This window comes from Bos indicus x Bos taurus, chromosome 10 (genome assembly GCF_003369695.1).
Source record: "Bos indicus x Bos taurus breed Angus x Brahman F1 hybrid chromosome 10, Bos_hybrid_MaternalHap_v2.0, whole genome shotgun sequence".
Classification (NCBI taxonomy): Eukaryota; Metazoa; Chordata; class Mammalia; order Artiodactyla; family Bovidae; genus Bos; species Bos indicus x Bos taurus.
Window position 1 is genome coordinate 75,289,204 of NC_040085.1, and position 60,948 is coordinate 75,350,151.

The 60,948-nt window shown below is 43.7% G+C and overlaps 2 protein-coding genes and 2 long non-coding RNA genes across 10 annotated transcripts; 2 read left to right on the forward strand and 2 right to left on the reverse strand.

Annotated features, from left to right (window-relative positions):
• Positions 1 to 15,005: 15,005 nt before the first annotated feature.
• SRSF5 (serine and arginine rich splicing factor 5) lies at positions 15,006 to 20,217 on the forward strand. Of its 7 annotated transcripts, XM_027552274.1 has the most exons (9): positions 15,013 to 15,281; positions 15,896 to 15,948; positions 16,049 to 16,190; positions 16,502 to 16,572; positions 16,705 to 16,803; positions 17,093 to 17,162; positions 18,382 to 18,455; positions 19,206 to 19,316; positions 19,411 to 20,217. In XM_027552274.1, the coding sequence occupies exons 3-9, from the start codon at positions 16,065 to 16,067 to the stop codon at positions 19,676 to 19,678; spliced, it is 819 nt and encodes a 272-aa protein (XP_027408075.1). In that variant the 5' UTR covers positions 15,013 to 15,281; positions 15,896 to 15,948; positions 16,049 to 16,064; the 3' UTR covers positions 19,679 to 20,217. The 7 variants fall into 7 exon arrangements, 6 of the variants coding, with proteins under 6 accessions (XP_027408076.1, XP_027408079.1, XP_027408078.1 ...); XR_003512817.1 differs by having other exon boundaries at positions 15,006 to 15,156; positions 15,761 to 15,948; positions 17,093 to 18,455; XM_027552275.1 differs by lacking the exon at positions 15,896 to 15,948 and having other exon boundaries at positions 15,009 to 15,156.
• Positions 20,218 to 22,140: 1,923 nt separating this feature from the next.
• Positions 22,141 to 46,012, reverse strand: SLC10A1 (solute carrier family 10 member 1). Its single transcript, XM_027552272.1, has 5 exons — positions 45,345 to 46,012; positions 33,888 to 34,098; positions 26,957 to 27,135; positions 25,726 to 25,922; positions 22,141 to 23,955 (listed from the first exon to the last, which is right to left on the reverse strand). Exons 1-5 carry the CDS (start codon positions 45,698 to 45,700, stop codon positions 23,786 to 23,788), a joined length of 1,113 nt encoding a protein of 370 aa, XP_027408073.1. The 5' UTR covers positions 45,701 to 46,012; the 3' UTR covers positions 22,141 to 23,785.
• Positions 28,227 to 52,783, forward strand: LOC113899043. The gene is made up of 3 exons (XR_003512819.1): positions 28,227 to 28,950; positions 42,541 to 43,455; positions 52,694 to 52,783. It is a non-coding gene; the product is annotated as an uncharacterized LOC113899043 (long non-coding RNA).
• A 6,641-nt stretch (positions 52,784 to 59,424) lies between these two features.
• Positions 59,425 to 60,729, reverse strand: LOC113899044. Its single transcript, XR_003512820.1, has 3 exons — positions 60,642 to 60,729; positions 60,462 to 60,533; positions 59,425 to 60,248 (listed from the first exon to the last, which is right to left on the reverse strand). It is a non-coding gene; the product is annotated as an uncharacterized LOC113899044 (long non-coding RNA).
• Between the last annotated feature and the right edge of the window lie 219 nt (positions 60,730 to 60,948).

Genomic DNA, 60,948 nt, shown 5'->3' on the forward strand with positions numbered 1-60,948 from the left:
TGGGTGATGGGTACATTTGCGATACCCGCGGGGAGCTCCAGGCTGAGCAGTACAGTTGCTGAGAGAATGTACTGTGAGGTCAGGACGTGCTGCTCCCCAACAACAAGGAGTGGGCACTGGTCAGCCAGTGCAAGTGATGTCTTATGCAAGCTGGTTCTTACAATTGACTGCACACGGGGAATTGTGCATCTCATCGAGTGGGCTGCAAAGGTTTATAGAACAGGGTCTGTAATATCAAAGAGCTTATCAGTTCACTTCAGTTCAGTCGCTTAGTCATGTCCGACTCTTCGCGACCCCGTGAATCACAGCACGCCAGGCCTCCCTGTCCATCACCAACTCCCGGAGTTCACCCAGACTCACGTCCATCCAGTCGGTGATGCCATCCAGCCATCTCATCCTCTGTCATCCCCTTCTCCTCCTGCCCCCAATCCCTCCCAGCATCAGAGTCTTTTCCAATGAGTCAACTCTTCGCATGAGGTGGCCAAAGTACTGGAGTTTCAGCTTTAGCATCATTCCTTCCAATGAACACCCAAGACTGATCTCCTTTAGAACGGACTGGTTGGATCTCCTTGCAGTCCAAGGGACTCTCAGGAGTCTTCTCCAACACCACAGTTCAAAAGTATCAATTCTTCGGTGCTCAGCTTTCTTCACAGTCCAACTCTCACATCCATACATGACCCCTGGAAAAACCATAGCCTTGACTAGACGAACCTTAGTTGGCAAAGTAATGTCTCTGCTTTTGAATATGCTATCTAGGTTGGTCATAACTTTCCTTCCAAGGAGTAAGCGTCTTTTAATTTCATGGCTGCAGTCACCATCTGCAGTGATTTTGGAGCCCAGAAAAATAAAGTCTGACACTGTTTCCACTGTTTCCCCATCTATTTCCCATGAAGTGATGGGACCGGATGCCATGATCTTCGTTTTCTGAATGTTGAGCTTTAAGCCAAATTTTTCACTCTTCTCTTTCACTTTCTTCAAGAGGCTTTTTAGTTCCTCTTCACTTTCTGCCATAAGGGTGGTGTCATCTGCATATCTGAGGCGATTGATATTTCTCCTGGCAATCTTGATTCCAGCTTATGTTTCTTCCAGTCCAGCGTTTCTCATGATGTACTTTGCATAGAAGTTAAATAAGCAGGGTGACAATATACAGCCTTGATGTACTCTTTTTCCTATTTGGAACCAGTCTGTTGTTCCATGTCCAGTTCTAACTGTTGCTTCCTGACCTGCATACAGATTTCTCAAGAGGCAGGTCAGGTGGTCTAGTATTCCCATCTCTTGAAGAATTTTCCACAGTTTATTGTGATCCACACAGTCAAAGGCTTTGGCATAGTCAATAAAGCAGAAATAGATGTTTTTCTGGAACTCTCTTGCTTTTCCCATGATCCAGCGTATGTTAGCAATTTGATCTCTGGTTCCTCTGCCTTTTCTAAAACCAGCTTGAACATCAGGAAGTTCACGGTTCATGTATTGCTGAAGCCTGGCTTGGAGAATTTTGAGCATTACTTTACTAGCGTGTGAGATGAGTGCAATTGTGCGGTAGTTTGAGCATTCTTTGGTATTGCCCTTCTTTGGAATTAAAACAAAGAGCTTATAATTTCCCACAAATAATGCTCTAAGGCAGCTGCTAGAGGACACCTACAAAGATGAAGCACCACAGGAGTTTAGAGACAGGAGCGATGCCTTTGAGCCATGGGGACTACAGCCCAGGCTCCAGGCCATGTCAAGATGAGCAAAAGACTTATTGAGTGAAACACTGAAAATACACTTAACATGCTTTATGATAACAACCAGAAGGACCAGGTATTTACAAATAATTATACGTTAAATGCAGTTAAACAAGAATGCATTTTTGATGGATGGATCCAGAGTGTCTGAGCCGTGGTGACACAAGCAAATGCACCAGGTGAAAAGTAGACACACTCTACTGGGCCAGGGTCCTGCCTGAATTTGAAGGCAAAGTAGCACTATCCCAAAATTTTGGCCACCCAATGTGAAGAGCGGATTCATTGGAAAAGACCCTGGTGCCGGGAAAGGTTGAAGGCAAAAGGAGAAGAGGGTGGCAGAGCATGAGATGGTTAGATAGCATCACCAACTCAATGCACATGTGCTGGGAGCCACCACGGGAGATCCCACCCATGACAAAGGTCATGCGGAGAGGACCTGACAGGCAAAGGCAGAACGGGATTCAGAGGGATTCCCTGGATCTGCTCGAGCATCTACCCCGAAACTAAAATCTGTCTGTCTACTGTTTATTATATTATGCCTTTCACCAACTCTTCTGACATTTACAGGGGGCTATCCCTGACCTCCTTTCTCTGAAGAAAATCAACTTAGGGCTCTAGTTACTAAGTCTCCTGGGCTTGAAAGGAGCATTTTTACTTTAAACCCTTTGTTACTATTTTAGCTTACCTGGCAGGTTTATCCACACTCTTGAAACTAACGCACATGATTGTTCACAACACCCCAAGCATAACCTTCGAGTGATAAAAAAGCTTTATTAAAATAATACTGCATTGTTGAGCCAATGTTTGCTACCGAGTTTCCTTGTCCTTTGCCCAATGTGCGCCTGGGAGTGCATCAGCAAAAATAGTTGGTATGCAAGGAAAACAAGCAGCAGCCTTGGCATTAGCAACATAAGACCCTTGAGTTAATAAGTTCTTTCTTTGTTGTAACCCACTGCCCTTTGCTCCATAAGAATGTAGCTCTGTTTCCTGAGGGGGACTGCAGACTGGAAAGATAAAGGGAAAGCAGGTTTTCTGGGTGACCAACCTTTATCAAGAAAGAGTTACAAAATGTTAGCAGGCCACAGGGCCAGAAGATGATGTGCACAACATAAGACCCTTGTTTATGAAAAGCTATGCAGAAAATGTCCTGGTTTTGATAAAGGTGAAACTGATGTAATGTTGAGCTGACTCTGTATAACTCTGTATCTTTTACTTCTGGAAATGTGTAACTTAGGGTATAAAAGCTCCTTTTGAAAATAAAGTTACAGACCGGGCTTCATCAGAGCTTGGTCTCCCCGTGTCATTCTTTTTTTCCTTTTCTCTCCTTTTCTCTCTCTGTTCTTCTTTCAGGATGGCTCCTGAACAGGAGTCAGGAGGCAGGAGGCAGGAACACAGGGGCTTTATTGGCTTTCTGTGTAAACCGAGGAAGATCAAGCCTCTTTCTCTTCTTTTGTATCTATTCCTAATCGCCAACACCGTTCTCCTGAGGGAATCCCTGGATCCTGCTGGGGCTGGACCCCAGCACACATGGATTTGAGAAACCTGGGGAGATCAGGGAAGCCTGGAGTGCTGAAGTCCGTGAGTTGGACACGATTCAGAGACTGAACAGTCAATCAGTCAATAGTCCTATTGCTATACCCTTGGCCCCAGCCCAGATTGTCGGCCTCTGGTCATCTAGTCTCCCCTAACCCTTGTTCTCACGGTGTTCATGCTTGGGATTTTCTGGGCTGATGCCTTTCCCCCACTAGTCACTGGAAAGATCCTTCCAAGGTGAACACATTCTTAAATCTGTTCACAAAATACTCCCTTCATGTCTTTGCCTCATCAAAAACCTGGGTGATTATTTTTATTTTCTTGTTCACATACATGAGGATTCCTTTTAACGTGATCTTAGAAACTGCTCTCTCCTGTATCTGTCTCCTATACTTCAGACCTATATGGATCCTGCTGCTCATGGACTCTCCTCCCAGGATGTTCCAATGAAACTAACCTGAGCAAGCACATAGGCTTTACCCCTTTATCCTGTATCCTCTTCTGTGCCCATAATACAGCCTGGAAGTGAAATTTGATCCTTATGGCCCCTACCCTCCACATTAAATCAGTTCCCAAGTTGTTATAATTTGTCCCCTTCCTCTACTATTGCCCCATCAATCCCATAATTGACTTAATGCACAACTGCTGATTTTGCCTCATCATCCGTGTTATCTACTGCTATGTGACCAACTACCCAAAACTTAGTAGTTTCAGACCACAAAAAAATATTATCTCCCATAGTTTCTGAGGATTAGGAATTTGGGAGAGGCTTGGCTGGGTGGTTTTGAGGGTCATTTCCAAGGCTGCAGTCAAGCTGTCAGCTAGGGCTGTAGTCATCTCAAGGCTTGATTAGGGCTGAAGGAGCTGCTTCCAGGCTCACCCACGTGGTTGTTGGGAGGCCTCCCTTCCCTTATGGCTGTTGGTTGGGGGCTTCAGTCACCCTCCCAATAGGTTGTCTGAGGGTCACAATTTGGCAACTGCCTTCCCCCAAAGGAAGTGGTGTGTGTGTGTGTGTGTGTGTGTGTGTGTGTGTGTGAGAGAGAGAGAGAGAGAGAGAGAGAGAGAGAGAGAGAGCATTCTAGATGGAATGCTAATTATGTTTTAAACAACATAATTAGAGAAAAACACAATAAGGGACTTCACTGGTGGTCCAGTGGTTAAGAATCCACCTGCCAATGCAGGCGGCATGGTTCAATCCCTGGTCCAGGAAGATCCTACATGCTGTGGAGCCACAGCTACTGAGCCTACACTCTAGGGCCATGCTCTGAAACCAGAGAAGCCACTGCACCACAATGTAAAGTGGACCCTGCTCACCACAATTAGAGAAAGCCTCAGTGCAGCAACCAAGACCACTGCAGCCCCCAAAATATATATTTATTATATTTATGTGTAGATACAAAATAAAATCTTAAAAATTAAGTTCGTTTCTTTTTTAAAATTGAAATACAGTTGATTTACAATACTGTGTTAGTTTCAGTATACAGCAAAGTGATTCAGTTTAATATATATATATTCAGATTATTTTCCATTATGTATAGGTTACTACAAGATATTGAATATTGCTCCCTGTGTTACATAGTAAATCTTTGTTATGCTTTTACTTCTTTTTTAAAAAATATTTTTAAAATGTATTCTATTTTTCGCTGTGCTGGGTGTTCTTTGCTGTGGGGCTTTCTCTGGTTATGGTGTTCAGGCTTCTCACTGTGGTGGTGTCTCTCGTTTTGGAGCACAGGCTCTAGGGTGGGTGGGCTTCAGTAGTTGCAGGGTGTGGACACAGTAGTTGTAGTTCCCTGGCTCTAGAGTACAGGCTCAACAGTCATGGCTCATGGGTGTAGTCGTTCTGTGGCCTGTGGGATCTTCCATGACCAGGGATTGAACCCCTGTCTCTTGCACTGGCAAGTAGATTCTTTACCACTGAGCTACCAGGGAAGCCTGTGTTTTTATTTCTCATTAATGATTTTTTGCTTTTTCCTTCCAGTTTTATTGAGGTATAATTCACATACAGCACTGGATAAGGTTAAGGTGTGCAGCATAACAATTTCACTTACATACATCATAAAATGATTATCATAGTTTAGTGAATATTCATCATCTCATTCAGGTATAAAATTAAAGAAATAGAAAAAACCCCATAATATTTTAGAACTGAATTTCCAGCATTTTCACTTTGGCCATATTCTGTTGGTCATATAGACCAAACCTGGTATATGTAGAAGAGTGTATGTGAATATCAAGATGTGAGGCCCGGGGGCCATCTCGGGAGTTGGCTACTACAGCATCCATTTATCCTCTCTGTTGGGTAAAATGAACTCTTGCTTTTCCTTTGGGGAACCACCTCTCCCCCACTGTTAGCTACAGTTTGAGTGGAGTTGCCTCACCCCCTTTTCTGGTGAGGGTCCCCATTTGTAGTGTGGGTCCTGTTTAATGAAGGTCTGTATCAGCATATTTTGCTATGGACTGAATTTCTGTGTTCCTCTGAAATTCATATATTGAAACCCTATCCTCCAATGTGACGGTATCTGGAGGTGAGGACTTTGAGAGATAATCAGTGTTAGATTAGGTCATGAGAGTGGGGCCCTCATGATGGGATTCAGTTCAGTTCAGTTCAGTTGCTCAGTTGTGTCCGACTCTTTGCGACCCCATGAATCGTGGCATGCCAGGCCTCCCTGTCCATCACCAACTCCCGGAGTTCACTCAAACTTATGTCCATCGAGTCAGTGATGCCATCCAGCCATCTCATCCTCTGTTGTCCTCTTCTCCTCCTGCCCCCAATCCGTCCCAGCATCAGAGTCTTTTCCAATGAGTCAACTCTTCGCATGAAGTGGCCAAAGTATTGGAGTTTCAGCTTCAGCATCAGTCCCTCCAATGAACACCCAGGACTGATCTCCTTTAGGATGGACTGGTTGGATCTCCTTGAGAACACCATGAATAGTATGAAAAGGCAAAATGATAGGATACTGAAAGGGGAACTCCCCTGGTTGGTAGGTGCCCAATATGCTACTGGAGATCAGTGGAGAAATAACTCCAGAAAGAATGAAGGGATGGAGCCAAAGCAAAAACAATACCCAGTTGTGGATCTGACTGGTGATAGAAAAAAGGTCCAATGCTGTAAAGAGCAATATTGTATAGGAACCTGGAATGTCAGGTCCATGAATCAAGGCAAATTGGAAGTGGTCAAACAAGAGATGGGAAGAGTGGATGTTGACATTCTAGGAATCAGTGAACTAAAATGGACTGGAAAGGGTGAATTTAACTCAGATGACCATTATATCTACTACTGCAGGCAGGAATCCCTTAGAAGAAATGGAGTAGCCATCCTGGTCAACAAAAGAGTCGGAAATGCAGCACTTGGATGCAATCTCAAAAATGACAGAATGATCTCTATTCATTTCCAAGGCAAACCATTCAATATCACAGTAATCCAAGCCTATACGCCAACAAGTAACGCTGAAGAGGCTGAAGTTGAATGGTTCTATGAAGACCTACAAGACCTTTTAGAACTAACATCCAAAAAAGATGTCCTTTTCATTATAGGGCACTGGAATGCAAAAGTAGGAAGTCAAGAAACACCTGGAGTAACAGGCAAATTTGGCCGTGGAGTACGGAATGAAGCAGGGCAAAGGCTAATATAGTTTTGCCAAGAGAACGCACTGGTCATAGCAAACACCCTCTTCCAACAACACAAGAGAAGACTCTACACATGGTCATCACCAGATGGTCAACACCGAAATCAGATTGATTATATTCTTTGCAGCCAAAGATGGAGAAGCTCTCTACAGTCAGCAAAAACAAGACCGGGAGCTGACTGTGGCTCAGATCATGAACTCCTTATTACCAAATTCAGACTGAAATTGAAGAAAGTAGGGAAAACCACTAGACCAACAGGTATGACCTAAATCAAATCCCTTATGATTATACAGTGGAAGTGAGAAATAGATTTAAGGGACTCAATCTGATAGATAGAGTGCCTGATGAACTATAGATGGAGCTTCATGACATTGTACAGGACACAGGAATCAAGACCATCCCCATGGAAAAGAAATGCAAAAAAGCAAAATGGCTGTCTGGGAAGGCCTTACAAATAGCTGTGAAAAGAAGAGAAGCGAAAATCAAAGGAGAAAAGGAAAGATATAAGCATTTGAATGCAGAGTTCCAAAGAATAGCAAGGAGAGATAAGAAAGCCTTCCTCAGCGATCAGTGCAAAGAAATAGAGGAAAACAATAGAATGGGAAAGACTAGAGATCTCTTCAAGAAAATTAGAGATACCAAGGGAACATGATGGGATTAGTGCCCTTATAAAAAGAAAGAAGGCACAGGCTCGCTCTTTCTCTGAGCTCACACCAAGGAAGGCCCTATGAGGACACAGCTAGAAGAGGGTTCTCATTGAGAATCTGACCATGCTGGGATCCTGTTCTTTGACTTTCAGCTTCCAGAATTGTAAGAAATGAATATTTGTCATTTAAGCCAATGAATCCTTGGTCTTCTGCTATAGTTGCTGGCTCAGACTAACATCCAGTCACTCTGGTCTTAGTGATAGGGTTAGGGATGAGCAGATGACCCAAATGAAAGGCAGTGAGACATAGGGAAGTGTTTGCTAGGGATTCTGTGAGGATCTAAGATGCTTCAGTGGAAGATCCTGGAAAATATGCTCTCCCTTCCTCTGGCCTTGGTGAAGTGAGGCTGTGAGGCTAGGTCTTCTAGCATCTTGCTAACACAAGGTGAGCCTGCCTGGGGATGAAACTGATTCTCAAAGGAAGTTGAGCCAAAAGAAGGATGCCAGAGATTCTCTTGAACTCTGGATCCAACCAAGCCTACCGCAGGGCCTGTCTATAAATCGCTCAGTTATACTAGCCAATAGATAAATTCATTTTATTAAGATGGTTGTACCAGGGTTTCTGTTCCTTGCCATATAAAAGTTCTGATTGTGGCCGCTGTCCCTCTAAGACCTCCCCCTCTTGCTCAGTTATACTAGCCAATAGGTAAACTCATTTTATTAAGATGGTTGTACCAGGGTTTCTGTTCCTTGCCATATAAAAAGTTCTGATTGTGGCCACTGTCCCTCTGAGTCCTCCCCTTCTAAAACATAAATCTGATCATATTTTCTTCTTGCATAAAATCTTGCAACATCTACTCAGTTTCCTCTAGATAAAGTCCAAGCTCATTAACATGGTAGTTGAGACCCACCATTATGGTCTCTGTCTCTATATCCAGCCTCTTCTTTCCTTGCTTCCATTTTATACAACATTCAACTATTTATACCACGTACCCTGCTGTTCTGAAGAGGGTCTAGGAGCATATGAGTTGTAATCAGGAATTAGGGTGGTGAAAACCATCAGAGAAAACTAGAATCAGCCTCCTCAAGGAGTCGCAGTGGTAAAGAGTCTGCCTGCTAGAGCAGGAGGCACAAGAGACGGGGGCTCAATGCCTGGGTCGGGAAGATCCCCTGGAGAAGGAAACGGCAACCCACTCCAGTATTCTAGCCTGGAAAAATCCATGGTCAGAGGAGCCTGGAGGGCTACAGTCCATGGGGTTGCAAAGACATGGACACAACTGAGCTCGTGTGTGTGCGTGCATGCGCACACGCGCACACACACACACACACACACAAACACACTTCAAGATCACCTGGAAGCCCCAGACCTAGACCCAGTAGCCGCACCAGTTCTTATGTGCTAATACTGGAGGTACTGGGCTTGTCCTGGTCACCAGGATCCAAGTTTCTGCTGCTCTGGTTCCTAATAGTATCTCACTGTGGATGCAGTGAGATCTCCATCTTGTTCCATAGGATGTCTAATTGCTTCACCAGCAGGATATCTGACCCAATTCTCCTTATCCAAGGCCATTTGAATTAAATACTCAATATCAAAGCTCTTAAGTCAGGAGATTGCTTATTTGAGGTACAGAGATCAGGAAGAAGCTTCCCGTTTCCTTCCACAACTCTTTATCTGAGAGTAAGCCATTTCTTTCAGACTAAACTTGACCTACTTCAGGGTACTTTGATTTATCAAACAGACAAATGTCAACCGTTCTTCACTGGATTGGTCCTATGTGACTTGACTCTAATTATTGTACTAGGGAAGGAATCATTGCCAGGATTAGGACTGCTATGGGGGACGGAGTCTCTTCCAGCCTGGGTCCTCTAACCTGGGACTCTTTGCTGCAGTGCTTGCACTTGGACAAACATCTCCTCCACAACAAAATACAAATAAACTATAAGGGACTAAAAATAACCGTGTGCGTGGGCAATTGGGGCAAATTATGGAAAACAAGATACAAAAAGAACAAAAAGGCCAACTGCCACTTCTGAAGAGCCTGGAGCAAAAAACAGGATGTTGGGAGAAAAAGCAATGTACTTCCACACGCCCCCTGCACTCAACACCACCAAAGGGGTGGGCCAACCACCTAAGCCGCCCCTTTGGTGGGACTCCTAGACCTGCCCCTACCCTCACCCCATAAGGAACAAGCCCACCCCCCTCAGCAAGTGAGCAAGGGAACATGTTTGTTCTTGTGCACTCCTGCTGCAGCAGGGGCCCCAATAAAGCATTGCCTGAATTTCTATCAATTTCTATTAATTAAGAAGGCCAAGAACCTTAGTCAGTAACATGTGCGCCCCGCCACAATGGTTCGTTAGGAATCAGTATTCGGAGAATTGATATTCTGAGGCTTCCTTTTTAATTTTTTTTCCTGAGTGCTTAAACAACAAATATTTATTTTCTCACAGTTCCAGAGATTGGTCCCAGCAGTGGTCAGGTTCTGGTGAGAGCCCTCCTCCTGGCTTGCTAAAGGGATTTCTTGCTATGTCCTCACATGGTGGAAAGAAAGCTCTGGTGTCCAGCCCTCTATTATAAAGGTACCATGTCTATAGGATCACAGCGCTACCATTATGAGGAGGCTTCCCTCTGGATATCAGAGACGTAAAGAGCCCGCTACTTGGCCAGTCCCCAGTTCCTGACAGCTTGTTGGGTGGAGTAGGTGTAGAGGACAACCAACACTGGGAGGCAGCTCTTGGGGAGAAATGGCCCTTGTCCAGTTCTTTCTCTCTTTTATAAATGCTATGAACTGTTTGACTTTGGGAGGTTTGTCTTTTATATTTTACCTGCAAAGGATTTGGGGTCATGAATAAGAACCTAAGCTTCTGTCTTGCTGGGTCCCCTTGTTTCAGCAGTTTAAACTCCCCTGTGATCATTGTCCCTTCTGACTTGAGAGGGCCGCCTGGATCACTCATTAGAGCTGAAACGTGAGGAGTGCACCAGGCACTGGATCAAATACCTTACATGCATTATCTCACCTAATCCTCATGATCATCTTATGAATTAACTACTATTCAGTTCAGTTCAGTCGCTCAGTCGTGTCCGACTCTTCTCGACCCCATGAATTGCAGCACTCCAGGCCTCCCTGTCCATCACCAACCCCCGGAGTTCACTCAGACTCACGTCCATCGAGTCAGTGATACCATCCAGCCATCTCATCCTCTGTTGTCCCCTTCTCCTCCTGCCCCCAATCCCTCCCAACATCAGAGTCTTTTCCAGTGAGTCAACTCTTCTCATGAGGTGGCCAAAGTACTGGAGTTTCAGCTTTAGCATCATTCCTTCCAAAGAAGTCCCAGGGCTGATCTACTTCAGAATGGACTGGTTGGATCTCCTTGCAGTCCAAGGGACTCTCAAGAGTCTTCTCCAACACCACAGTTCAAAAGCACCAATTCTTCGGCACTCAGCCTTCTTCACAGTCCAACTCTCACATCCATACATGACCCCTGGAAAAACCATAGCCTTGACTAGACGAACCTTTGTTGGCAAAGTAATGTCTCTGCTTTTGAATATGCTATCTAGGTTGGTCATAACTTTCCTTCCAAGGAGTAAGCATCTTTTAATTTCATGGCTTCAGTCACCATCTGCAGTGATTTTGGAGCCCAGAAAAATAAAGTCTGACACTGTCTCCACTGTTTCCCCATCTATTTCCCATGAAGTGATGGGACCGGATGCCATGATCTTCGTTTTCTGAATGTTGAGCCTTAAGCCAACTTTTTCACTCTCCACTTTCACTTTCATCAAGAGGCTTTTTAGTTCCTCTTCACTTTCTGCCATAAGGGTGGTATCATCTGCATATCTGAGGTGATTGATATTTCTCCCGGCAGTCTTGATTCCAGCTTGTGTTTCTTCCAGTCCAGCATTTCTCATGATGTACTCTGCATATAAGTTAAATAAGCAGGGTGACAGTACACAGCCCTGACATACTCCTTTTCCTATTTGGAACCAGTCTGTTGTTCCATGTCCAGTTCTAACTGTTGTTTCCTGACCTGCATACAGATTTCTCAAGAGGCAGGTCAGGTGGTCTGGTATTCCCATCTCTTTCAGAATTTTCCACAGTTTATTGTGATCCACACAGTCAAAGGCTTTGGCCTAGTCAATAAAGCAGAAATAGATGCTTTTCTGGAACTCTCTTGCTTTTTCCATGATCCAGCGGATGTTGGCTTGATCTCTGGTTTCTCTGCCTTTTCTAAAACCAGCTTGAACATCAGGAAGTTCACGGTTCATGTATTGCTGAAGCCTGGCTTGGAGAATTTTGAGCATTACTTTACTAGCATGTGAGATGAGTGCAATTGTAGAGTCGTTTGAGCTTTCTCTGGGATTGGAATGAAAACTGACCTTTTCCAGTCCTGTGGCCACTGTTGAGTTTTCCAAATTTGCTGGCATATTGAGTGCAACACTTTCACAGCATCATCTTTCAGGATTTGGAATAGCTCAACTGGAATTCCATCACCTCCACTACCTTTGTTCATAGTGATGCTTTCTAAGGCCCACTTGACTTCACATTCTAGGATGTCTGGCTCTAGATGAGTGATCACACCATCGTGATTATCTGGGTCGTGAAGATCTTTTTTGTACAGGTCTTCTGTGTATTCTTGCCACCTCTTCTTAATATCTTCTGCTTCTGTTAGGTCCATACCATTTCTGTCCTTTATCGAGCCCATCTTTGCATGAAATGTTCCCTTGGTATCTCTAATTTTCTTGAAGAGATCTCTAGTCTTTCCCATTCTGTTGTTTTCCTCTATTTCTTTGCACTGATCGCTGAAGAAGGCTTTCTTATCTCTTCTTGCTATTCTTTGGAACTCTGCATTCAGATGCTTAAATCTTTCCTTTTGTCCTTTGCTTTTCGCTTCTCTTCTTTTCACAGCTATTTGTAAGGCCTCCCCAGACAGCCATTTTGCTTTTTTGCGTTTCTTTTCCATGGGGATGGTCTTGATCCCTGTCTCCTGTACAATGTCACGAACCTCTGTCCATAGTTCATCAGGCACTCTATCAGATCTAGGCCCTTAAATCTATTTCTCACTTCCACTGTATAATCATAAGGGATTTGATTTAGGTCATACCTGAATGGTCTAGTGGTTTTCCCTACTTTCTTCAATTTCAGTCTGAATTTGGCAATAAGAAGTTCATGATCTGAGCCACAGTCAGCTCCTGGACTTGTTTTTGTTGACTGTGTAGAGCTTCTCCATCTTTGACCTATTTCTCACACGTGAAAACTGAGGCTTAGAAAGGCCCAGCACCATGCCGAAAGTCATGCATTCTCTCCTCTGCAAATATGGTTGGAGGACCTGTGGTATGCCAGGCCCTATTTTATTCTCTGGAGCTTCCCATACTAAGTGTTGGGCCTGAAATTCCAACACATCTGATTCCAGGTCTGCACATTTCACTAATGGGCTCACCTGCTTCCCCTGTGGATGTCACCTGTAACACAGACTAGATGCTTTGGTCCTTGATAGTAAGAGTTGATGCTGAATCCATTTACATCTTCTAGCTCATATCTTTGTAACACAGAGACAAAAATATAGGTGAAGTTACTAGTCCATGATGTGAATTTGCTCTCCTGATTTAAAAAAATGCTATAGGTTTTTGAATTTCCCTTTGAGTACATCATTTAACTTTAGAAAGAAAATCCTTTAGATCCACAGACTTAGAAACGGTGCCTGGGGCTGAATCAAGGTCCTACCATTTCCAGCTGTGTAACTTTGAGCTTTGGTTTCAACATATTAAAAAAAAAAAAAAAGGATATGAACTGACAACAGAGAGTTGTACAAAGGCTGAATTGGCTGATCAATCCAAAGCCCCAAGCACTATGTGTGGTGCACAGTAAGGGAAAATGAATGGCAGCTTTCATTAAGGAGGCTGAAAATTGTAAAGAGGCTGCTGGATTTTGTAGTTGGATTGATGATGAACATTGAAAGCAGTTCAGTGGAGAGGTGGGGTGGAGGTCTGGCTGTAGGTGAATGAGAGCTTGAGAAAGTGGCACCTCAGAGTGTAAAAACTACCTGCTCTTGGAACTCTGCTGTCGGTCCAGTGATTAAGACTCCAGGCTTTCACTACAGGGGACATGGGTTTGATCCTTGGTTGCAGAAATGACATTTCACAACCGAGATCCAGCATGCTTCGAGGTGTGGCCAAAAAACCAAACAGCAAGAAACTACTTGGTCTATAGCTAAATACATTGGCTTAGGAAAGGTGAGATGGGGCAGCTTTAACAAGTGACACAGGTTGAGGTGGGTTTTTTTTAAATTACCGGTTAGATAAAATCAGGGATGTAATGAAGGAAACATTCCAGTTATGCTGAAAGTCTCCCAAAGAGATGATTTGATAAACTTTAATCTTATATCTCTGCATCTTTTTTCCTTTACTATAGATTTGCTACTCGGCTATCTTAGAAAAAGGATGCCAAGTCATTTTGTTGAAACATTAATACAGCAATAGGAACACTTGAGAAAAAAATGCTAATGTAAACCCAGTTCTACAAATATTGAATCTTTTCTATGCTAAGCATTTCTGGAAAACAAAACATGAATAACACATATCTTCTTTATGTCAGTGTTGAAGGAATTATTGGGGTGTACACAGACTACCGCTGGATCACATAGAAGGGAGAGTAATTCTACTCATGAAATATGACGTTTTTTATTGGAGAAGCTGGTCAGAAAATCTAGTAGGGAGACTTATTCAATAGTTTTCACAGAAGAAACAATCACTGCAGAAGACAAATGGTTTAAAATACAATAGATTAAGTCACTAGGCACTACTCAAGACCAATTACCTTTATAGAAGTCAGAAACTTTTTAACGTTAAATAAGTCAAGATACTGTATTAAAAAATTAATACTGAAGAAAATCACACCACTTCGGCCTAAGAGCAGCAACTTTTTAAATGGTGATAGCACCGTTATTCTTGTTTTTCACCCCAGAAAATATTTTTCAGATTACTCTCATTGCAGCAAAAATAATGTTTAGTGAGTGAATTCACAAGATGTTGCTTCCATATTCAACACAGAATGCAGAGAATAATTGCAATTGAAAGACTGATTTCTTTTATAAAAAACATTATGCAGGAAGCTAAGGAACAAGGGGTCAGAGATGGTCAGACATATTTTGCAAAGCCCCAGTTCCTTTCACCCAGTACTCTTTCGGGTATTAAAAAAAAAGTTCAGATAAAAAAGGTGACCATTTGCCTTACGGTAGTTTTATGGGGGAGTAATGATGAACCGAACGTCATTGCCTAGGAGGTGCGAACATTCTGGACCATGGCCTCCCAGCCCCGAGCACCTGACGGCCACGCCCATACCACACCCCGCCCCTCAGTCCCGCCCACCTCGACTCAGGGTCACTGGGGCCAGCACCGTAAAGAGGCCCCGCCCCGCGGACACCTCTGTCCCCCGACCCAAGGGGTGTTGTCAAGGGCGGTCCCGGAAGTGACGCAGGGACGCGCCCTCCATTTTGTGGGACGCCAGAGCAGCTAAGTGCGTCAGTTGTGGAGAGACGTAGACGAGTTGAGTCCTGGTCTGCGGGGAGGCGGCCGGCTCTATCGCAGACTACGGACCTCTCTGTGTCTCAGCTGCCAAAGATCCTGTCCGGTAGGTGAGTGGCTCACTTTGAGGGAAAGGCTTCTCGGATCGAGGCTTCTTCATGGCCGCTCAGATCGCGAGTGGTCAGGGCTGCTCTCTGTGCGGAGGACGGCGTCCAATGAGCGCAGTTTATTCGAGGTGGGCGCTGGGGCACGTCTCCCTTTGGGTATTGTGTGAGGGGACCTGAAGGTGGAAGGGCGGTCCTGGGCAGGGTCGTTTTTACAGAGGGGTCGTGCGCCCCTCCCTGCCTTTTTATTTCACTGTCTGAACCCCGGGAGTAGTGGGCCGAGACCTTTGCTCGGGGTGTGGTCGGGGCTGTCCCAGGGTGGGTACAGTGATCCGGAGCGGTGGGGTCGGGAGAGGGGGAGGGAACGGGGGGCTTGGCACGCGTGGTTCCCCCCCCCCGCCGGCTCCGAGGCCGCCATTTTGTGGCTGCTCCGCGGCCACCCGCCGCCGTCTGCGCAGGCGCGGCGGTGGCGTCGCGAGGTTCCGGCTTCCACCCGCTGTGACGCTCCCGGGAGGCGGCGACGCGCGTGCAGCCCGTCGTCATTGGGCTGGCCTTGCGGAGGGCGGGGTCGGCTCCGCCCGCACTTCTCGGCCTTTCCTAACTGCGGCAGATGGGAGGGGGCCAGAAGAGCCGGGGACAGTGTGCGGCTGCGCAGTTCCAGAGGCGGCAGTGGGCGTTGCGGTTGCTGCGGTCTGGGCCCAGGGAAGGATCGTGTTGGGAGCCGAGTTTTAATTTTGTCTGCAAGGGACCCGGCCTAATAAGAGGCACTCTTGGCAATCTTGTTTATAACATCACCGGGTAAACATTTTATTTTATGCTGTTTATGTTTTTGGTCCCTTGACCAGGCATTCCTCTGACATTCACTGGTACTATCTCAATTGAATTTATTTCCTGACAGAAAGTACTAGCCGGACATGAGTGGCTGTCGAGTATTCATCGGGAGGCTAAATCCGGCGGCCAGGGAGAAAGACGTGGAAAGATTCTTCAAGGGGTATGGACGAATAAGAGATATTGATCTGAAAAGAGGCTTTGGTTTTGTGGTAAGTGTTTACAACTGGTTGAAATATCTATTGTTAGTGGGTAAAGATTGTTATAAGCAGTGCTTTTGAGTTTTTTGAGTCCCAATAGAGTATGTTTGGGACACATGCATTCTTAAGGTAGTCAGTTTTCTTAAAGGAGAAAAGAATTTCACTCCGGGCTGGAGAAATCATTTCCGGTCCCTTTTTGATTGGGCTTAATCTATATGCTGTTGTCATTAACATACTCTTTCACAGGCATTTAGTGGTTTTAATGTGTTGTAGAATAGACTTTTAAAGCAGTGTTAAGCATTATGTATATGTTTGTGTTTTAGGAATTTGAAGATCCCAGGGATGCGGATGATGCTGTATATGAACTTGATGGAAAAGAACTCTGCAGTGAAAGGTGATAATTTTATTTTTAGTTTTATGACTTAGCACTCTAAAGATAAGCTAGGTATTGGGCTACGTGTTTTTGTAAATAGATCTCTTATGTAGCTTAAAGTGGATAATGAAGATTTTTCTTCCTTTCCTGTAGGGTTACAATTGAACATGCTAGGGCTCGATCTCGAGGTGGAAGAGGTAGAGGACGCTACTCAGACCGTTTTAGTAGTCGCAGACCTCGAAATGATAGACGGTATGTGATGAATGGTGGATGGCTGCTTTGTGCAAGCATTACTGCAGGAGTCTTAGTGTTCTAAAGTTATTAGCAAAAGTGATTTGCTGTGTGTGTATAATCAGTTTTGTCATTCATGTATTAGTTTACTGTTTCTAATAAGGGTGAGTCCTAAAATAATGCAGAAACTGTTGGTGGAAGTCATTTGAATGACGTGTCATACCTGATTGCTTGAACTTGCCCACAACTGAACACAATAGGTGCACGCTGCTGCATTTCTTCCATTGTGAGTACTCATTTTCTTCCTCAGAAATGCTCCACCTGTAAGAACAGAAAATCGGCTTATAGTTGAGAATTTATCTTCAAGAGTCAGCTGGCAGGTTTGTTGAAACACAGTTTTGAGATATTTTGATGTGGTTTTTTAAATATTAGTGGGTAGTTAATGTTTTTATTAATGTTTTATTAAAAGTAGTTTTATCTTTAATGGACTTTTAATTGTAATTTTAAATTTTTAATTAAATGTAATTGGGGGATGTTTCAAATTTTAATGTTAGTGATCGAATGTAAATGTTTTGAGGATATATTTTCTTGTTTTTAAAAATCAATTTTAACCAAATATTAAACCCTTTATTTGCCAGCCTATCTGTGTCGTTGGCCTTATGACGAGGAGTGCCTGTGGGTTATCCTAATCGTTGTCTTGGTCACTCTTGGTTGGGCCTGGTTGACTTTGCCAGTCAGCTCCTACAGTGATCAATTGGCCACCTCTAGATCTGTGTTTGCCGGTCTAGACGTAATCGGTGCACTTCTTGAAGTGCCAGGTTGCAGCGATCCCAGAGCGCTGATAACGTGATCTGATCCCTAAGTTGAGAGCTGTCTTCCTGTAACGCTTCCGAATAAGAGGTCCTGGTCGAAAAGAGTTCAAAGATTCGAAATTAGGTGGTCGTTGGAATCCTGATCGCAGTAAAGTGGTCCTTGGTAACTACACAAGAGTAGAACCTGTCTGCATCCGCCAATAGTCTGCTAATAGGGAGGGCTGTGCGATTAAAGGCTTCCATCGATTGGGTAGTGTCCTTCAAGTGGGTGGCGAAGAGCCAGTCGGGCATATGTCATGAAGGTTTCTCCGACCGATAAATGGTTTGCTGCCTGACTAGCCTAGGGAAATAATAATAAAGGTAAAGTAAACTTTTTTAATGACATATGGGGCACAAAATAACTGGTGTCTTGTAAATGTTCTGTTTTTAAATATAAAATTTCTAGTTTAGTCTTGACTTTAAAAATATGTATTGTTTCTTTTTGTTTTTTTGTTTGTTTTGTTTTGTTTTTTTCTTTTTGTATTGAGCTCAGTATAGACTAATACTACTTTAATATTAAAATCTAAACTTCCTCTGGCATTTTGCTTAAAAGCAATATGCTATTTGCTTATTTCGTGCCCTGACATATATTATTTTAAAATTCCGATAGACTACAAGTGTGGTAAATAAATACCATGTTTGTACTTTATCTAACATCTTCTCTTTCAGTAGTCTTGTTTTTATACATTGTGGTTGTTTGTGTGTCACGTTTCCTTTTCTCTGCTTAACTCGATCATCTTGTGTTAAGGATCTCAAAGATTTCATGAGACAAGCTGGGGAAGTAACCTTTGCGGATGCACATCGACCTAAATTAAATGAGGGGTGAGTATGTATTGGCGTATGAGAGCCTTTTAAAATGTTCTAAAGTTGTACCGTGAATGTTAGCGTTCTCAAAATTTGGACATCCTGAAATGCAGCGGTTCTCAATCAGGGTTGAATTTGCTTTTCAGGGTACATGTGGCAGTGTCTGGAGACATTTTGGTTGTCAGAATTGAGGTTACTGTTTGCATCTTGTGGGTAGAGGTCATGTTGTTCAGTCGCTAAGTCATGTCCAACTTTGCAACTCGTAAGAACTGCAGCACGCCAGACTTCCCTTCCCTTCGCTGTCTTCTGCAGTTTGCTCGTACTCATGTCCATTGAGTCCGTGATGCCATCCAACCATCTCATCTTCTATCATCTCCTCCTTTTGCCTCCAGTCTTTGCCAGCTTCAGGGTCTTTCCTAGTGAGTCAGCTCGTTGCACCAGGTGGCTAAAGTAGAGTCAGAGATGGTATTGATCCTCCTGTAGTACACAGGAAAGCTCCTCACTCCCATTGAATTATGTGGCTTAAGATGTCCACGGTTTGGAGGTTGAGGTTTCCTGTTCAATAATAACAATAGTAAAATGAACTTTAAAAAGTAATTAAACTAGACTGATAATGGTTTGTGAGCTTGCCTAGAGAGTCCCAGGGATGGGGGAGCCTGGTGGGCTGCCGTCTATGGGGTTGCACAGAGTTGGACACGACTGAAGCGACTTAGCAGCAGCAGCAAGAAATACATGTAACTTTACAAATAGTGTGTTTTTTCTTTATAGGGTAGTTGAGTTTGCCTCTTATGGTGACTTAAAGAATGCTATTGAAAAACTTTCTGGAAAAGAAATAAATGGGAGAAAAATCAAATTAATTGAAGGCAGCAAAAGGCACAGGTATCTCTAATGTTTTTAAGTCATAGTTTTATTTAAGGGATTTGTGGGGTCTGCTACTTAGTTTTGTATTTTTTTTTTTTTCTTCTCTTTCTAGTAGGTCACGAAGCAGGTCTCGTTCCCGTACTAGGAGTTCCTCGAGGTCTCGTAGCCGATCTCGTTCCCGGAGTCGCAAGTCTTACAGCCGGTCCAGGAGCCGGAGTCGGAGCCGGAGCAAGTCTCGTTCTGTTAGTAGGTCTCCTGTGCCTGAGAAGAGCCAGAAACGTGGTTCTTCAAGTAGATCTAAGTCTCCAGCATCTGTGGATCGCCAGAGGTCCCGGTCCCGGTCCCGATCAAGGTCCAGATCAGTTGACAGTGGCAATTAAACTGTAAATAACTTGCCCTAGGGGCCTTTTTAAAAAAAAAAAATTCCCAAACCATACTTGCTAAAAATTCTGGTAAGTATGTGCTTTTCTGTGGGGTGGGATTTGGAGGGGGGTGGGTTGGGCTGGATATCTTTGTAGATGTGGACCACCAGGGGTTGTTGCAAACCAATTGTATTAAATGTCTTTTGATAAGCCTTCTGCTCACATTTTTGTGAATGTCTGAAGTATATAGTTTGTGTATATTGACAGAGCTCTTTTATTACTAAAGCAAATTTAATTTTTTTGTACTAGAAAAATTTTGAACGTTTTAGTTCCTGGTTATTCAGATAATGTTAATGCGCAATTAGTTTAATGCCTCAATTAAACTAATTAATAGCTTTGGACACTTAAAAGAGCTCTTAATTTGCTTGTACATAAAGGCTTAATATGAATTTTCCTTGTTAGGGTTAAGGGTGTCCACCCACCCACCCTTTAACAGCTGTCTGGCAAAGACGTTAAGACAGCTGTTTGTTATTGATAATAAAAGGTTATAAAACTGCTTTTGTGTGTTTGTCTGAAGGAGTTATGGCTACCTACTTCTCCTTCCCCATGCACTTTTGATGCATTTAAAATCCATCATCGGGAATGCTGTAGCAGTGAGGCAGGTGTGTGTGTCCTAGTCATGTCCAACTGTGAGATTCCATGCAGTGTAGCCTGCCAGTCTCCTCTCTCCATGGGATTTTCCAGTCAAGAATACTGGAGTGGGTTGCCACGCCCTCCTTCAGGGGAATCTTGACCCAAGAATCCAGCCCACACATCTCTTAAGTCTTCTACATTGTCATGTGGATTCTTTACCACTAATGCCACCTGAGAAGCCACCTTAGTGAGGTATGGTGAGCTTTTTTTTTTTTAAATTAGTGCCTTTGACATTTCCAGGCTAGTCAAAAGATGGATGAAGTGTGAAGTATTGAAAGCAAATGATGACTTAGTTTTTTATGACAGTTTCCCTTGTGTGTGACCCTATCTGATTTTGGCATCAGGTTACTTAGGTTTCCATAGCCAAGAGATGGACAGTTTGGGAAGCAGATTGTAGAAGTTAATATTTCATGCCTAACTTAAAGGTTGTGAAACGATTTTGATGGTCCAGGATCATTCCATAAAACTTAAAAATAACTGCATGTAATGTTTTAAGAGGCTTTCACATGCATTTTATTAGTAGGGTGTAACAGTCTGTTGAAGGGAAAATGGTAGTGAAACTGCTTAAGGTTCTACATCCACCTTTATTAAATGTTAGAGTCCTATATCTGTAGGAAATTAGTTTCATTGTTTGTTCTAGGAATATCTCAGACTGGTTTGATTGAATGCTAGTCAAGATAAATACTTGTTAAAATGAGTAACACATAGTAGCTCTGTTAAGTTCCTCGCGTATATACTGTCATTGAATGCTAAACCACTTAACTATTACATGTAGTATTTGTATAGAAATATTTATATATATGTATGTATAATTTTATTTCTTAATACAAGGTTTTCCAAGAGGAGAGCCAGGGCCTGGCTGCTACTGCTGCTGCTAAGTCGCTTCAGTCGTGTCCGACTCTGTGCGACCCCATAGACAGCAGCCCACCAGGCTCCCCCGTCCCTGGGATTCTCCAGGCAAGAATACTGGAGTGGGTTGCCATTTCCTTCTCCAATGCATGAAAGTGAAAAGTGAAAGTCACTCAGTTGTGTCCGACTCTTAGCGACCCCATGGACTGCAGCCCACCACGCTCCTCCGTCCATGGGGTTTTCCAGGCAAGAGTACTGGAGTGGGGTGCCATTGCCTTCTCCAGCCAGGGCCTGGAACAACAAGTAAATGCTAGACTGGTATTAGAACCTTGGAAGTCTAGTTCCAGAACCCCAAAACCACACTTAACTGCCCTAGCCTTTCAGGGATTTTGAGGAAGGCAGAATTGGCAGCACTCGGAACAGATTGGGCTTCCTCAGAGTGTGGCATTTGATAGTGGGAATCTGCATTAGCAGGCAGTGCATTTGAGAGTTCTTGGTATGAAAGCTTGCCTGTGTTCAAGACTACAGAACTTAGGCCATAAAATTGTGAAGCTGATCACAACTCTTGGGAGAGTTCGTGTGGTGTACTTGTTGTTTCACTTGAATGTGGGGCATTTTGTGGTTACCTCTGTGGGAAACCTAGGTTTTTTTTCTTTGTAGTGTAGTTGAAGGGTGTACAGGTCAGCCAGAAGTTGTGATGTAAAGTGGAGAGGTGTGATTATTTTTCCCCTTAGGCTTTTTAGATATGGTAACTCAGAAGGGCATGCTGTATGTACTTTGATGTTTTACCAGTGACTTTTCACCTCTATCATTAAATACATAGTTATCAGTGGCTTATCACTCTTAATAGGATAAAGCGCTTTAAACTAATGGCAGAGATGACCAAGTTAATTTTGAATTGATAAGTTGGCCTGAATTCCGAGATACAGAACATCAGAAATAATGAGCGTGGCTGTAATCCTAAGCAAAGTTTTAGGACCAGGTTTTACAGTTAGTTGCTTCAGTTGTGTCCAACTTCAGGTTTTGTGTGGTGTGACGTAATTTTTTTTTTTTGCTGTGTTGTAAGGCATAAGAATCTTTGTTATCGGACAGGGATTGAACCCCTGCCCCCTGCAGTGGAAGTGTGAAGTCCTACTAATCACTGGACCACCAGGGAACTCCCTGTAATTACTTTTCTATATATAGTTGGCCCATGAACAATGCAGGTTTGATCTGCATGGGTTTGCTTATACACAGACTTTCAATAAATACCTCTTGCTGTATTCCATGGTCCATGGTTGGTTGAATCAGTTGATGTGAAATCTCAGATACAGAGAGCTGACTAAATTATACTTGAATTTTCAGCAACATGGAGATTGGCTATTCAGGGTTCAGCTTGGTCCTCTAAGGGAAATTTGAGTGTAATATATCTCAAGTTCAGCCATACTTAACTCAAAAAGCTGAACTTAATATTCTTCCTAACCAGGTCTAGTAGATGATGTCAGCTAGATATGAGAGAAAACAATTTGAACAGATAAGTAAATGTAGGTAGAATGTAAGGTTGATAGGTGGCAGATATCTTTACAATTTTTTAAAAAACAAATTAGCATTTTTAAGAGGTGGTTAATGACCCAAGTTGGTGTTCTGTTGGGAGTAGTGATAGTTCTGGAGATTTGCCAGATGGATGCAAAGATGTTTACTTGCCTTGGTTTCCATTGTACTTAATCACATTAAGGGATATGAAATTCACAAGGAATCGAGGTATAGTCAGCTGTTTGCAAGTGTTTTTATTTATCTTTGACTTAATGTGCCTGTGTGTGTATGTGTTTGCCTATGAGCAGTATAGAAAATGTCTAAATTTCATTGGGAAAAATTGGAAATTTAAGAATTTCAGTACTTTGAAGTTAGCAATCACTAATTTTGGCAATAGTTTACTCTCAATTTTAAATTTGAACATAACGTGAAAACTGCTGATACCTAATGAATTGATGGGGTAGATTATTAGATTAGAGAAACTATTCTCTTGGTATTTATACTTCTCCTTCCTTTTCTTTTTTAAAGCTCTCTTCCAGAATTGTGTTCTCCAGAATGTCCTTTCATTTCAGAATGGTTGTGAGTTTGTCTTAGCCAGTTGGTGTCATGTTCTCAGTAGCTTTGGTGCCAATGATGTCAAAAGGGAAAGAATGGGATCTAGATTTTTCTAAATCTAAAGGTTAGAAATGACTTCTGAAGTCTACTAATCCTACAATACTCTGAGCGTCTTATTTCCCTTTTGGGTCACAAAACTGGGAACGGAATTTTAATATTTGATTTTAGGGTGAAAGCCCATTTACTGACCAGCTCAGAAATTGCTTTTTTATGCCTTTTAGGCACTGTTATAGGGATGCAAAGGCAGCTTTGGTGCCTGCCTTTGTAGGGCTGTCCTTGAATAAGTCTTTGATTTTTTAAAACAGGTATCAAGTCCTGAGCTGAGGACAGGTAAGCCTTGCGGGGTAGACTCCCACTTTGTTCTCCATGCAAGGCTTAATGATTCTGATAGTTTATGCTGGAAATGCTGGAGAGAGACTAATCACACCACAGGTGGATCCTCTTTCTGCTCTCTCTTCAGTTTGCCATGTTGAGTTGCTCAGTTGCCTTCTGACCAGAATCCAGCTCTTTGGGGAAGCCTGAAGTAAACCCAATATTGCACTCCTCCCCTTTGTAAGTGCCATTTCCCAGAGCTGTTGGGAGGGTTTCTTCAGTTGCATCAACTTTGTAGGTCATTTTTGTGTCATCTGTAAAGTTGAAAAGGGTCATGGGTTAGGAAGAACAAAAGAGTGATTAAGAAACTTGTTCTGTCTGGGGGATAATATCAACTTCCCTTAGGGTGTGCTGTTTTTTTTTTCTCTTATCTCTTGACCACCTCTCTCCCCATGACTTAGTCAAACTGAGGAAAAATTAGGTTTCACCTCAACAACTCTAATGATAATACTCGTAACAAAGGGTCTAATAAAGAGCAGTAAGGTCTAGAGAGCACTGACTCTGCTTCACTCCGTCTCTATCATCTTAGTACAAGTGGTACAGTTGGGGAGTTGAGTCCATGTAAGCAATGGTTGACTTGCATTCTGGGACCAGTGGGGGCAGGGAGCAAAGCACTGTCAGTGAGAAGTCTTCCCAGAGGTGTTTCCATTACGCCTGTCGTGATGTTGGGTTTACTTCTGCCTACATGGTGGTAGCAAGGAGAGATGCTTAGGGTTCACTTTTCCCATTTTCCCATCTTTCTAGAAGGGTCCAAAGCACAAAAACTGACAGATCCTTAAACTTGAACACTACTTGGGCCCAGACAGTATGTGAGATGAGTAATTTTCACTTAGTTTTCTCCCAAGGAATCTTCCTACATACATTGATTTCTAGAGCCAGAAGCTATAAAATATGGCCTCTTGGCATTTCAGCCCTTTCTGGTACTAAAACCGCAAGCCTGGGGATCTGGAATTTTTTTGTTAAGAGGGTGGAAATCTTGAATGGTAACAAATAGCTTGAGTTGATCTTAGAGAAGTATCAGACTGCATGCTTATCTATAGCTCTAGTTTTCAAGCAGAGCTGAGTAAAAATGGTTCATAAGTAATGATCAGTTATTTATTGGTTTCTTTTTGGCTGCTTGATAACCAAGATTACATCTTTTAAGTTACTGTAAGTCTTCATTTGCTACTGTAAGATAAATTCCACCAGGGTAAGTTTCTTTCTCCTAGGGTGTGATTCAGGCTCTGGGTCTTGAAGAGGTCTTAAGACATCTTCAAGTTTATAGGAAGTTGAGTCAGTTGAAGAATGAGTGGTTAAGATGAATATACTAATGTTTAGAGTTACAAAATACTGAAATATGTTACCAAATGAGATTGAGTTTTCTGGGTTTGAAAAAAGATACTGAAGAAAAAAAAAGATTTGATGTTCACTTTGAGGAAAGGAGTCAGTGGGCTTTCTTGAAGTTTGTATCTTGAAGAGAATGAATACTCTTGAGCATCTTAAAAAAGAGATGCTATGGGCTAGGAATTTGTTAATCCAGTAGTAATTAGATTAAATCTAGATTAGTAGTTGACTTATTGTTACTGTGTAACCAGAGTTGGAATCCTCATTTTTTGGTTCTGGTTTATTAGACTGCGTTGCTTTCATGTTTTCCCTCATAAAGCAATGCCAATGGTGCTGGGGCTCTGACCTGGTTTCATGGCTTGAGAACCTACTCTTAACACAGAATCTTACTGATCTCATAACCATGTAATGCTTAAGACAGTTCTGTCTGATTCATCCGCATGGTCTCCCCAGTTAAAGCAGCCCAAATCCCCTCTGTTCCATGAGGCAAAGTCCACAGCTTACTCTCCCAGCGAAAATGAGATGCACTAACTATGGGTAGTTTGATTCTTTGAAATTCCTTCCTGCACATTGGTGCTGTCTGGTTCCTAATGACTTTATGGGTTACAGCCCCTCTTGAAAGGTCCTTGCCAGAGACAGTTGCTGGTGAAATCATGTCCCAGGTGAGAGTAGAGCTCAAAGGGGAATGATTCAGTACTTACCTCTGGGAGTCTTGAATTTCTCATAGCACCTAAAGATGGCAACAAGGAGAAGCCCTTCTCCAACCTGGAAAATCATATACAGGAGAGGAAAGAAGAAAAGTGGTCCGATGACTTCAGGGGGGAAGGTCACATTGAGGATGGTGGAGCAGAGTTGAATATTTTGGCATCCAGTCTCCATGCTAACTGTGCGTTTGCATCTGTTTTGATTAAAAAACAACCAAATGCCTTCAGAGAAGGGACATAAGGGTGCAACTTCACTTGGTCATCTTTCTCCCAAATACTTTATAAGAGAGACTGACAGTCCAACACAGAAAGATGGAACTGAGCCATGTGCACAGGGTTTTGAGAAAAGTCAAATTGACCCATTTCTTAGGTCACTAATCCAGCTTTGTGGAAAATGGTGACTAGTAGGTCCATGTGGGGAGTTTTTAATGAGGGAATTTTTGATTAGCTTAGAAATCTACAGTTTGTCACTTGTGGAATTACCAAAATGAAGTTTGGGGAAAATGTCTGGCTACGGGGAGAAAAGATCTGAGCCAGTATTGTTCATTGGCACATGCTGAGTTACATACAGGACAATTAGGATTTCAGCATAAAGTAAAAGATTGTCTAAATGTCTGGGAACCTTGTTCTGTGGTCCGATTTCTGGCTTGGATGTCTTCACAACTGAAAGTTTGGTTCCATTATCTGCCTTGAGAACACATTCTCTTGCTTTACACTTTATGGGCTAAAGAATGTACTGTTACATTTAATACAACATTTTATTCACTGAATTGCAATTAGTGATTAAAATAGTTCTTTGCTAAAAAATTGTAAGCATGGTCTCTGCACATTTATTATAAAGTTGCCACCCCAAGGTGGTGTGTTACAACTAAAACCTAGACAGAAAAGGAGGCAAAGGGGAAGGGATCCTTTTCCTCATCAAGGCTTGTCATGAAGACATGGAGCTATTCCGCTGCCGTTTACTGCCAGGGAGTTGGGCAGGTGGTGGAGTCTAGGCTCTGCTAGGGAGCACTTCGCCATGAACTGTTCCTCTTTGTGTGATTAGATACCTTTGGATTTTGTTTCTCTGTGTTATTCATCCAGTACCTCCCCACTGTTCCTCAGTCCAATTGCCTTGTTCCATTTTTGCATTTGAATATATTGCTTAAAAATTATTTTCCCCAGATTGTGGATCTTATCTTTTTCCTGAAAGGCGTGGGACAGTGGGACCTAAAACAATAATACCTACCGTCCGTTGAGGCAAAAAAGAGCAGAGAGAAGGTAGCCTAGCAGGAAGCCGATGAAAGGCATCAGGGAGGAGGTGGCCAGCAAGTGTGGTGTCATGACAAATAAGATGCTCTTGCCCACGTTGATGGCGGAGAGCACTACAACAGCCACACTGCACAGAAGCAGGAGGATGATCCCTCCCTGCGAATAAGGACAAGAAGAAAAGGCAGTTAGAAGGGTGTGGGGATATGGAGGAGCACAGAGAGCTAGGGAAGCGCTGGTGGATACCGAAGGTGGAAAACATTTTAATAAACATATTTGAAGTGAAAGGGAGTACGCAAGACCTTTATCATCATCTTGGATTTCTTACCTGTAGCTGGGCAGCTTGCTGGCGGTCATAGGTCTGATTACCTTGTTACTGAAAGCTCAGCCAGACATAGTTTCTGATAGACATCTCTGAGTAGCAGGTTTTCAGTGAAGTGCTGTGACTCTGAAGGATGAGACTATTCAGCCCTCCGGCAAAGTGGGTATTGTAAATGAAAGTTCTCTTTACGCATCCCAACAATGCTTTGGATGCTCTGGATATCTTGGAACTGAGTAGAAGCTGTTCTTAGAACTTGTGGTACTTGTCTTAAATACCTCTTTTATGGGTAGGGACTTCATCTATTTTAGGATGAATCTGATTTCTGGAAGTTGCCAAAAATCATTTGAAGCAATGCTGGTTAAAGCAGGTAATGAAGTCAGATAATGTGCTTTTAGATCTGAATGATGTATAGGGATGAGTGCTTTTCTTGAGTGACTTGCAAATTGGGATGATAGGAAAGTTCCTAAAAAGAGTTTCAAATAGCTCAGGTAATGAATCTTTAGAAACAGTGCAGGTCCACCCTACCCCAGGTGAGAGCTGTGAAAGCAACTGTCATCAGGAGCAATGGTATGTTTTTTTTTCTTTTAAGATTATGATTTTATAGTTGGATCTTCCATACCACTTAGAATTTTCAGTAGGCAATTTATCATGAAATTAGAATGTTAAGAATTTTCTCTACTAAGGAGGATTCAAGGTTTCAAAGAGTGTTACATGTCTGCATTTTAGAGTGACATCTAAACTGATGAAAATGCATGCATAAACTTAAGCTCTGTCCCTCTTATCTTCTGAGTTGTGGTGTTTAGTCACTAACTTGTGGCCGACTCTTTGCAACCCAATGGACTGCAACCACCAGGCTCCTCTGTCCATGGGATTTCCCAGGCAAGAATACTGGATGGGTTGCCATTTCCTTCTCCAGGTGATCTTCCTGACCCGGGGATTGAACCCTCATCTCCTGCACCAGCAGGCGGATTCTTTATCCCTGAGCTACCAGGGAAGCCTTTTCTGAAATACAAGTGTGTGCAGCAAACCTTCCTTGAACTTACTGTGTTCTGTAATGGTTATGGTTCCATTTCCAGCTCATTTCACACCTGTGTTTGGTATTTCCTAATGCAATTTTTTAAAAAAAATGTAAAATATATAGAACACACAAGTTGTCATTTTAACCTTTTTTGAGTGTATAATTCAGTGGCATTAATTACATTCACAGTGTTGTCCTAGTGACAGTTTAACGTTTATTTATGTTGCTCTACTTGTAACTGCGCAGTTCGGTGTTTCTAAATCATGTTGCAACTGATAATCATATAAAACAGCACCTGTACTGTTGGTGGTCCTGTCCCAGGATAGGAAGGAATCTCACTAGTAATGACTTAAGTTTTATTGAGAGACTATTAACTGATACAACTGACAGGGAGGCCTGGAGTGCTGCAGTCCATGGGGTTGCAAGAAGTCAAACATGACTGAGTAACAACAAAAATTAACTGATAAACTGCTTAGTTCACCCTTGGGTTTTGAGTTAATTTCTCCTTTTGGATTTTTTGCCTCTTGGGTTTGTCCTCTACCTGATGTCCAGATTTTGTTCTGAAGAGGGTAATGAAGAATGTAGGAGGTATTGGGCTACAAGGATTGTGAATCCGGAAGCCCTCTTTGTCTGCGTGAGTATTAATCTCAAGCCCTCATTCTCATTCTCCCATTCTTGGGGCCTTTAGAGTGGTGGTGAGCATAGACATTGATGTGACCCAGGTGTGAAAACTGGCTTAGCCCTCCTCAAGATATGTAAACTGGTGAGTCCTTCAGCTTTTGGAATGAGGTTGACAACACAGCACCTAGCATCTTAGAACCACTGACTGCTTTGTAGCTTGTAGGGAAAGGAGTGGAGTGTAATATCTCACAGTTTCTTGTCACTCGGATCTCCTGTCCATGACCTCTTGCTAAGAAGAGAGGCCACAGTAGTTGTTTGTTCATAGGTGACCATGTTTTCTGTCACCTGCATTGCCCTGTCATTGCTGACTAAAGCTGTGATGAGTGTCTGTCCATTCATGGGCAGCCAGCTCAGCTTGCCAGGGATCCAGGAGATAACCTGGCCTAACTCTTCCCATGTAGGTGACCTGGTTGGTGAGCGACCCAACGAGGAAATCAATTCTCTCATTTAGGGAGTTTGTAGAGTTACAGAGAAGGGGAGGCAAGAGCAGAGACAAGTGTGAAAATTTTGACATGGAGGCCCGCAGGCTGCAGAAGTCACAAGGTGGCATAAACTGAGACAAAGGAGAGTCAAGTCTTCGGTCAGTAGCAACAGGTATGGGGAAAGCATAGGTAGCGTGGTTGAGTCAATGTCAGGGTGGGATCCTTATAATGAGAGTGGTGAGTGGCTTATGCTGAGTGGCACCTGGACTGTGTCATGCTCAGGTTCACCAACTTTCTAACCACATAGGCTTGAATAAACTCCTGCATGGGTGAGTTACAGTATTATTTGAATTACCTTTCCAAATGGTGAAAGTGTTGCTCAGTTGTGTCTGACTCTGTGACCCCCCTGTAGCTTGCCAGTATCCTCCGTTCATGGGATCTTCCAGGCAAGAACACTGGAGTGGGTTGCCAGTTCCTTCTCCAGGGGATCTTCTAGACCCAGGTCTCCCACATTGCAGGCAAATGCTTTACCATCTGAGCTACCAGGGTAGCCCAAATAGGGCATCCTTAAAATTGTATCTTGGTGTGTCCAAATGTGACCTCTCACTAGGGAATGCTACTGGTTGAGCAGAGTTTGAACAGATAGCTTCTGTCAGAGCCAGTTATCAGAAGTTGGGTAATTTTGATTTGAAAGTCTCTAGGAGTGTTCGGTATGCAAAGAAGCTGGGACAGTTGTTCCAGCTTGTAACTCACTACATTATGAATTGGGAAGATTAAGAATGAGCATAGTCCTCAAAGAAATGTAAAAGCAAGAAAATTTCAGCCTTTACATCTTGGCCACTCACTTTTATCTGCAACCTCATGGGAATGATATCTTGTTTGGGAGCAATTGATTAATGGAGCTGTTGCCCTTCTGCTTGTCTAACCTTGGAGGTTTGGCCAGCGGCAAAGCAGGTCCTAAGGTACACTTATATTTTATGTGATTCTTTGTTACTGGCTCCTGTCCTTCCTGTCCAGGTGTATCTCAGCCCTTTTAATGTTCTCTGGGGTCATTTACTGTAGAATTGAGTCATGGATGTGTAACAAAACAGGAATGAGAGACATTCCCTGGGCCTCAGTTATTCTATATATAAAATGAGAATAAGGCAGGAGACTACCTCATCTTGAAGCCCTCTCTAGCCTTAAGATCTGAGATTCTTTTTTCCATCCTCAGAACACTTTAAAAAAAAAAATTGAAGTGTACTTGATTTACAGTGTTGTGTTAATTTCTGCTGTACAGCAAAGTGACTCAGATACATTTCACATTCTTTTACATTTCCTCACAGGATAGTGAATATAGCTGACAGTGCTATGCAGTGGGCCCTTGTCCATCCATCTGTATACATCAGTTTACTAACCCCAAACCCCCATTCCATCCTTCTGTACTGCCCCTCTCCCTCTTGGCAACAAGTCTGTTCTCTATGTCTGTGAGCCTGTTTCTGTTTCACAGTTAAGTTCATTCATGTCATATTTTAGATTCCACGTATAAGTGATCTCTTAGAGTATTTGCCATTCTCAGAAGAATACTTAGATCAGGAGACACGTTATATCAGTTGCTTTTGGGGTTCTAGTCTCTGGTTTCACCTACAAAGTGGAGGAGGGCAAAGTTGCTTTAAGTGATATCGGGGTCATTTCACTTTTTTTTTTTTTTTGTGTGTCCTTAAAGATGTCTTTTTTTTTTTTTCATTTCACATTTTTATCTTCTGTGTGATATATTTTTCCTTTTGTTTCTACATTCCACAAGCTCTTCAGTAAGTGAGATGACAGGTTCATGTTTCTGGTTTTTTGTTTGTCTACTCATGTGTGGGAGAGACAGGATTTGTCCTCTATTCCTTTGTTTATTCTCAGGCATTAGATGTGAGTGTTAGAGAATTCAGTGTTAAGACACAGCCTTAGGATCTTCTTGCAGGTGTGTGGGGAATAAAAACAAGTGGTATTTTTAATACGAATACAATAAATGCTACAAGGATGTTGGGTGATGAGGGAGCAAATAGGACACACATTCTGTCCAAGCTTGTGGGTTGAGAACAGCTTCCCAGAGCAGGTGCTAATCGTGTTGAGACTTGAAGGATGTGTCCAGTTGAAAGGTGGTGGTGAGGGAGGTGGGATTTTGGAGAGAGGAGTATTCCAGGCAGAGGGAAGGGCATGTGCAAAGAAAAGAGCTAACACTGGAGAGGTTGGTTGAGACCAAATTAAGAAAGGGCTGAGGAGCCTCATGACTCGTGGGGTAGAATAAGGAACCAGTGAGGGGCTTTAAGCAATAGAGTGACATGATAGTTTGTTCTTTCCAGACTCAGGTTAAAATTAGGTAAGGGAACCAGGTTAGAAGACGGAGTAGCTTAGTGAGAGAGGAGAGTGGCCTGAATGAAGACAGTGGATATGGAGAAACATGGACTCAAGCAAAAGAAGGCAGAACTGGCAATTGGTGATTAGTGTGGGTGGGGAGGGAGAGAGGACGTGGAGAATGGCTTTCTGGTTTCTGGCTCAGGCAGTTGGGCACATTAAATGCTTCATTGAGATGACGACACAGGGAGGAGGGAAGAGCAAGTTTGAGGAAATGGTTTAAATTTAAAACATACTGAGTTTTAAATGCCTGAGGCATATTCAGTAGAAAGATTTGGTAGTTAATACATGGATTCTGGAGTCAGGAGAGCTGTGAGCGCTGAAGATACTGTTCTGGTGGTCATCAGCTTGTAGATGGCTGTTGAGATGGGCCAGATCTCATGGTGGGAAGGTCCCAGGCGTAGGTAAGAAAAGCAGAAACCTTGGGCTGAATGCAGAGAAGTAACCTTTGCCACAGGAACTCACAAGGGAGTTTGAAAAGAAATGCCAGAGAGGTGGTAGGAAAGCAGGTGCCCTGTCACTGAAGCTGAGGAGAAAGATTTCTGAGATGGAGGCAGTGGTCAGCCATATCAAAAACCACTAAAAGAATAGTTGAGACATGTCTGTTGGATTTGGTGAAGAAAGTGGAGCAAGGGGTCATCAAAATGTGAGTGGATGGGAGACTGAGGAGTAGACACTGATTGATGAGGGTTGTCACTGGAGAACAGCCCTGGGGGCTGGGTGGGAGTGGAAGGTAGGTGGGGGCAGTGGATGTCTGCTGGGAGCATGGCTAGGAAGGGGAGGAAAGACAGGTGTTGGCTGAAACAGGAAGTCCAGTCCAGTGACTACTTACTGAAAAAAAGGAGAGATGTAAACCAGAACTGATGTTGATTGGGAAGAATTAATACGGTGTCATTCTAAAAATGAGAGTGAGGAGGAGGCTGTGGGAATAAGAGGATGTGATGAATAAAAGATTACTGAGAAGCAAGGGTGAAAACAGAAGATGCTGTCCAGAGCAGAGTGGGGTGACCAGCCATTTGGCAGGAGACTTCACATCTTCCAACAGGTCGGGAGGGGAACTGTGGCCGTGGTATTAGGACTGCACCAGGGCAAGGGCAAAAATCTACCTTTGACAATGGCACTGTGAAAATGGAAAGACCCTGGAAATCTGACCAAACCTCTGTTCCAGGCCTAAAGCTGCTGCCAAGCCTTGCGCTTCCAAGTAGTGTACCCTGTAGACCGGCTCAAAGGCATAGATCCAGGGGCAGGAACAAAAACAGGCCTTCAGGATGCAGAGTTTATCCCGAGGACCAGGTTGGCACTTGGATCCCAGGGGTGAGCAGTGAACCAGAGGAGAGACTGATGGGGAGTGAGCTCCAAGGTCATAAGAGTTGGCAGAGGGAGCTCTCTAAGGGTCTGGTTTTTCCAAGGCAAGGCAGTGGTATGGTGCCCTCATGGCACTCCCCCACACCCTTTGGGACCAACTCTCCACTTCCTCCATCCCATTCCCAAAGCGCTGTGAGTGTGCCTCCCAGCTCTTCTGGTCTCTTCCCCTCCACCTTCTTATCTAGTCAGCCATGTTTGCCTTTGGTCTCCCTCTGAACTCCTCTATTCAGACATTTCCTTAGGCTTACCCAAATCTGACCCTTTATTCATGGTCTCGCTCAAGACCACCCCTCCTTCCATCCTCCAGAGAAGCCTTTCTTGACTACCTGGCCCTTCTTAACCTTACCTTCCTTGCATTCTGCCAATGCCTGACTATACACTCTTGTGTCTTGTTTCTCACGTGTTACTGATTTTCTGTGATTAAACTCTTTGAGGACAGTGAATCCTTAGTAGCATAAAATGTAACATCTAGTAGGTACATGATAAAAAATTATCAAAATGGTTGTATGTTGTGTGTGGTGTTTTCCTTTTTTTCCTGCTAACGCTTCAAAAATACTCTCATATGCATTACAATCTCATGAAGTAGGTTGTATCAATAGCAGACTTTTTTTTAATCAAGGAAAGAAAACTGACACAGAAGAAGCCCAAATGACTCGGATCAAGCCATTTACTGCTATGATGGTGGGGTTCTCACTCCCTGCCCAGACCCCCAGGTTCTTACCTTGGTGACATAGCGTACGTATTGTGGCCGTTTGGATTTGAGGATGATGCCTATGGTGCAAGGGATGAGAATCAGGATCAGTGATATCATGATGCCGCCGTAGGGCACCTTGTCCTTCAGGGACCCATCATAGATGCCCCTGGAGTAAAGGTACAGGAGGAGGGGCATCATGCCCAGGGCGAAGAAGGTGGAGCAGGTGGTCATCACGATGCTGAGAGGGAGACATAGGAAAAATGGAGAGAGAGAGGGCGCTCATTAATTCAGGCATACCTCATTTTATTGCAGTTCACAGTTGTGTTTTTATAAATGAGCCTTCATGGCAGTCCTGCATCAAGCAAGTCTATTGGTGCTGTTTTTCCAACAGCATTTGCTCACTTGGTGTCTCGTCGTGTTTTAGCAAGTCTTGCAGTATTTCACGCTTTTTCATTGTATTTGTCACAGTGATTTTTGATATTACTATTGTAATTGTTTAGGGGCACTGTGAGTCATGCTCATGTAAGATGGTGAATTTCAAGGATATAAATGTGTGTGTTTTGACTGCTCCCCCTTTTCTCTCTCCTCAAGCCTCCTTGTTTCTTGAGACATAATACTGAAATTAGGCCAATTACAAACCCCACACTGGTCTCTTAAGTGTTCAAGTGAAAGGTAGGGTCAGATGTCTCTTATGTTTTTAAGTTAAAAGGTAGAAATGTTTACTCTTAGGAGATTCTGTGGAAATCCCAGGCAGGCTGAAGGCCAGGCCTTTTGCACCAAACGCCAGTTGTAAGTGCAAGGGCAAAGTTCTTGAAGAAAATTATAAGTGCTACCCTAGTGAACTTACGAATGAGAAGAAAGCAAAACAGCCTTATGGAGAAAGTTGTAGTGATCTAAAGAGACCATCAAACCAGCCACAACAGTCCTTTAAGCCAAAGCTTGATCCAGATCAAGGCCTGAACTCTCTTCAATTCTAGGAAGGCTCAGAGAGGTGAGGAATCTGCAGAAGAAACATGGATGTTTCTTGCCATATGCATATATGTGCAAGTGCAGGGTGAAGCAGCAAGTTATCCAGAAGATCTTCCTAAGATCATCAGTGAAGATGGCCATGCTAAAGAGATTTTCAGTGCAGATGAAACAGTGTTCTATCAGAAGAAGATGCATCTACAGCTGCCATAGATAGTAACTCCTCTGATGGATCTGTGCAAAATTAACAAAATCTTCAGGAAAGGATTCACTATTCTAGATGGCCATTCATGATTCCTGGAAAGAGGTCAAAATATCAGTGTTACAGGAGTTTAAAAGAAGTTAATTTCAAGCCTCGTGGATGACTGAGCAATTCAAGACTAGAGGAGGAAGCAACTACAGACGTGACTGTGGTGAAAATAGCAAGAACTAGAAGTGGAGCCTGAAAATGTGACTGAATTGCTGCAACGCATGGTAAAACTTGAATGGATAAGGAGTTGCTTCTTGAAATTGCCACAGCCACCCTCACCTTCAGCAGCCACCATCCTGATCAACATTGAGGCAACACCCTTTACTGGCAAAAACATTACAACTTGCTGAAGGCTCAGATCATGGTTAGCATTTCTTAGCAATAAAGTATTTTTAAATTAAGATATGCAAATTTTTTTAGACACAATGCTATTGTACCTTTAATAAGTCACAGTATAGTTTAAAAGTAACATGTATATGCACCAGGAAACCAAAAAATCCACATGACTTACATTATTGTGATATTCTGCTTTATGGTAGTGGTAGGGAAATGAATTTGCAGTATCTCCAGGGTATGCCTGTACTATTTGTGGAGTGCCTGCTGTGTGCCAGGCGTGGCGTGAAGAATCTTACATGCATTGCTTTGTTTCCTCTTCCCAGTAGTTTGAGGAGGTAAGCATACGATCTCCTTTTTACTGATGAAGAGGAAGCTGGGGACTTGAAGGATCACAAAGGTGGGAAGGCTGAGATTTGAACCCAGGTCCCTGTACACTTCACTGTGAAAGGAGCCATTTTGATCTCCTCCGTAATAGAACTCTTTTTGCTCTCTATACTTGTACATATGCACAGCCCATTTTGAAAAAAGCTGTGCGATCCCATCACTAACTATAGCCCGTTGGGTTGTAGAATAACACCTGATCTACAGTGGCTAAGTGCCTGCCTTTAGAGTCTAGGGCATGGCTGGACATAGTGGTTCTGACTAAAATAACAAAGATTAAGCACATCAAGAACATTTTCTCTCAGGGAGTTTGAACGTATACACAATTATAGAGCACTTGGTCTTTGAGAGTGGGTGGCATGGGAGGGATTTCAAAAACCAAAAAAACATGCAAAGAAAAAGCAGTAAACAGAGGTTATGATTAAGTGTGAAAGTCACTCAGTCTTATCTGACTCTTTGCGACCCATAGTCCATGGGATTCTCCAGGCCAGAATACTGGAGTGGGTAACCTTTCCCTTCTCCAGGGGATCTTCCCAACCCAGGATTGAACCCAGGTCTCCCACATTGCAGGTGGATTCTTGACCAGCTGAGCCATGAGGGAAGCCCATGTGATTAAGAGGACTGTGTAAAAAAAAAAGTTGATGAAGGAGCACAATAGTGGAGTATTAGAGAAGGCAGCAACAGAGTTAGCCACTGTCAAGTGACAAGATAATCTGGTCATCAGACCTGTTTTCTATCTTGAATAATAATCTAGTCCCCAACACTTGAGGACTTCTTAGGTGGTGCTAGTGGTAAAGAACCTGCCTGCCAATAAAGGAGATGTAAGAGATGTGGGTTCGATCCCTAGGTTGGGAAGATCCCCTGGAGGAGGGCATGGCAGCCCACTCCAGTACCCTTGCCTGGACATTCCCACGGAGCCTGGCAGGCTACATTCCTGTCCAGGAGTCACAAAGAGTTGCACACAACTGAAGCAGCATGCACACGTACACACTCCCAACATTGATATTCTCATGTCCTTTATGTTTTGGCTTATCTTTAACATTATTTAAGATAAATTGTGAGTTTCAGATCCTGAATAACAATGTATCTTCCCAGTTCTCATTTGTATCCTAACTGCCCTGTTGCTGTCTGCATTTGGAATCTCATCCTTGTTAATCTCAGAACACTGTAGGAAGAGGCCCTTCAGAAAGACCAACGGGGAGAGGAAGCTGCTAGGGAACATCTTGGATTTGTAGACATTTACTTTACAATATATGCTTTGGCGTCCATTCTAGTGAGAAGGTTGGGGATGAGGGCTTGATATGACCATCAACTACATCCTAGTCCAAAGGGTCTGGAGTACAGCCATCAAGAACATAATTGGTGGATATATCACAAGGAGTCAGAAGCTGAGGAGAGACCCTCAAAAGATACTGTGGACTGAATAATGGGAACCTCCCCCCAACATAGTCATGAACACCTATAACACTTAAGCACATACTCCATCCTGTAAGAAACTGAGGGGAGGTTTCCAGGGACTAGAAACAAAAGAATGTCGAGTAGTAGGTAGGCTTGTGCTGAAGCTGCAGCATGTGGAGGAGTAGATGGTAGGGTGTTAGTCTTGGTAATCTGGTGTTTAGGTTTTAATACCCAAGGGAGGGGCCAGAATTGAGACTTTAAGCCTATGAAAAAAGGAGAGGTGAAACAAATGTTTACTCAGTAATCAATACTCCAAAAGGACTACTGGAAAAACAGAACATGTAATTCTCTTATGGGTTGAATATGAACTCATAATGGAAAAAGGAAGAATATAGTATTTTAAAATATGGGGAGATGACAGAGGATGAGATGGTTGGATGGCATCACCAACTCTTGAACAAGCTCTGGGAGTTGGTGATGGACAGGAAGAGCCTGATGTGCTGCAGTCCATGGGGTCGCAAAGAGTTTGACATGACTGAGCAACTGAACTGAACTGACTTTGGATTATGCAATGATTTCTTAGATGTGATACCTAAAGCACAGGTAACCAAAGGAAAAACAGGTAACTTTGACTTCAAAACCTAAAAAACTGCTTCAAAGGATACTCAAAATAAGTCTCCCACATAACGGGAGAAAATATTTGCAAATCGTGCAAGTGCCCAGTATCCAGAATATATAAAGAACTCGTAATTCAATAGCTAAAAAACTCCAAATAACTCAATTTAAAAATGGGCAAAGGACTTGAATAGGCATTTCTCCAAAGAAACACAGTTAGCCAACAAGCACATGAAAAGATGCTCGACACCATTAGTTATAAAAGAAATACAAATTAAAACTGATAATGAAATGATAAAGTGGTAATGAGATACCACTTCACACCCACTAGCGGAGCTAAGCAATAAAAATGATAAGTCTCGGTGAGAATATGGAGAAAGTACATACAAGTGTTCAGAGCAACATTAGTTACAGCTGAAAAGTGGAAAATAAAATATTGATGGATAAGCAAATTGTGGTGTATTCATGTAATTGAATGTTCTTCAGCCATAAAAAGCAATGAAGTACCACTATATATCAGCTATCACAAAGATGAATCTTGAAAGCATGGCAAGTGAAGGAATCAAAAACATGAAAGGCTAGGTATTATATGATTCCATTTACATGAAATCCCTAGGGACAGAAAATAGATTTGTGGTTGCTGGGGGCTGGAGAGAGAGAATGGGGAGTGACTACTAATGTGTTTAGGTTTCTTTGGGGGATGATTAAAATGTTTGGGAATTGGTGGTGATAGTTGTACAGTGTGAATATACTATAAACTACTGATTTTAAAAAGGTGAATTTTATGGTGTGTGAATTATATCTTAAAAATATTAAAAATCTAGAGGACAAAATTCATCCTTAAGAGGAAAATTTATAGCTTGAAATGTTTATAAAGGAAAAGAAGAAAGATTAAAAATTAATGAGCTAAGCATTTTATTCAAGAGTTGGAAAGAGAAACAAACCCAGTGAAAGAGAAAATATTAAAGATGAGAGAATAACCTTTAAAAATGATATAAATTGAGAATCAATTACACCAAGAGCAGGTTCTTTACAAAGTCCGATAATATAAATACTTGTGGCGAGGCTAGCCAAGAAAAAGGAAAATGGGCACAAATTGATCTTAGCATGAATGCAAAAAGAAATACAATTTCCGATACAATAGAGATTTTAGAGGACCATAGAAGAAATCAAGGATAGTCTTATATTTTCATTTTTCTATTCAGACTGAATGGACAATTTCCTGGGAAATCTACAAAAACTTAAAATGAAGTTGAAAACCTGAATCAATTTAGACTCACTAAAGACATTTAGTAAACACTTTGAAACCTATTATCCAAACAAACCTCACACAAAATGTATATGATTTTATAGTAGAGTTCTGCTAAATATTCAAAGTATAGATCGTTTCAGAGTAAAGAAAGGGGAAACATGCCCCAAATTATATATGATTAGTATGAGTTTAGAACCAAAGGTAAAAAAGTCACATTATGAGAAAGGAAAATTAGGGACCATTCTCATTTACAAACACAGGAGCAAAAGTCACAAAATGTTACCTAGTGAATCTAGCTATGCCTTTATAAAATAATACAATGAACAAAATGGGTTTATCCCAGCAATATAAAAATGGTTTAATATTAGGCAATCTACTGATATGTATCACTGCATTATTGGATTAAAGAAAAAAATGGTATAGAAAAGTGTCATTCAACAAAATCCAGTGTTCATGCATGGTAAAAATCACCACACTAGCAACAGAATGGATTCCCTTAACCTGAAAAGGATTATCTGTCCAAAAAATCTACAAGAAATAGAAAACCTAATGGTGAAAAATTAGAGGAATAAAGGAAGGATACCTGTTCTCATCACATCACCTGCTGTAAATTATAGTTTGTACGTCTTCGCTAGCATTGCAAAACGAGATAGGAAAACTAGATAGAGGGGAAAGGAAGAAACTAAAATAAGCCGATGATAGAACTGTCCACAGAGGAAATTCAAGTGAATTTCTATTTTAACTAGTAAATAGAATCCATGAAATTCTGAATACATTAGCAATAAAAAAATCAATTAAAAATTACTACAAAAAATTATTAGTAAATGAATTTTTAATTATATGGAAGAACTTCCTAATATGAAATGATTGAATGAAAGGAAACCTATACCAGTTTTGTGGATGGGAAGATGCAGTATTGATTTATAAATTTAATGCAAACTTAACCAAACTTTCAGAAATAACTTTTGTCGACTTGAGAGTTAGTCTCAAAATTCAAATGAATGAGTAAAAGGTCAAAAATAATTAACATAATTTCCAAGAATAACAAGGTAGGGCAACTCCTTTCACTTATCAAAATTTACCATAGAGTTATAAAAGAAAATGTGATATTGGTACAAGAATAGCCACATAGAAGAGAGATCTCAGACATAAACCCATGCTTATTTGAGCATCTGATCAACAAGAGGTGGTGTTACAAGTTGCTGGAAAAAAATTCACTGATCCTAGGAATTTTTTCTATTCAGGTGGAAAAGATACAATTAGATCACAGAATACATACTAATAAATTAAAGATCTTCATGTGAGATGCAAAGCTTTAAAACTTTTCAAACATAGGTGAATGTATATATGACCTTGAAGGCAGTAAAGTGTTTGTTAAATAATCCCCAAAATATAAAATGTCAAGGGAAAATATTAATACAGTTGGTTAAGTTAAAATACACAGTTTTATATCATTATCAAAACATAAGGATAAGCCCCAAACTATGAGTAGACTGTTGAAACATGTAAAAACAACAAATGACTACCAATTATTAAGAAGGAAGCACCACCATCCCATAGAAAAATAGGCAAAGGGCATTATTTTCAGAAAGGACACCCAAATGGCCAACAAGATTTGAATAGGTGCTGGACCTCCCATGAAAGTGAAAGTTGCTCAGTTGTGTCCGACTCTGTGACTTCGTGGACTGTCCATGGAATTCTCCAGGCCAGATACTGGAGTGGGTAGCCTTTCTCTTCTCCAGGGGATCTTCCTGACCCAGGAATCGAACCCAGGTCTCCTGCATTGCAGGTGGATTCTTTACTAGCTGAGCTATCAGGGAAGCCTATGATGAATTAAATTTAAAACCACCATGACATTTCATTTTATACAGATGATGACACAGAGAAACAGGGATCTTCATACACTGCCCTGGGGAGTGAGATGTAGAACAACTAGTCTGGATAGATGAAGACGTGTGAACCTCAAGACCCAGCAGTCCTGTGTTCCTGTATGCTCTCACATGTGATCATAGGGGTAGCAGGCACAAGACTTGCTTAAACAGGAAAGCCGCATAAACGCCTGCCAACAGGACAATGCAAACAAACTATGGTGGTTGCGGTTTAGTCACTAAGCCGTATCTGACTCTTGCAGCCCTGTGGACTGTAGCCTGCCAGGCTCCTCTGTCCATAGAATTTTCCAGGCAAGAATACTGGAGTGGGTTGCCATTTCCTTCTCCAGGGGCTCTTCCTGACTGGGGATTGAACCCGGGTCTCCTTCACTGCAGGCATACTCTTAACTGACTGAGCTACCAGGGAAGCCTGGTACAAACTATTCTGCAGTTCAAATGCACAAAATAGCTCTTTTATTTTTAAACCTATCATCTCAAAGAAAGCAAGTTGTCAAATGATATGGGTAGTATGATACAGTTCATATAAAGTTTAAAAACAACAAATGCAGGAGTGTATCTTGCTGGTGGATATATACATACATAGTAATAGTATAATATAAAATATAAAAGGGTTTGTGGAAGGGCTGAAAGTCAAATCCTGGGAGGTGCTCCTTGAGTGTAGGAAGAGGGGAATGAGATTGGGGAGGGCATTCGGTAGGCTACACAGCGCTTAGCTGTTGACCTCTGCCTAGGAGAAAGGCCACACATGAAACTCGTGTGCTTGTTTTGATGACCTTGAACAGGAGTCATGCTTGCTTTGGCTCGGCATGTCGGGAGCTTTGGAATTTGCTCTGGGACTTGGTGTGCCTTGTGCACTGGCGTGTGTGTGGGAGCCGTGCTCCCAGACCTCCGGATACCTCCTCCGCCCGTGCAAGGGCTTGGCTCTTGGCCTACATTTCTGGTATCTGTAATGGTTGTGATCCTGTTACCCTGAAGGGCAGTGCTGGGAGGGCAGTCCTGTTGTAGCTCTGAGACGAACCTGTCATGTAGTAACATTGTGAATCTGGATTGCAAGCGGATTCTTTACCAGCTAAGCTACCAGGGAAGCTGGCAACCCTTCTACATCAGAATTAAGATATGGTCCAGGTTTCTGTCTATAGGACCCAGAGTCTGCTATGGACCTTGTCTAGGGGTCCAGGGACCAGGGGGAATGGAGCACATTTCTTTTTTTTTTTTAAACCTTCCTGCTTAAATTCTCAGAGCCCTCCACACAGCCTGCTTTGGGGCAACTGTATATACCCTGCTTGAGGGACAGGTTTTGAGCTCCTGTTAACAGAGGCACTGGCAGCAGAAGCTGAGGGAGCTGTGAGGGAACCGGTCAGTCTCTGTGGTGAAGTGGGAGACTTCGGGGAACCTGAGTAGCTTCTGTCTCCTGCCTAGACTTTCATGGTGGGGAGAACTGTGAGAATCCTTGGGTTGTCTCCACAGCCATTGGCTCTGCTGTCTGCTGTAGGCTGGATGAGGGGTGGGGGTGAGCAGGTGAACTCGAGGCGTGGCATAGGTGGTCATCAAAGGGGCCCAGTTCTCACTGTCCCTCTCTTCTCTGTCCCTCAGGGAGGGCAATTTCTCTTGCCTGTGGGTCCACTGTCTTTTTTGAAGCATGACTCTCGGCATCCTAGAGGAAAGAGCTGCTGTGCCTGGCTGCCTTGAGAGGTCCACCGGGGGAGGGGGCACCCAGCCTTCTGGAATGTTCCTTCTCCCCCTTCACCCATGAGGATCTCCCTCAGCCTCACTCCAGCCGTGAAGCAGAATGACTGGCAAGAGAGACCCCGGGACTGGCTCCGGACACAGCTTGCCCACAGATTCTCGGGAAGCCTCTAGCAAGTCTCTGGACTTCAGCTTTCTCATGTGTAAAGTGGAATTGGTCTCAACACTCCTTTCTAGTCCACATGGGAATAGCATGGTATCGTACACAGGCCTCAAACCCACAGCCTCTGGGTGGCATCTGGGCCTCTGACATGTACAGTTTGGCTTGCACAGTGTTTTAAAAAATTTGAAATCATTGCCAACAATTAAAAATTTGGAGATTTCACCTTCAAAGGGAGATTCTGTCTTCTCCTGAAAAGCAGGAAGCTATGCCAGCCATGAGTTCCTAATCCCACAATAGCCATGGCAGAGATGGATGGCATATGCCCTGTGCAGGGAGGCCCACACCTCAGAGGCTGGCGGTCATCCTCCAGCCACACTGGGCATTGAAGATATTTGAGTGAAAGCACAGGCTTTGGAGCCCCCAGGCCTCGGATAAATGTATTAACCTCTCTAAAGCTCAGTTTTCTTGTCTCTAGAATGGAGCTCCTTATAGCACCTCCTCATGGAAGCCGTATCAGGATCCCATGTAGAGCCTTTGGCCCATTGCCAGTCTGTCTTTTATTATCAGCACCATTATCATTACTATAATACCTGTAACAAGTTGTCTCAGGTGAACTCAATCTGGAATTTGAAGTTTCTGGCAGCTTGTGATGGTGGAGGGTGAGTGGGGTCAGAGGGCTGGTTTCATGTACATGGGAGGTTGGTCTGTGGGAAGGGGCTTTATGGCAGAAGGTGGCTGTCCTGCAAAGTATTATCTCTTGAGGGGCCTAGGTGGAGGTGACAGGTCCCAGGTGCCCAGACCAGGAGCCTGAGCAAGACAGTGAGTCACTGGAGGCGTCACTGGTGGAGTCCTAGAGCCTCCGAAAAGCAGGCATTGCCAAAGGGACCTTATTGGCACTCACTGGCTCAAGAGACTGGGACATCTGGTCACTCACACTTAGAGACTCCCCTACTGTGCTTTAACACTGCCTCCCACCTCCCCACCCGCCGGCGCAGCTCTACTGATACAGAGCCATAAGGCCCTGAGTACCCTGCCAGGCTCCTCTGTCCATGGGGATTCTCCAGGCAGGAATACTGGAGTGGGTTGCCATGCTCTCCTCCAGGAGATCTTCCCAACCCAGAGATCGAACCCAGGTCTCCCGCATTGCAGGTGGATTCTTTACCAGCTAAGCTACCAGGCAAGGTTGCAGCCCTTCTACGTCAGAATTAAGATATGGTTCAGGTTTCTCTGTATGGGACACAGAGGCTGCATTGGGCCTTGTCTAGATCAGGTCAGGGGCTTGTCTTGCTGCAGGAAGGACCTAGATCAGATAAGGGGAAGAACTTCCTCACAGTGAGGTAGTTGAATACTGGACATGTTCCCGTGAGAGACTGTACAAGCCAGGCTCTCTCTCCATCAAACACCTCAGTGAGGGTTGAATTATATGGGTAGAGAGTCCAGAGCTTCTCAGGCGGCAGGTCCAGGTAACCCCCCATGATCACTATCATTTTTTCATTCAAGTATCAGCTCCAGCATCACTTGGCATCACCAGGAAGAGGATTCCCTACTTGGCTGGTTTCCTTAGTACAGTTCAGTCAGGGGCAGGGTAGTGACAGGCACAAGCAGATGGACTGTCTTGAATTTACTGCCCTGCCTGGCATGGAATAGCCTCTCCACTGAGGACTGAACCATAAGAGACAGGCTTGAGATGGACAATTAAGTAAGAGCCAGAGCTTTTATGCTGGTGAGTTTTCTTCAGCCAGCAGAAGCTGCTGCTGGAGCTGGAGCTAGTCTGACGTGGCTTTGCCCTGGGAAACATTCCAGACCAGAGTCCCACCTCTTTGGAAGGACGGGTATTCAGCTGCCCCCTGCAGGATTCCACCCTCACTGACTTCTGCTGTAATGGTTTGGGTGTGGGGATGCTGCTGTTGCCTCCTCCCAGTTTGGCTGAGGTGAGGCTTGTCCTGACATGGGACCCTGACCTGGTGCTGGGGGACTCCAGGATCTACCTGGCTGTGTCTTTGCGCTGAAGTGTTCTTGCCTCTGATGGGTGGAGAGGGGAGGTTCAGAGAGGACAGCCCACTTGCACAGACAGTTGGGGGGATCTTTGGCAATTCCTTCCTGGTCTGCAGGAACTGGAGGTGCTCTTTGGTTCTGAGCCGCCTTGATCTCCTTGGAGATCTTTGGGACTAATCTGCACTCCCTTTCGTATCTCTGGCCTTGAAGCAGAATTCTGCCTACCCTGGCAGATGGGTGAAAGTTCACCAGAGGTCCCTTTGCTTTAAATCAATACAGTATTCCTTCAAGACAGTCCTTGTGCCATTTGAGACAACCCTGGGAGTAGGGGCGGGGTCTCTCCAGGATGTCCCTGGACCAGCTGAGCCCCTTTGGCTTGGAGCCTAAGCCAAGATGTACCCCAGCGTCTGCCCCCAGCCCAGTGTTAGCTTTTGAGCATAAATGGCTGCCACCCCCTGCCCTAACACCCTCCCAGCCCCCATTCACTCCCCTCCTGGCTCTTTGCCTTGACTGCAATCTCCCCAGGTAGCTCCCTTCTCACCCCCAGTCCTACCTCAGGTTCATGTCCCCCTTGATGGCCAGGGCAAAGACGTTGGAGAGGTTCCCCCCCGGTGAGCAGCCGCAGATCAGGATGGCTAGGGCCTCGACGTTATTCAGCTGGAAGAACTTGCCCAGTCCAAAGGCAGTGAGGGGCATGATGCCAAACTGCGCCACCAGAGCGACGGCCAGCCCCTTGGGCCTCCAGAAGTGCGCCTTGATCTTGCTGAACTCCATGGTGCAACCCAGCGAGAGCATGATGGTTAACAGCATGATCACCAGAATGACACTCAGCGCCCGGTCGGTGGGCCGCTTGCCAAAGTTGTGCGGGAGGGAGAAGTTGAACGGGGAAGATTCGTTGAAGGCCTCCATCCTCCTGGACGGCAGTGGTGGAAGAAAGGCTGAAGACCCTGCGCACCCCTGGTTGGTCTACTGACTCCCTGCCCTGCCCAGTCCTTGCTGGGTGCCTTCCTCAATCACTTCCCAGGGCAGGGAGCTTCAAGGCAAAATGTAGATCTGAGCAAATAGAAGGATTATGCAACTGGCTGTTCTTTCCCTGGCTTTGGCCGCAAAAGAGAGAGAGAGTGTGCCCAGAGCCTTTTCTGTAGGGCTGTTCTTGCCCCTCCTGAATTCCTCAGCCTCTTCTGCCTTCCTGGGTGCCACTAACACCTCTTCTCACCTCCTGGCTGCTTCTGGGACAAGAGGCCTTATATCTCTTCTCCACATCCCCTCACTGCTCCCCCCCTCCCACTTCCGAGCACGCCCACAGGCACTATGTCCTGAGGACCGATCTGGGTCCAGCCCCTCTCATTCTCTGCTCAGTCCCAGAGGCCACAGTTTCTCATTCAGGGGAAGGTGCCTCCCCTTGTCCAGACCCAAGGAAGTAACAAGCGTTGAATTTTACCTTTCCTTCTTGGAAAGGAGGTTGTGGGACAGAGGACAGGTGAATTACTGGCTTCTAGATGTGTCCACGACCCTTCTCCTGGAAGAGGAGAAGTGCCTGTGTCCTTCCTACTCAGGCTGGGAAACCCTTGTCTTAACCCCAAACCTGGCCACACAAGTTCTTGGGGAGGAACATGCCCCCAAGCAGGCTTACCACCAGGGAGGAGCCTGATGGGATGACCCAGGGGCTCGCAGGAAGCCTGGAAGCACTTTGCCCAAAGGGCAGCTCTGAGGGAACCCTGGCAGGGGAGATGTATTGCAGTCAACAGCCCGAGGAGCCCTGCTGCTTGGGAGACTTGCCTAGAAGGAAGCAGGAATGCAGGTTTTTCTTTCTGATTTCCGGACTGCTCTACTTTTGCTCTGCACCTATCCGGGAGCGAGGTTCTGGATGAAGGTGACAGTGGACAGAGGCAGGCACACCTGCTGGTCGGGGTGGGGGGGGGCGTGGCCTAGGTCTCTCTCCTCCCATCGAAGCCTTGCAAAGTCAAGCATCTTCAGCGAGGGACAAGGAGCAGCATCAAAAGAATTGCCTCTAGCTTGGGCTGGAATCCAAGGGGCCTGAATGGGATCTCCTGTCTTCATCTTTGCTGAAACACGAGATAAGGCTTTCTGTGTGAGGCTCCAGAGGATACAACAGGGACCAAAATGTGAAACACTCTGAGGGTTGAGACAGATTTTGTCTTGATATGAGGAACCACCCAAAAATTCCAGCTCTCCACTAATGGCCCTAGGGCCTCCTGAATCCTGCATAGATAAGGGTTGAGGGATAGGATCTGCACATCGTGTGCTCAAGAAGGCTGCTTTCTGGAGTTTTGCAGGTCACAGAGCTATACACTGTGAATTCAGTTCAGTTCAGTTCAATCCGACTCTTTGTGACCCCATGAATCGCAGCACGCCAGGCCTCCCTGTCCATCACCAACTCCCGGAGTTCACTGAGACTTACCTCCATCAAGTCAGTGATACCATCCAGCCATCTCATCCTCTGTTGTCCCCTTCTCCTCCTGCCCCCAATCCCTCCCAGCATCAGGGTCTTTTCCAATGAGTCAACTCTTTGCATGAGGTGGCCAAAGTACTGGAGTTTCAGCTTTAGCATCATTCCTTCCAAAGAAATCCCAGGGCTGATCTCCTTCAGAATGGACTGGTTAGATCTCCTTGCAGTCCAAGGGACTCTCAAGAGTCTTCTCCAACACCACAGTTCAAAAGCATCAATTCTTCGGCGCTCAACCTTATTCACAGTCCAACTCTCACATCCATACATGACCACAGGAAAAACCACAGCCTTGACTAGACAGACCTTTGTTGGCAAAGTAACATCTCTGCTTTTGAATATGCTATCTAGGTTGGTCATAACTTTCCTTCCAAGGAGTAAGCATCTTTTAATTTCATGGCTGCAGTCACCATCTGCAGTGATTTTGGAGCCCCAAAAAATAAAGTCTGCCACTGTTTCCACTGTTTCCCCACCTATTTCCCATGAAGTGATGGGACCGGATGCCTAGATCTTCGTTTTCTGAATGTTGAGCTTTAAGCCAACTTTTTCACTCTCCACTTTCACTTTCATCAAGAGGCTTTTTAGTTCCTCATAAGGGTGGTGTCATCTGCATATCTGAGGTGATTGATATTTCTCCCGACAATCTTGATTCCAGCTTGTGCTTCTTCCAGTCCAGCGTTTCTCATGATGTACTTACTCTGCATAAAAGTTAAATAAGCAGGGTGACGATATACAGCCTTGACGTACTCCTTTTCCTATTTGGAACCAGTCTGTTGTTCCATGTCCAGTTCTAACTGTTGCTTCCTGACCTGCATACAGGTTTCTCAAGAGGCAGATCAGGTGGTCTGGTATTCCCATCTCTTTCAGAATTTTCCACAGTTTATTGTGATCCACACAGTCAAAGGCTTTGGCATAGTCAATAAAGCAGAAATAGATGCTTTTCTGGAACTCTCTTGCTTTTTTCATGATCCAGTGGATGTTGACAATTTGATGTCTGGTTCCTCTGCCTTTTCTAAAACCAGCTTGAACATCAGGAAGTTCACAGTTCATGTATTGTTGAAGCCTGGCTTGGAGAATTTTGAGCATTACTTTACTAGCATGTGAGATGAGTGCAATTGTGCGGTAGTTTGAGCATTCTTTGGCATTGCCTTTCTTTGGGATTGGAATGAAAACGGACCTTTTCCAGTCCTGTGGCCACTGCTGAGTTTTCCAAATTTGCTGGCATATTGAGTGCCGCACGTTCACAGCATCATCTTTCAGGCTTTGGAATAGCTCAACTGGAATTCCATCACCTCCACTAGCTTTGTTCGTAGTGATGCTTTCTAAGGCCCACTTGACTTCACATTCCAGGATATCTGGCTCTAGGTCAGTGATCACACCATCGTGATTATCTGGGTCGTGAAGATCTTTTTTGTACAGTTCTGTGTATTCTTGCCATCTCTTCTTAATATCTTCTGCTTCTGTTAGGTCCATACCATTTCTGTCCTTTATTGAGCCCATCTTTGCATGAAATGTTCCCTTGGTATCTCTAATTTTCTTGAAGAGATCTCTAGTCTTTCCCATTCTGTTGTTTTCCTCTATTTCTTTGCATTGATCGCTGCAGAAGGCTTTCTTATCTCTTCTTGCTATTCTTTGGAACTCTGCATTCAGATGCTTATATCTATCCTGTCTCCTTTGCTTTTCACTTCTCTTCTTTTCACAGCTATTTGTAAGGCCTCCCCAGACAGCCATTTTGCTTTTTTGCATTTCTTTTCCATGGGGATGGTCTTGATCCCCATCTCCTGTACAATGTCACGAACCTCATTCCATAGTTCATCAGGCACTCTATCTATCAGATCTAGGCCCTTAAATCTATTTCTCACTTCCACTGTATAATCATAAGGGATTTGATTTAGGTCATACCTGAATGGTCTAGTGGTTTTCCCTATTTTCTTCAATTTCAGTCTGAATTTGGTAATAAGGAGTTCATGATCTGAGCCACAGTCAGCTCCTGGTCTTGTTTTTGCTGGCTGTATAGAGCTTCTCCATCTTTGGCTGCAAAGAATATAATCAATCTGATTTCGGTGTTGACCATCTGGTGATGTCCATGTGTAGAGTCTTCTCTTGTGTTGTTGGAAGAGGGTGTTTGCTATGACCAGTGCATTTTCTTGGCAAAACTCTATTAGTCTTTGCCCTGCTTCATTCCGTATTCCAAGGCCAAATTTGCCGGTTACTCCAGGTGTTTCTTGACTTCCTACTTTTGCATTCCAGTCCCCTATAATGAGAAGGACATCTTTTTGGGGTGTTAGTTCTAAAAGGTCTTGTAGGTCTTCATAGAACCATTCAGCTTCTTCAGCATTACTGGTTGGGGCATAGACTGGATTACCGTGATATTGAATGGTTTGCCTTGGAAACAAACAGAGATCATTCTGTCATTTTTGAGACTGCATCCAAGTACTGCATTTCGGACTCTTTTGTTGACCATGATGGCTACTCCATTTCTTCTGAGGGATTCCTGCCTGCAGTAGTAGATATAATGGTCATCTGAGTTAAATTCACCCATTCCAGTCCATTTCAGTTTGCTGATTCCTATAATGTTGACATTTACTCTTGCCATCTCTTGTTTGACCACTTCCAATTTGCCTTGATTCATGACCTGACATTCCAGGTTCCTATGCAATATTGCTCTTTACAGCATCGGACCTTGCTTCTATCACCAGTCACATCCACAGCTGGGTATTGTTTTTGCTTTGGCTCCATCCCTTCATTCTTTCTGGAGTTATTTCTCCACTGATCTCTAGTAGCATATTGGGCACCTACCGACCTGGGGAGTTCCTCTTTCAGTATCCTATCATTTTGCCTTTTCATACTGTTCATGGGGTTCTCAAGGCAAGAATACTGAAGTTGTTTGCCATTCCCTTCTCCAGTGGACCACATTCTGTCAGATCTCTCCACCATGACCTGCCCATCTTGGGTTGCCCCATGGGCATGGCTTAGTTTCATTGAGTTAGACAAGGCTGTGGTCCTAGTGTGATTAGATTGACTAGTTTTCTGTGAGTATGGTTTCAATGTGTTTGCTCTCTGATGCCCTCTTGCAACACCTACCACCTTACTTGGGTTTCTCTTACCTTGGGCGTGGGGTATCTCTTCATGGCTGCTCCAGCAAAGCGCAGCCACTGCTCCTTACCTTGGACAAGGGATATCTACTCACCATTGCCCTTCCTGAACTTCAAAGTGGGATAGCTCCTCTAGGCCCTCCTGCGCCCACGCAGCCACTGCTCCTCAGGCGTGGGGTTGCTCCTCCTGGCCGCCGCCCCTAGCCTTGGGTGTGGGGTAGCTCCTCCTGGCCACCGCCCCTGGCCTCGGGCTGAGGTTGCTCCTCCCGGCTGCCGCCCCTGACCTCAGACGCGGGGTAGCTCCTTTCAGCTGTCGCCCCTGACCTCGGACGCGGGGTAGCTCCTCTTGGCCGTGACCTCAGTGACATGAAATTGAAGTCTTTTTCCCTTTGAGAGTCTCTGACACTAATGATTTCCTCGTGCTTGAGTTGATCTGGCCTCAAGGAAAGGGACAAGACAAGTGGGAATGTTCAGATGCTCATGGGGTGGGTGGGGCATGGACTGAATGTGCCTGGAGAGTCAGGGTAGGCCCAAAAAAGGCTGCTTTCTTTCTCTAAAGCTGGTCAGAAGAGACCCCTAACAGAATTTCTAGGGGAGAATTACTGATCATCAACTGAGTGCTAGGCACTGTGGGAGCATTAAAAACTATATAATCCATGTTCCTGCCCTCAGGAGACTTATGGACCATACCATGATTCACAATGCAAAGCAAAGTGTAATCAAGGGTGGAGTCCAGGCAGGGCTGCCATGAGCAGTTGTTCAGGCTGTGCACTGCACAATCCTAGGGACACCACTCACTCAGACACCCTGTGAAGCCACAGGTTTTTATGCATCTGCCTTATGCCCAAGGAGGTGAGGAGCAATCAGTCAGTATCTGTTAAAAGGGTTTCATGCGGTCTGGTGGTGACAGCATGGTGGCAGGGATGGCTGAGGTGGTGGCAGCCTTGGTGGATGTAGGCTCAGCCGGGCAATTTGAGGAGCTTCGTGCTTCAGAGCCAAGTCCCTCCTTGTCCATTTCTGGGCACCATGGACTCACGGTGCATCAGATGAACGGTGTGATGGCAGAGCTAGCAGAGAGCATTCCCAGGTTTCAATCATGAAGAAATATTTCTAAGGAGTTTTAGTGCAGTGAAGGTGTTCAGACTTCAGATGCCCTTGATATTCTGGGGAATGGTTTTACTAGTGTTCCTGGTCTGGCCTCAGGCAGCTTTGGCTGCCACCGTTGCCTTTGTCTTATTAAGAGTTCGTCTTCTGGGAGCTCTTTTGTGGGGAGGCACATGTAGTGATCCTCCTGGCTTCAGCAGGAGTTTCAAGAACAACACTTGCTTCCCAGAAGAGTTTTCAGTGAGGGACCCTACTGGAAACCAGCAGGAATATGAGACGAGATCGGCTTTTAGGAACATATAGGAATTCGATTTTATGAGTCAGGATGCTACTTGTTTTCTTCTGGCTTAAGACAGTTACCTTGTTTCAGCCTAGTCTTGCCTGTTTTTTGATTTGTGTTACATGACGATTAGAATCAGGAGTGCCGGCGGTGGGGGTCTTCACTGAGCCTGGCCCAGTGCTGTGTGTTGTGGACGCTCAGCAGCTGTTAGTTGAAAGAGTGACTGGGATGCACTGCCTTTGTCATCACCTTTCTGCTCTTCTTTGGTCTGAGTGTGGAATTGTACGGAAGAATATGGCACAGACGTTCCTTAGACTTTAGAAAGAGTCTCTTTTGAGTAGCTGTCTCTGGATGCTTTACCTTCTCTTTGTTCTTTTTCCATTTTCATTGGACAGTGGGGCTGCTCAGGTGGTGCAGTGGTGAAGAATCTGGAGATTCTTCATCAAGAGATGGAAGAGACACCGTTTCAGCCCCTGGGCTGCTAGGATCCCCTGCAGGAGGAAACGGCAACCCATTCCAGTATTCTTGCTAGTAAAATCCCATGAACAGAGGAGCCTGGCGGGCTAGTGTCCAAGGGGTCACAAACAGTTGGACATGACTGAGCGACTGAGCACACACATTGGACAGTTGACACTGATTTTAAGTGTATATAGTTTTTCACATTAAAAAATGAAAAGAATGTAAAATATTGCTTCAAAAGAGCATTCTAAAGAAAAAAGAATTAAGGTAGTAAAAGAGCACCCAAGAGTATATGAGATGAAAAGTATAAACGGAAGTCAAAGAACTACCTCAAACTGTATCATTGTCATTTATTTGCATAGAAACACCAGATTGGTTAAAGTTATAGATAAAGATAGTATTTTAAGCCCAGTGGAAATCTTTCACTCTTGGAAAAATATGTGCATATATATTTAAAAACCCTTTAACAATGTAACTTTTCAATACATTTCCTATAGGTAAAAATGTGAATCCCCCATCCTGGAATGTGAAGTCAAGTGGGCCTTAGAAAGCATCACTACGAACAAAGCTAGTGGAGGTGATGGAATTCCAGTTGAGCTATTCCAAAGCCTGAAAGATGATGCTGTGAACGTGCGGCACTCAATATGCCAGCAAATTTGGAAAACTCAGCAGTGGCCACAGGACTGGAAAAGGTCCGTTTTCATTCCAATCCCAAAGAAAGGCAATGCCAAAGAATGCTCAAACTACCGCACAATTGCACTCATCTCACATGCTAGTAAAGTAATGCTCAAAATTCTCCAAGCCAGGCTTCAACAATACATGAACTGTGAACTTCCTGATGTTCAAGCTGGTTTTAGAAAAGGCAGAGGAACCAGACATCAAATTGTCAACATCCACTGGATCATGAAAAAAGCAAGAGAGTTCCAGAAAAGCATCTATTTCTGCTTTATTGACTATGCCAAAGCCTTTGACTGTGTGGATCACAATAAACTGTGGAAAATTCTGAAAGAGATGGGAATACCAGACCACCTGATCTGCCTCTTGAGAAACCTGTATGCAGGTCAGGAAGCAACAGTTAGAACTGGACATGGAACAACAGACTGGTTCCAAATAGGAAAAGGAGTACATCAAGGCTGTATATTGTCACCCTGCTTATTTAACTTCTATGCAGAGTACATCATGAGAAACGCTGGGCCGGAAGAAGCACAAGCTGGAATCAAGATTGTCGGGAGAAATATCAATCACCTCAGATATGCAGATGACACCACCCTTATGGCAGAAAGTGAAGAGGAACTCAAAAGCCTCTTGATGAAAGTGAAAGAGAAGAGTGAAAAAGTTGGCTTAAAGCTCAACATTCAGAAAACGAAGATCATGGTATCCGGTCCCATCACTTCATGAGAAATAGATGGGGAAACAAGTGGAAACAGTGGCAGACTTTATTTTTTGGGGCTCCAAAATCACTGCAGATGGTGACTGCAGCCATGAAATTAAAAGATGCTTACTCCTTGGAAGGAAAGTTATGATCAACCTAGATAGCATATTCAAAAGCAGAGATATTACTTTGCCAACAAAGGTCCATCTAGTCAAGGCTATGGTTTTTCCAGGGGTCATGTATGGATGTGAGAGTTGGACTGTGAAGAAAGCTGAGCGCCGAAGAATTGATGCTTTTGAACTGTGGTGTTGGAGAAGACTCTTGAGAGTCCCTTGGACTGCAAGGAGATCCAACCAGTCCATCCTAAAGGAGATCAGTCCTCGGTGTTCTTTGGAAGGACTGATGCTGAAGCTGAAACTGCAATACTTTGGCCACCTCATGCAAAGAGTTGACTCATTGGAAAAGACCCTGATGCTGGGAGGGATTGGGGGCAGGAGGAGAAGGGGACGACAGAGGATGAGATGGTTTGATTGCATCACCAACTCAATGGACATAGATTTGGGTGGACTCTGGGAGTTGGTGATGGACAGGGAGGCCTGGCGTGCTGCAGTTCATGGGGTCGCAAAGAGTTGGACACGACTGAGCAACTGAACTGAACTGAAACTGGATACTAAGCCATTTAATTTCCGTCAACTCTTTGTCCTTTCCCCTTTTCAGAAAACCCAAAGTTCTGCCTCCTACTGTGAATCTTTTCCTTTTGAAAACACATCTTCTTGCTCTCACTTCGCTTCCCTCCTGACTCTTCCCTTATCCATTTTGTGTGTTCCTTTGCAAAGAATGGAAAAATCTCTTGTAGGAAGCTGACAGTCTTCATCCTTTCTCCATATCTTCTCTGCACCTGTTCTAATGGCATAAAATTTGGAAGGCAGGCAGGTATTTTGTGTTACATTAACGATGGCTGGATGGCCTCACTGACTCGATGGACGTGAGTCTGAGTGAACTCCAGGAGTTGGTGATGGACAGGGAGGCCTGGCGTGCTGCGATTCATGGGGTCGCAGAGAGTCGGACACGACTGAGTGACTGAACTGAACTGAACTGAACGATAACTGACAGCTATTAAGCACATGCTATGCGACAGACACGGTGGTTTCAGTTACATTTCTTATTCAGTCCTCACAAAGCCTCACGAAGTAGGTATTATTACTATCCTTATTTTACAGATTAGGAAAGTAAGGTTCAGAGAGGTTAAGCAATCTGCTCAATTTGCACTGCTATTGATTGGTGGAATTGATATTCATACGCAGGTCCGAGAGTCTGGGTGTGGACACCCAGCCTGGCTCTGTGCCCCTGACTGTGATGCTGAGTTGTTTTGTTGTGTTCCTTCTTCTGGCCCATCCTGCCTTCTCCTCACCCTGCTTTTAAGACCTGGAAGCTTTGACTGGAAAAGTGCTTGTAATTACGTGTTTCTTCCCAAATTGGACTGGACTGGTTTTTTCATGGGCTGGATATACCAAGCGACACATCATCCAAATGATTTAATAAGGATAGTAGTAGTTGAGGGAATTTAATTAAAGGGCACTGTAGCTTCAGCTCTAGCAAAACGAGTTGTTTTCCTGTATTCTGAAGTGTCATAAAAAGTCTTCAATCAGCTATTGCCCTAAACTCCCAAATTCTACTTATAGAAAATGATCCTACAGAAATATTTGAGTGTGAGGTTATACATACAAGGATTTCCACTGCAGTACTGTTGGTAACAGTGAAATGTTGGGAACAATCTTGTTGCAGTTGTTTCATCACGAAGTTGTGTCCGACTCTTTTGTGACCCCATGGACTGTAGCCCTCCAAGCTCCTCTGTCCATGGGATTTCCCAGGCAGGAATACTGGGAATGGTTTGCTATTTCCTTGTCCAGAGAAACTTCCTAACTCAGGGATCAAACCCATGTCTCCTGCATTGGCAGGCAGATTATTTATCACCGAGCCACCAGGAAAGCCCGTTGCAAACAACCTTAATGTCTATTAACAGGTGATTGGTTATGGTGCATTTAAATGAATGTAGCCATTAAAAAAATATGCTGGTGATTTATGCTATGAAAGTGGCAGGAGAAATTAGAATTTTCCTTTCTTTTCTTAGAAATCATTCAATGATCATAAGAAAACTGGAGGGGAAAACACACAGAAAAATCCTGCATGCCGCAACAGAGACCTGACACAGTAATAAATAAATAAAGGGGCATGGAGGAAAGAAATAAGAACGGCAAACAAAATAGGAAATCAAGGTGTAAGGATGTAAAGAAAGAGTGGAGAGAACATGATAGATATAGAATACAGGCAAAGAAAATTTATTATATACATAATTGGAGTCTCTTTAGAATAAAACCAAAACAGTGGAACATTTCAAATAGGAACATATTTTTTGGAAATACAGAAGACCCTGTATCATGGGAAATTACCCCAGAAGAGTTAACTTAGAGATACTATCCTGGTAAAGTTAGATTACAAAGATGATCCATCAAGGAAAATGACCAAGTCACTTATAGGGGAGAAAAATCAAGCTTGCTTCCGAGTCCTCTACAGCAACATTCAATGCCAGAAGATGGTGGTTTCATACCTAAAATATCTTCAAGGGAAAAGTGTTACCCAGGGACTTTCAGTTCAGTTCAGTTCAGTCGCTCAGTCGTGTCCGACTCCTTGCGACCCCATGAATCTTATCAACAGCCAAATTTCCCTTCAGCTGTGAAGACATGGTCTCAAACCATGTGAAGAGATGGTCTCGAACATGGAAGAATTCAGAGAATATCAATTCTATGAACCTTTCTTAAGGAAATAACCAGAGCCAACTAAGAGATAATTGAGGAAATTATGGAAAAAAAGATTGACTGCAAGTTTTGAATACATTTATTGTGAAACCACTCCAATATTCTTGCCTGGAGAATCCCATAGACAGAGGAACCTGGCAGGCTACAGTCCACAGGGTCACAAAGAGTCAGATATGACTGAGCGAATAAGCATGAAAGCTAAAGTAATTCTACACATTAGGGTGATAGAAAGTATGTAAAAATGATATGTCCTGAGAATATATAAACAATGTAACTAATGGATATTTGCAGTGGAAGTGAGAGAGTAAGTGAGAAGTAGAATAATAAGTGTACTGATTGCTACACCTTTAATCGGAGAAGGCAATGGCACCCCACTCCAGTACTCTTGCCTGGAAAATCCCTGGATGGAAGAGCCTGGTAGGCTGCAGTCCATGGGGTCGCTAAGAATCAGACACGACTGAGCGACTTCACTTTCACTTTTCACTTTCACGCATTGGAGAAGGAAATGGCAACCCACTCCAGTGTTCTTGCCTGGAGAATCCCAGGGATGGGGGAGCCTGGTGGGCTGCTGTCTCAGGGGTTGCACAGAGTCAGACACGACTGAAGCGACTTAGCAGCAGCAGCAGCACACCTTTAATAACTGGGAGTCAAAAAAATATTCATTAAAGCTGACATACCAGGTGATAAAATAAACACTTTTAAATACAAAGGTAAATTCTGAGAACTGTATTACTGACTAAAACTGGCCAGGAGAGGAGACAAAAGAAAAGAAAAGGAAATATGCTGACTTTTTCTTCCATTGTTCATAGTAAGGAGCTAATAGATATTTGAAAACAGATAATAGAAAGCTGGAGGTATTAAAGTTTTTATTATAAAAGTAACTTCCAAAAACTTACAACAAGACCACAGGCTACATGGTAAGAGATTATGGAAAACTATAGAATTAAAAAGTATAATATGGTATTAGTGTGATAGAACTAAGGTTAACATATGTGACATATCAATAAATGTCTAAATAGGCTTAACTCAGCTATTAAAAGAAAAAGAAATTCAGATTATATTTCTCAGCAAAACTGACCTTATGCTGTTGTCAAGCAAATGACCCATTTAAGATAAAGTGTTTCCCAGAAGGCTGAAAATTAATGTATAATTATGCATGAGGCAAATGCAAAGAAAAGAAGGCACGAGTCATAATCTCAATATCACATCAGGTGAAGATGAAGAGAGGCACTTTATAACATTCAAAGATGCAAGTCACAATGAGGATATAACAGTTATGAATGCCTGTCTACCAAGAAACAAAGAACAATAATCATAAAGCTAAAAGTACAGGAGATACAGAAAAAATAGACAAACAAATAGTGGGAGACTTTAATTCACCTCTTTTCAATCAGTGATCTTGAATACCTAGAAAAAATAAATTGGATGTAGAAGACCGAAATATCCTATTTGGAGAAACAGATACAGGTTCACAATTCCTTGTCCAAAACCCTCTGTAATTTTCCAAAGTTTGAAAAGGTGATATGGTACATATCAGTTCAGTTCAGTTGCTCAGTCATGTCCGACTCTTTGTGACCCCATGAACCGCAGCATGCCAGGCCTCCCTGTCCATCACCAACTCCCGGAGTTTACTCAGACTCATGTCCATCGAGTAGGTGATGCCATCCAACCATCTCATCCTCTGTCGTCCCCTTCTCCTCCTGCCCTCAATCTTTCCCAGCATCAGGGTCTTTTCAAATGAGTCAGCTCTCTGCATCAGGTGGCCAAAATATTGGAGTTTCAGCTTCAACATCAGTCCCTCCAATGAACACCCAGGACTGGTCTCCTTTAGGATGGACTGGTTGGATCTCCTTGCAGTCCATGGGACTCTCAAGAGTCTTCTCCAACACCACAGTTCAAAAGCATCATAAACATATATTATATATCATCCCAATTAGTATTTGGGATGATATATAATACATATGGATTTGGGGCTTGGGGCAGTACCATAATCAAACACACTGATATTTCTGCTGTAAATCATTATGACAGGATAAATGACTACAGATAGCCTCATACCAGTTCATCATAGGGTTTGCTGTCAAAGGAACTACAGAAGAAAAAAAAAATAATAAAACTTTCAGATTTCAGAACATTTTGTTTAGGAATTGAAGAGTTGGGAGGTGAATCTGTTTCTTATTCTGCACAGAGTGAGCTTGAGGCTCAGAAAGCCAAAATCTGACAGCAGGTGTTGCAGCAAAGGAAGGATTTTTGTTTGCAGGGCCCCAAGCAATGAGTGGGAGGTAAGTGTCAGATCCGTTCCATTTTTGTCTTTGAGTTAGGAATGATTTAAAGAGGAATAACAAAGAAACTGAGATTCATCATTGTTTTGCGACATTTCTTTGATTTTTTCTTGATTGTGGTTTCGGAAGCTAGAAAGTTTTCCGTGTACAATTCTCTGGGAAGGTAGTCCATGGCTTGTTGTGGAGGGGAGGTGGTGGTCTGTGAGCTCATCTTGTCCTGGAGAAACAACCTGAGTTTGTAAGTTAATGGTGATATCTATAATAGTAATTTTAGCACATTAACGATGGTATCAACCACACCAATCTCAGTCATCTGACTGCTTGATTAGTGTCCAGCTACCAAAGGACTGAGGTCAGAAGGGACAAGAAAGGGATTGTGGTCAGATGAGACAAGCAAGGGAATAAAGTCTGGGATGGAGAGAGTAATTATGAACACAGTAAGGGAAACTGGTTCTTCTGGACTTGGTTTCAATTCCACATAGGGAAAACCTTTAACCTGTAACTCTTTAAAAAAGGATGAAGTACCTTGAGGTGCCTGTCACTGCTGGATGTGGGGTGGGTGAGGTTCAGGCAGAGATGACCCTTTTTCATGAGACTCAATTTTTGTTGTTCAGGCGCTAAGTCATGTCTGACTCTTGGTGATCCCATCAACTGTAGCATGCCAAGCTTCCCTGTCCTTCACTATCTCCCAGAGTTTACTCAAACTCATGTCCATTGAGTCGATGGTGCCATCCAACCATCTCATCCTCTGTCGCCCCTTCTTTTGTCCTCAATCTTTCCCAGCATCAGTCTTTTCCAATGAGTCAGCTCTTTGCATCAGGTAGCCAAAGTATCAAAATAACTATCCAAACAGAGATTCTAGGGTTACACTGGTTGAAGGGGGGGCATACATTAGAAGGGGTTCATTCCATCCTAAGCACTGCCTGTTAGTTGCAAGTCTGTTGGTTGTGGTTAAAGCAAAATGGCATCCTCTCAATGTTGTAACGTGTGGTTGGGAAATGTGTATCCAAGACAGCAAACATGGTCTTTCAAACACTCTCGGAGGATTGATCTCCTACAAAGTAAATATGAAAAGTGCTGAAAAGCTCCATGTGGGGTGTGGAAAGAACAACTATCTGATCCTTGTGGTTTCTATGGCTAGACATAGTGATACCACTCCTGGAGTATGTCTGGACTTTTTCTAGTCCACAAAACACATCAGTAACTGTCTGATTTGGGGGCTTCATTGCTGGGGCCACGGCCAACTCTCAGGTAGTCAGTGATACTGATTATCAAGAACCTGGCCCACCTCTGTGAGCTCAGAGGCCTGGAGGATTCCCTGAGGCGAAGGCAGTGATGGGTGGAGGGCATTAGGCCTTTGACAGACCGAGATTTGACCTGACATTTATGAGCTTGAACTGGGGGATGGGGAAGACAGTTCGCATTGTCTTACAACTTTTAGTGAAGAAGTTCTTCAATGGTCCTCCCAGTATCGCTCGGGCTGTGGTTACTGCCATGCTCACTGTGGTTCCTACTCCACTCAGCCTGGAAAATGCTGAGGCTGGTGGAGTGGAGTTTAGCCCCTCCTGCAGCAACTTCTTACCTACGTGTAAGCAAATATTCCATGGTCAGGAGAGAGCAAAGAGCATAGGAGACTAAAGTCCCTGGGGACAGAGAGCTGTAAACCCAGAGGGTCAGCAGTCCTTTTTAACATTGATTTCTGTTCAGCTTAAACAAAATTACATAAGGGGCACAGGTGGATTTTAGAGTAGGCAGAAAGGGAAGATAAGCACAAAGAAGAAAACAAAAGTCTCACCACCAGCAGCGAGCATGGTTAATATTTCAGCCTGGTGGTTTCCAGCTGGGTTCTTGGAGGAGCCGGAAGGTGCTTTTAGGATTCCAAAAATGCTAGTTAGAATTTAATTAAAGAAGGAGGGAAAAACCACATAAAAGTTGCAGTAAACAAATACACAGGTGAGCTTGACTGAGCAGTCACCTTGTGGGGACCTCCAGCACAGGAGGATGCGTGCCTCTGCTGGCTCTGGGCGTTCATGCGCACCGGTCATAGACATGTCTTGGTCTCCAGGCTGCAGCCTCATGGGGAGGGGCACTCATGAGAAATCGCACAGGGTCCCAGGCGGCTCACGGTGCAGGTCTGGATTCAAGGCTCCCAGGCTTAGGGCCTTCCCTTTTGCACGTGGACGTTCACCTCACAGAGGAGGCACAGCTTGCGCAGCAAGAGGTGAATTTGTAACACACTGGTGCCGTTGCGTCACATGACGGATCATTTTAGCTTCTGTCTT

Coding starts and splice junctions, on each gene's coding strand:
- SRSF5 (XM_027552275.1), top strand. CDS start 16,065: ATGAGTGGCTGTCGAGTATTCATCGGGAGGCTAAATCCGGCGGCCAGG. Junction 16,804..17,092: donor AGACCTCGAAATGATAGACG/GTATGTGATGAA, acceptor TTTCTTCCTCAG/AAATGCTCCACCTGTAAGAA. Junction 19,317..19,410: donor GAAGGCAGCAAAAGGCACAG/GTATCTCTAATG, acceptor TTCTCTTTCTAG/TAGGTCACGAAGCAGGTCTC.
- SLC10A1 (XM_027552272.1), bottom strand. CDS start 45,700: ATGGAGGCCTTCAACGAATCTTCCCCGTTCAACTTCTCCCTCCCGCAC. Junction 34,099..45,344: donor AAGGGGGACATGAACCTGAG/GTAGGACTGGGG, acceptor TCTCCCTCTCAG/CATCGTGATGACCACCTGCT. Junction 23,956..25,725: donor GAAATTCAAGACTCCCAGAG/GTAAGTACTGAA, acceptor TCAACTTTACAG/ATGACACAAAAATGACCTAC.